At 40.8% G+C, this 51,661-nt stretch overlaps 5 protein-coding genes across 8 annotated transcripts; 3 read left to right on the forward strand and 2 right to left on the reverse strand.

Annotated features, from left to right (window-relative positions):
• Positions 1-5,000: 5,000 nt before the first annotated feature.
• Positions 5,001-17,894, forward strand: epha2a (eph receptor A2 a). The gene is made up of 17 exons (XM_068314860.1): positions 5,001-5,170; positions 5,945-6,012; positions 7,589-8,225; positions 11,690-11,845; positions 11,960-12,292; positions 13,138-13,265; positions 13,389-13,566; positions 13,683-13,785; positions 13,990-14,042; positions 14,130-14,255; positions 14,347-14,532; positions 14,620-14,681; positions 14,992-15,201; positions 15,363-15,512; positions 15,762-15,955; positions 16,486-16,641; positions 17,123-17,894. Exons 1-17 carry the CDS (start codon positions 5,095-5,097, stop codon positions 17,229-17,231), a joined length of 2,925 nt encoding a protein of 974 aa, XP_068170961.1. The 5' UTR covers positions 5,001-5,094; the 3' UTR covers positions 17,232-17,894.
• Positions 17,895-24,734: 6,840 nt separating this feature from the next.
• On the forward strand, positions 24,735-27,404 carry cplane2 (ciliogenesis and planar polarity effector 2). Its single transcript, XM_068316041.1, has 5 exons — positions 24,735-25,042; positions 26,066-26,218; positions 26,312-26,436; positions 26,557-26,690; positions 26,885-27,404. Exons 1-5 carry the CDS (start codon positions 24,931-24,933, stop codon positions 27,105-27,107), a joined length of 747 nt encoding a protein of 248 aa, XP_068172142.1. The 5' UTR covers positions 24,735-24,930; the 3' UTR covers positions 27,108-27,404.
• A 132-nt stretch (positions 27,405-27,536) lies between these two features.
• Positions 27,537-28,207, reverse strand: LOC137594932 (rho guanine nucleotide exchange factor 19-like). Its single transcript, XM_068314634.1, has 3 exons — positions 28,081-28,207; positions 27,759-27,923; positions 27,537-27,669 (listed from the first exon to the last, which is right to left on the reverse strand). The coding sequence occupies exons 1-3, from the start codon at positions 28,182-28,184 to the stop codon at positions 27,624-27,626; spliced, it is 315 nt and encodes a 104-aa protein (XP_068170735.1). The 5' UTR covers positions 28,185-28,207; the 3' UTR covers positions 27,537-27,623.
• A 2,707-nt stretch (positions 28,208-30,914) lies between these two features.
• On the reverse strand, positions 30,915-40,989 carry ddi2 (DNA-damage inducible protein 2). 3 transcript variants are annotated; one of them, XM_068316137.1, is made up of 10 exons: positions 40,594-40,989; positions 39,609-39,738; positions 38,811-39,089; positions 38,579-38,705; positions 38,221-38,348; positions 37,405-37,533; positions 36,234-36,337; positions 35,960-36,152; positions 34,299-34,347; positions 33,903-33,992 (listed from the first exon to the last, which is right to left on the reverse strand). In XM_068316137.1, exons 1-9 carry the CDS (start codon positions 40,729-40,731, stop codon positions 34,337-34,339), a joined length of 1,239 nt encoding a protein of 412 aa, XP_068172238.1. In that variant the 5' UTR covers positions 40,732-40,989; the 3' UTR covers positions 33,903-33,992; positions 34,299-34,336. The 3 variants fall into 3 exon arrangements, with proteins under 3 accessions (XP_068172236.1, XP_068172237.1, XP_068172238.1); XM_068316135.1 differs by lacking the exon at positions 34,299-34,347 and having other exon boundaries at positions 30,915-33,992; XM_068316136.1 differs by lacking the exons at positions 34,299-34,347; positions 39,609-39,738; positions 40,594-40,989 and adding an exon at positions 39,131-39,237 and having other exon boundaries at positions 30,915-33,992; positions 38,811-39,056.
• A 5,797-nt stretch (positions 40,990-46,786) lies between these two features.
• si:ch73-361p23.3 (uncharacterized) lies at positions 46,787-50,063 on the forward strand. Of its 2 annotated transcripts, XM_068316236.1 has the most exons (7): positions 46,787-46,923; positions 47,072-47,188; positions 48,071-48,205; positions 48,281-48,347; positions 48,490-48,623; positions 48,712-48,816; positions 49,344-50,063. In XM_068316236.1, exons 1-7 carry the CDS (start codon positions 46,842-46,844, stop codon positions 49,427-49,429), a joined length of 726 nt encoding a protein of 241 aa, XP_068172337.1. In that variant the 5' UTR covers positions 46,787-46,841; the 3' UTR covers positions 49,430-50,063. The 2 variants fall into 2 exon arrangements, 1 of the variants encoding a protein (XP_068172337.1); XR_011035471.1 differs by lacking the exon at positions 48,281-48,347.
• Positions 50,064-51,661: the final 1,598 nt, after the last annotated feature.

The raw sequence follows: 51,661 nt of genomic DNA on the forward strand, positions 1-51,661 counted from the left end.
TGAGCAGCATAGTTTGTTTTTTAAACAACAGGTTTCTTTATTGCAATTTAGAGGAACTTTATATTATGTCATGGTCATCCTCAATTTGTGCATCAAGACTCGAGTCAGTGTGGAACTAATTATCTGAAAGTGTTCAGAACTGGACATTTGAATATCTTTCAGCAAGACTGAAAGAGTCCATCTGTTGAGGAAGATTATTGAAAACTTAAGAAAATTTACCGAATGGACCTGGACACACACACACACACACACACACACACACACACACACACACACACACACACACACACACACACACTCACACACACACACACACACACACACACACACACACACACACACACACACACACACACACACACACACACACACACACACACACACACACACGTCAGTTTACTGTAATCCCTGTGATCACACAGTAGAGCCCACCCAAGGTGGCCAACCAGTGTGAATTGTAAACAGTAAACAAGATGGACCTTCCTGTTTGTTTTGTTTGTTTGTTAGTTAGTGTGTATGTGTGTGTGTGTGTGTGTGTGTGTGTGTGTGTGTGCGTGCGTGCGCGTGCGCGTGCGCGTGTGCGTGTGCGTGTGTGTGTGTGTGTGTGTGTGTGTGTGTGTGTGTGAGTGGAAGGTTTGGCTACAGGAGAGAAAGAACCCATGCATACTAACCCAGCTGTCACTGCTGTAAAGTCAGACTTGAGAGACCACAGGATGCAAACTGGAGGGTCACCGTGTGTGTGTGTGTGTGTGTGTGTGTGTGTGTGTGTGTGTGTGTGTGTGTGTGTGTGTGTGTGTGTGTGTGTGTGTGTGTGTGTGTGTGTGTGTGTGTGTGTGTGTGTGTGTGTGTGTATGTGTGTGTGTGTGTGTTGTCATCAAACACCCCCAGGCGTTCTCCACAGCCTCCTGCTTCCTTCCTCCCCTTTGTTAAACCTGCGAGCCAGACTTCGTCAAGCTGAGCACACAAACTAATGCATATGAATGTGTGCTGTCATCTTTATTAGACTCCGTTGCCAACATCCATTACATTTAACACGGGTCTTTAGTGACAAGGATTTCCCTCTCAGTCCATGTTAACTCACTGTTACTTGGCAGACGTGGATTATGCTGACCTCAGACTGGGATAAATTTGAATACACAAATTGTGAGAAACAAAGAGCAATCATGAGCAGCGGAGAAAGGCAGACTTTCCACTGACAACCTATTCTTTCTAAGTTGTTTGGCTCTAGTTTATGGTTGGCTTTTTTATATGTCACCTTACAAAGGTCCTATCAGCTGTAACAAGTGGACATTTAATATTTCATAGATGAAACAGTTCTCTAACAATCTTCTTTTGAATTCTATAATTTACTTGCACTTAGCGATGATTAGACTGAAACCGCAAACAGACTCTAAACGATGTAATGTCTGAGTAATGTTCTCTGTTTTCGACCACATATTCTCAATTTTTTTGTTCTTTATAAGTCCAGGACCTGTTGCAGCCTGCTCTTGCTTTTGTTTCTCGTTGCTTTGCTGAACACAACATAGGCCACAAAGAACACACGCCCACTCCAAATTCCAGTTAAGAGAGGTAGTGTTTTCAGGGTGGCATGTGGTGCTTTAAAAACATGATGACTGAACCCAGGTTGGAATAACAATGCTCTTCAGCCCAGACAATAGAGCACAGAATAAGCTTCCACAATATCCATCCTATTAGCCAAGGACACGAAAGGATTGTGGTTTGGGATTGTTTTATGGTTTTACTACTAGATCACTCTTTTGTTTGTAGATGTCTTGTGTTTTTTTTGTTTATATCAATGGAGGTCTTTCCATTTTATTGAGATTAGTTTCTTTCTATTGTGTACATGTGTGTCTGTGTCTGTCTGTCTGTCTGTCAGTGTGTGTGTGTGTGTGTGTGTGTGTGTGCGCGTGTGTGTGCGCGCGTGTGTGTGGGGAGGGGTCCTATCAGGACATGACATGAAATTAGTCCATCAATAGTTTTGAATAGTGCTTCATAATTTTGTTTTCCTCTCTTTTAAAAAAACAAAAAACAACAACAACATGCTTTTATTATCCCCTTAGGAAAATTATTTATCCACTCCAGCCTATTGTTACATTGCTCAAGGGCACCCTGGCAGTGCTCAAGAGGTGAACTGTCACCTCTTAATTGCTAGTTCAAACTCCAAACTTTTTTTTTCTACATGGATCTTGGACCGCCACCCTACTGTCCCCAGCCCCAGACCCAGTGGACTGAACTACTGCCGCCCCATTAGCTATGCTGTAAAGCACAGAGTTTGGCCTGTGTGCTTTTTATAAAATAAACTAAAGGATTAGATTCTCCTTTGTGGGTGGAACATTCCTGCCTCATGGACTCATAAAAACCTTGTAAAACCACAGGATTATCTCAAAAATGCAATATCTCCCTTGGTGTCGTTCCAGTCCTCTGAGTCAGGACTGACGTGTCTTGATAAATTCAATGATTTGAATCGCATGATGAAGCCAGGTTGTCAAAACATCTTTGTTTAAGTCTTGGAAAGTTGGCAATGCTGACATCAAAGATTATCACTATAAAATAATAAACTTAATAATATAACTCTGTTGTTTGATGCCAAGTGGACTTGCAGTTACTGAGATTTCTATGGCAAAATATGTGAAATGACTAATAACTCATTTTCTCAATAAATAACAACAAAATGTTTCTTCTGTGAAATGTTTACATTTACTGTACTTATAATATTGTTTCCTAGGATTTGTTTGATTCTTGTGTGCTATTTTACTTACATAAGTAATTTGGGTACTTCTTCCCCATTTGATGGTGAGTTTAACTGCATAGTTTCTTAGCAAGAGTTTAGGGAGCCGTCACTGAGATGTCGACATGGTGGAAAACAGTCTGTGTATTCATGTCGGCAATACACAGAAACTACCCAGTGCTTTAAACTGGGATTCACTTCTCTGATTGCTGATGCCATTTGAAGTGTGAGGAAAGCAGAGGTGTGACACCAGCAGTGTCTGAATGACATGACATTGCTGCTTCAGCCGCTAGTCACTGACCCTCATAATGCAGACCCAGCCCCCAGTGTGAAGTACTTTTGTGTTGTCATCATCCTCAGAGGCCCAGGACTGGGGGGAGAGAGAAAGAGATTGGGGGTTGTTTGGGCACCTGGGGGCTTAGTGTTGGTAGGGTGCTGTCTGCTCTCAGGCAACATTCTCCAAAAAAAAGCTTGTATTGTAATGAAAGCATTTGCATACTTGTGTGTTAGAGAGGGTGTTAACCTTTGACACCTTCAAGAACAGGTTGACAACAGAGTCCTCTTTCTCTACAGTTTAAGCATTAACACACTTGAAAATAACACCTTAGTGCGCCTCAAAAGTGTATCAAAACCAAATAGAGTACAGAAAGGAGTGCTCGAGTGAAGGAAGATTGCTTCAAATGGCAGTTCACACTCAAAGCAAAGTGTGCCAGATGATTTAAAAGTGAAGGACCCGTGGGTCTTTGGCGATGGCCATACATCTTTGTGAGATTGAAAGAAAAATGTTTTCCTCTGAAATGATGTTGATAAAAAAAATCCTCTTTGAGTTATAAACAACAAACATTGATAGAAAGTTAACAAATAATGATCAAATTGTCCAAACCAAGAAGAAGAAGATGATTGTCATAAAAATGCAACTTCTGTCAAGTTCAAAGAAACAGTTCAATGTGAAATTCAACAGTTTTTATTTTAAAAACAAGAAATATAACTTTGGAGCCTTTTTTTTGATTGTCAGTAATCCTTATGTTCAATTACAATTTGTATTTGTACACAATTGAAGTAGTTGTCATTGGTAGGTCAGAGAGCCATAATTCAACCCACACTTAACTTGTTAATCCATCATTTCGCCAACTACTTTTATTCTCTATTTGTGTGATTAATGTCCGTGTATAACTTTGGACAAGACAATATCCGCCTCTTCCGTTGATATTTTTGGGGGGTCTTTGTCATTATGGGTGATTGTGTTCATCTCTTGGATTGAAGGGCTTCTTTCTAAGTACATGGTGCTTCACAGAGAAGACTTGACTCTGACATTCCTCCAGATAAGGGTTGCTAGGTGACACTATTGTCTGATCTTCTTTGTGGTCACATATTCATACTCAGATTGGAAGTTTCTTTATGAGGACTGTCTCATTAGTAGTCATATATTCATACCAAACCACCCCCCTACTTGACCCCTCCTTTACCAGTCGTGGGAAACACAAGTCCTGGACGAGATGTGCCGGTTTCAGGCAATTACTTGGAGGATGGTCAAAAAAAGTGCCCGACTTAAACACTCTTTCGCTTTGTCTAAAGTCCAGAAGCATTCATCTTGTATTCCTCACACTATTTGTATGACACATTTGTAACTAGTTACAACAAACATCCAAAAAAGGATTCTGAATTCATATTTTAAGAAACATGTGCGAATGTCCACAAACACAAATTTAATGAAATGTTTGCATCCATGTTACATCGTATCTCGGTGCTCGATCTTTAATTGGATTCTCACACCACGTGTAAGACATGACATAAGAGTTATAGAAGAAACATTTCTTTTGAGGAAAATTAATTGAATACATTGCTTTGTTCAGAATAGTTACAACTCAGCATCTTAGATAAATTCATATTCTTGTCATAACATCTATGACAAGACATTTCTACTACTAATACTAATACTACTACTATTACTACTACTACTACTACTACTACTACTACTACTACTACTACTACTACTACTACTACTACTAATAATAATAATAATAATAATAATAATAATAATAATAATAATAATAATAATTTAAAGTTACGGGCAAGCAAACATTTAAAAATGAATGTACAGTAATACCGTAACTTGTTTCTGACGACCCACATCCTCCTCAATGGAACAGGTGTGGTCCCACCCCTAACTACCATATTTGGATAACTCCTACATTCCAGGGCGCGCGGGGCGGGGTCATCAGGAGCCTTGTCAATGGTGTGTTGGCTCGTGGTCATTCAGCCGGTTGAAACACGGGAAGTTGAGTCAGACGGACGCGCCGGAGTGGACGAACGTACTTTTTTAAGAACAGAACTCCACGACTTTTAAATAAAAGTCGCGTGTAATCATGGTACACCGTCGAGTCAACTTCTTTTTGTTTTTATTTATTCACCAATTTCTTACCAGCCTTCAATCTAAAGAACGTAAGTACCTTTAATTAACCCCGTGACTGAAGAGACGTAGGACGAGCGCAGTTCGTGAGTCAGGAGTTTGGAATTTTATGGCTTTCTCGAGGTTTCACTTTATATTTAAATATAGACAAGTCCTGAATGTGTTCACCTTGTAGTTGTGTTTTGTGTTAATGTCAGTAGATACACCATAGCCTGCTCTGGTTAAGGATGATTGCATTTGAACAGCTGACCCTCGTAGTACTATTATATGAAAAGTAGAAAATCACATTTCAACATACAAAAGCTTAAGAAAACTTTTCCTTACTTATTTGTGTAAGGGTCCACGAAGGGTTAAGGGCCACTTGTGAGATGCCTTAACATGTCAGCTTTTTTGTTTCACGAGTGCAAATTCATGTATTTCTCCCGTCATGGCAATTTACCGGCCCACGCCTTTCTCAGACATTGTTCGTCCACTAGGAAAGAAAGGAAAGAACCCTGGACCTGGAGGACACGGTCATTGAAATCCTGAATCAGACCGACATGGTTCATTAAAATGTCAAGGCATGGCATGTGCCCCTCATAATGTTCTCGGCCTCAAACAGCGATCCGGGCTGTGAATTTACTTGTATAAGCAGATTATAGTAACATCAATGAATAATCATGAAAAATGTCTTCAGTGAAAGAGGTGTCTTTAGTTCTGTAAAACACTGAGGTTTCTGTCATGGCTTAATGCTTAGTTCTTGATGCATCAGGTGTTATTTATTAATTACATCTATCTTACTATGCCATGTTCGTCTGTTTCTTCAGAAATATTGCTGGATATGAGTGCCTCAGGATCAGAGTTGGGATGGTTAACTTTGCCAAATGAGAACGGAGTAAGTACTTATGCCTCAAAGGTGCTTAAACACAAAGGTGTTTTACAGTTTCCTGTGGGAAATCTATCTATCTATCTATCTATTTATCTATCTATCTATCTATCTATCTATCTATCTATCTATCTATCTATCTATCTATCTAAAGACTTACGCTTAAAAATCTAAAGCTTTGTTTCTCTATGTTAACATTATTAAAATAATTTTATGTGAAAATGTTAAAGTTGCAGAGTTCTCTCTGCGCATTCAGTCCTCAAGGAAAGCTTGCAGGGAGAGAAGGAATCAATTTTGGTTCAATGAGCCCGGCCGGTCTCATGCAAATACTGCTCTTTCATAAAAACTGTGTAAATAGCATTAAAATGTCAAGGTTCAGCTTGCATTTAATTGTATACTAGTGAGGTACATTTTCACACAAACGATGAGAGTTTCGAGTCTGATACCAAAATGACTCTGATTTTTCGTTTGGGATTCCTCCCTGATTTCAGAGAGACAATCTGTGGAGTTGTTGGAAGACATAAGTAAAAGAGACTGACAGTCTGGTCTCAGAGTGGAGAGCCATTCCTCTATCTATAGTTCAGTGGCTTTCTATCTAAAAAAAGTAACAGGACATCGCCACTTCCGCTTTTTGGTCTACATTTCTTGCATGAGCATCTGAGGATCTGAGGATTCTCATTTTACCTTGGAGGATTTTCCCTCAGCTACCAAGCTTTTCTGTGTAGTCATTTGTAAAGTTTTCACATACTTGTAAAGCATTTGTAGAAGGGATGAGTATATGGAATGTGTAGCTTTGCCCTCTGGAAAGGTATTTCAACATTCATTTTCAAAGTGTAGTGTGTGGAGGAAAAGAAAGCAAATATTTATTGATAATAGTTACCTGAAATGCCTGTTTTAATATAGGAATTTGCAGAGGTTTACAAAGTGTAATGATGAAACAGAGTGTCTCAAAGTGCTGCTGTGACCTGATATAACATGAGAAATATCTTTTAAAATCTTCTAAAATCTTTTACCTTTTGTCTCCAACAGCTGTTAAAATAGGCTAATACACATACAAGCATTAATTTACCACCTCAAATATACAGTGTAACATTTTAATGTTAGACAACGGCTTTTAATCTTCTGCTCGTCAATGCTTCCCTCTCTTAAAAAAGTCTTAATTGCTGCCAGTTTTGCTACCATGCCTTCACGCTGTGCCTTTAAAGCTCATTTAACTGCCATAAATCTCAGTTGGCATTCTACAGTAGTATTTCCTGGATTTAGCTGCATGTCACACACACATGCTCCCCACCAGTCTGGTAGTGGAAAGCCACACACGACGTGAGCACCGCATGTGTTTAAGCCAATAATCTTAATATGTGGAAAAGTGCCTCTGCTTACCCTTGCACTTTACGAGCTTCTCACTCACCATGAAAGAAGGGGTGTATCATCAATAAAACCTCTCGACATGAACAAAGACTCCGAACCCTGTACTTATTCCTTGAAAAAATTGCATCTTCTCCTTTCATTATTATTGCGTTTCAACGCTGACTGGTGACCCTAATGCTAATCTATCTCCCCTCTTTTTCCTTTTTCTTCACCGCAGTGGGAGATAGTCCAGACTGTGGTGAACGGCTCACTTTTGTATACCTACAGTGTTTGTGGAATTGAATCTATGGAACAGGATAACTGGTTACGCACAACATTCATCCAGTGGAACCCAGGGGCAACTCGTGTCTCTGTGGAACTCAGCTTTGTTGTGCGAGACTGCAACACCTTTGAAGGTGCTTCTGTTGCCTGTAAAGAAACCTTCAACCTTTTCATCTCAGAAGCTGATGCTGATGTGGGAACCAACTTCCGTAAAGGCCAGTTTCGTAAAGTGGCCACCATCGCTCCAGATGAGGTCACACGGGGTCGTGTGCTAAAGGTCAACACCGAGACCAGGAGCATTGGGCCTCTGTCTAGAAAGGGCTTCTACCTGGCTTTTCAGGACATGGGCGCGTGTGTGGCACTGCTGTCTGTCAGAGTGTACTACAAGACGTGCCCGTCCACAGTGAAGAGCTTGGCGGCCTTCCCAGAGACTGTGGCAGATGCTCTCAAGGAAGTGGAAGGAGCCTGCGTGGAGAACGCCATCAGTCCGACCACCCCACGAATCTACTGCACAGCTGAGGGTGAATGGGTGGTTCCTTTGGGTCAGTGCCAGTGTCTGGCTGGCTATGAGAGTACTGGGGATTCCTGCCAAGGTAAGCACTTCCCTAAACACTCAATCATCTGAGACATGTTTGTGCTGCCTTGTGGGTTGTAGTAAATAAAACACCCTAACCACTGCTTTGGAAAGGTGTGAGGAATGAGTTCAGAGGAATGTTAATTGTGTCCGGTTTTGCTTGGAAGTCTCTCAATGATGCTCCAGATCTGTTGTGAAGTTGGTACGGCAGCACTGGGTTTTAACATGGGATGTATCAAACATTTTGGTTCAGATCTGGAAGCATACACAGATGTGCTATGGATCTTAATTGCTGCGAACGTTTCGACAGCCTCCCTCCCGTGCCTCATCTCTCTGCCTGTTGGGCAATAGCACATTCTGTTGCTGCTTTTTTCCCAGGACTATGAAATTAAGGATGGGTTCATTCACTAGGTCCCAGAACCTATGTCCTAATTCCACACAATGTTTTCATATTAAGTTTAGTGTGTGTTTACAGTGAAAAATTAACAAATGTCTAACATACTGGTATATACACTATAATAAATAGTTTTGAGATATAATGTTAAAAAAATGGGAACATACAAAGAACGACAGCCGAATTAATGTTAAATACTGAATGTAAAAACTGTAAAATGAACAAAGAATAAATAGATGTCCTCAGTAGAAGACATAACTGTGGTTATGTTCTCCTACTGTTTGTGTGGAAGTTGTACTTTTGGTATTCTGGGTGTGGCGTGTTGAAACGCCTGGAGGATGTGTGGGAGGAGGGAGGGTAAAGTGAGAAGAGGAAGGAGAGAGGAAGGGCTCTGTGTAGCGCCGGTTTTCTGAAAGGAATTCTTTCATCCTCACGTCACCTTTTCAACACGAATATACTGAAGAAAGGGCCGTGTGAATATGTCAGCATGACTACCTGAGTGGAATGTCTTCTGCTTGCAAGTATTTGTTTTCCAGTCAGTTGCTTAGGTAACAGGAACCACAGATTACAGGGATGGGTCCGACACGCCTACCAGAGGTTAGATTGAGTCAGACAGTGGTTTATGACTCTTGATGGGTCGAGTCACCTTGACTGGCACTTTGGGCGCCTCTATGAGTCGTTTTTGTGAGAAAACGATATTGTTCTTCCCAGCTGAAGAAACTGAAATTGAATAATTTGATGTTCACTGGAAAGTTTATGCTGTAGTTTACGACATACAGTATTAGGATTTTAACAGCATTTACAGTTCTTGGATAACCTGAGGTCTGACCATCCCAACTGCTTTGTACAAGATCTATTCGTTATAGTCCTGACTTGAAACTCAAGTTTCATTCATTCATTCATTTGTTAATTTATTAATTTGTTAATTCATTCAACTTCCTGACAGCTTATTCCGCTTTTGCGGGTCACTGGGGCTGCTGGGACCTATCCCAGTAGATTAATGGGCGTGAGGCAGGGGACACTCTGAGCGTAACACCAGTGCGCTGCGGAATTATTACTATTATTATTATTGTTGTTATTGTTACTATTGTTATTATTATTTTTGTTACTTATTACTACTACTGCTACTACTATTACCATTATTACAATTATTATTACAATAAAAGTTAAACAGCAGTTATTAGTCATTTGTTCCAAACATCTCGCTACTTCCAATTTTATGTTTGTTGTATAAAAGGATATCCCTGGATGCTCCTGGCTCCAAAGATCCCAACTGTTGTGGGAACAGGAAGTAAAGTGAGATGAGGTGGAATGCTGACTGACACAAATAAGCAGGTTGTCCTTGGTCTGAGTCAAAGGGTGCGGAGCAAGTCGACAGTTGGCGCATGAGGGTGGTTAGTTTCGTGGCCGCTTAGTTAGGTGTGGAGTGTAATTTAGTCAAGAGGATTAGTGGAGCAACAGGACAGCTGTTAGCCAATGACATGCCCCGCTTTGCCTCCCTTTGCTCTTTCATCCGGTTGTTAACACACGCAACGAGCTCCCTAATCCATGTTCCCACTCATTAGAACAATGGGCCAACACAAAGAGCAAAAAACAGATTCAATTAACAGATGCACTGGTGCGTTACATTCAGCCCTTTTCAAATTGTGTTTTAGTCACAAAGAAAAGCGCTGGACAATCAGAAGAAAAAGTTCCAATTACCAGCAACCATTAAGGATGGTTGAATACAAGTTTTGGATCAAATAAAAATAGTTATTCAGCCATTTATGTAGATTAAAAGGTGTATCTTCAAAGACATGGTAAAAACTTCAAACCAATCATGAGAATCCAGCATTATTTAACAAAAGATTGCATTAATGTGTGCATTCTTGCTTTGCACACTTGCCACCATGTGCAAGCTGAGTAATACAACATATTTATGGCACAGCTCTGTCCAATCTCGGGAGACAATAGATGAATAGGGCTGAAGTTTCTTTAGTACGTGACAGAGGTCCTGCTGCCACAGCTCAAAATGAAATGGGCTGGCCCCCTTTTCTTGTGCGAAAAGACTTCAGCTACACCCCCACAGCCGCCAAGTGGCTCCCTAGAGAGAAGTTCTGTTGGTGCTCCAGACCTTTGCACCATCCCCCCAGCCACCCATCTATTCATCTTCATCCCTCCTACTCAAACTCAACCTGCTCCTTCTCCAGTGAGGCGATACTTGAAGTGCAAAGGTCCTTCTGCCTGGGCGTTGAAGTAACACTGCCACGTCTTCAGCACAGGGTTCACTCAACCTTTTCTCACCTTCAGGGGCCAGATGAAAGCCTTCATCCATGGGAAATAGCAGAGTGAGAGCAGAGATAGATTTTGTTCAAAACCATTCTATTAGAGTTTGTTACTGTGCTGAAGCTCTTAAGCGCCCAACAAACTGTGTGAGTGTTTCACAGATACTGAAAATCATTCTCTTCTCTGGCAGCTTTTTCCCTTTCCCAATTCTCTTGTCCTCTTAACTATTCAACCTCGAATGTTGTAATTGGCCACAAGTCTCAGGAGTTAGAAAAAGGAAGGAAGAACGGGAGGAAATGTGGTCTTCCAGACTGAAGTACAGCTCTTGCATCCTGGTTCTGTCCACTCTGCACATTCATTAACCCCCCATGCCCTGGAAGGCTGTTTATCTGTGCGCTCAAACGTCCATGGTGACACCGTGCTACCATTATCCAAGGTGCCACTTCCTTTGGCAAAAACATGATTATCATCAGCCAAACATTATGAATGGAGAGTTCACAGCGGAAAGGCAGATCAGATCACCTGATGGATTTAATGCCCTGCTGTTATCCGGTTGATGCTGAAAGTGCGACCTGAGATCAGGCCTCCAGCCGAAAAAGGCAAGTGGAGGCAGATCCTGCAGGGAAATCCCTGTTCATTCCTCTGCATTCAAAGACTCCATGATTATAGGTTACTCACAACAAATGCTTCCTGTCAAGTGGAAAGGGCTGGTAATACAGAGACAGCTTTATTTTGATCAGCAGTTCCTTCCTGTGTTTGTCTGTTTCACAGTCAATCCTGTATGACACGATTAAACTGAAGCACATCTTGTTTCTCTCACACAGCGTGCAAACCAGGATACTTCAAGCCGAAGGCGTCAACCAAATTTTGTCAAGTTTGTCCTGATAACACTAAGCCCTCCAAGTCCGGTGCCACTGAATGCCAATGTGAGGAGGGTTTCTTCCGTTCCCCCTCAGACCCTCCTACATCCGCTTGTTCTGGTAACAACACTTCCTGTGTTATTACTGTTACTATTACAACATCCATGTTCAGCTCATTAGAGGCAGGTCAGACGATCAGGATAACCATTCTGTATCATCTGCTTTCTTCCCCAGCTCCACCCAGTGCACCTCGTGACCTGACCTCCACCACCCTTTCAGCAGAGGGCAAGCTGCAGCTGTTCTGGAGCCCACCACTGATGACGGGGGGCCGCAGCGACCTCACCTACAGCGTGGTGTGCAATCGCTGTGATGGGGCCTTGTGCATCCCCTGTGGGGAGAAGATCATTTTTGAGCCAGGTCCTGCAGACCTGAAAGACACCACGGTCGTTGTTACCGAACTGGACTCCCATCTCAACTACACCTTCACTGTGGAGACTCACAGTGGGGTATCCCACTTTAGTACTGAGAAGCCCACTGCAACCATCACCACTGCTCTGGACTATACTGGTGAGCTTCATCACACTGAATATGATTCAACCTTGTCTTTTTCTTCTACTCAGGTAGACTTTCCTACTTTATTGGTTGGACTCAAACAAACCACAAAACCATTTGTAAGACTAACATTGAAAATGCAAAATGTTTTTTATTTTGTTCCTACTTTCTTAAAAGTTGGGAACATGGGAATCCTTTCCCTGTGTCCTAGTGTTCTCTTTGTTGAAACATAAAATTCTTTACTGTGAGACAAATGGTTCTCACTCAGATGACCTAAGTTTGAATTCTGTTACATGTTTAATAATTTAGTAAAATTTCTGCTAGTTTTAAGGTGACGGCCAGGGGTAAAACATAATTCATTAAGTGACATATTTTCTCTGGCCCTGGTCTTGTTCTTGTTATTCAGACGTCCCCCCTGCCTAACCCTTCTCCTTCCTACAGAGCAATGAATCTGTGGTTTAGTCATGCTTCTCAGCCCAAGTCTTTGATTTTTAATAGCACTAGTTTGCAATTTTCTGTAATTGACTTCAGACATGTCATCTCTTTGTAAATAAATTTAATTTATCTAAAACATGAAAAAATTTGAAACATGAAGGCAGTCATTTAGATCACACTATCAGTGTATTAAGTATGTTTCTAACTGTCAAAAAGAGAGTGGAGCTCCAGGCCCACGGCACAATGTGTAAATTAAAGAACTGGTAAAATGTTTAGATTGTATGACACTGTCAAAAGTCTTTTGAGTTTAATGTGTTTTTACTCACCCACTGAGTCCCAAAGGCTTTCATTCTCAAAAGTCCTCTCTAAAGCCCATGATTACTCACTAACTGTTACTTTGCTTTCCGTCTCTCACCGACCGTTAGATCCCCCCAAGGTGACGTTGATCCATCTGGATGATCGCAGCGCCACCAGTCTGACTCTGTCCTGGACTTTGTCTCACCGGCCTCCAGCCCACATCAATCACCGCTATGAGCTTATGTACCGCAGAAAAGTAAGATGGAGTGCTTTGTGCCCCTTTGTGTTTCTTTCCCCCATTCAGAGTTCAGGCTGTGTTTTGACATTTCCTAAGGTGTTCTGCTTAAAAAATATCCTAATTTCTCTTTTCCATGTGCAGGATGATGATGTTGACCGGGATGTGACCACCTACACAGTCCTGATTTTGGAGAAAACTTCAGTCCAGATTAATGACCTTACCCCAGACACTACTTATATGTTCAGAGTCCAGGCAATAAGTCTTGAAGGAAACCCTGGTAGCTATAGTCTGGAGCACGAGTTCCATACGTCCCCATTAGGTACAAGCGGCCTCCACATCTGCTAAAGATGAAACACATACTTAAATATCTTTTTGTATAAACTTTTCTTTGACAGACCCGATATCATAAATGCTTTTCTCTTTGTGATTTCCCAGCTGAATCTCAGGTACAGAACAACACCACCCTTGTGATGGCTGTAGTATTTGGAATCGTGGTTATTCTGCTCACTGTGGTGGCCGTCCTGCTCTTTCGTAAACGGTTAGTAATCACATAAATGTTTTCTACCTGCAGACCATATGTGCCACAAACGTAAGCCCGTTCTCGTGGACGGTTTATCAGTAATAGCCAGTGTCAGACATGAATACAGCCTTAGTCTTTGTTAGCATAGACTGACCTGCACTTACTAAAAGCTAGTCTTTATTCTATTTAGCTCAGTAGTGATTATTCATGCTTTTCTCCAAGGAGGCTGAGCTCTCGGGGGAGGGGTGGACCTGAGGATCCATACTTTTCGTCAGGTGAGAAAACAACAAATAGTAACACAGTACTATTTGGAGATGAATCCATATTTGTAGCATAATACTTTTTTTGTTTTTTCTCTTTAGATCAGCTCAAGCCTCTGAAGACTTACGTCGACCCACACATGTATGAGGACCCTAACATCGCCATCCAGAAGTTTGTCACTGAAATTGACCCGAGTGCCATCAGCAAACAAAAAGTGATTGGTGTTGGTAAGTGTTATTAAATCCACCTACCTTTCATTTAATGAAATCCCCGAGTGAACTTTGTGACATTTCCTCCTATTGTCCTTTTCTTCTATAGGAGAGTTTGGGGAAGTTTTTCGTGGTTTGATGAAGACTTCTGGGAGAGGAGAGGTGGCGGTGGCGATTAAGACCCTGAAACCAGGGTACTCTGAAAAGCAGAGGCAGGACTTCTTGAGTGAGGCCAGCATCATGGGCCAGTTTTCACATCCAAATATCATCCGCCTGGAGGGAGTTGTGACTAAATGTGAGTCATGACCTCAGAGAAACAGCTCTCCCAACTTGTTTGCATCACATACTTGTATCTAAAATAACTTTTGGTTTGAATTTTCAGTCAAACACATCATGATTGTGACAGAATACATGGAGAATGGAGCTCTTGACTTATATTTGAAGGTAGGTGCCTCTATTTTGAACCTGACACCCAATGGAACTTAATATATCTGGTTCTCAGAATTTGTTTTCCTTGTAGACTACATGTATTTTTGTAATCCATACATTGAATTGTATGAATTGAATCAAGATGTTATAGGATCATGTCTTGGTTGAGCACAGTGACTTCCTTAAAAACTTGTTTTCAAGTAGCAGAGTTCCCACAAAGTCCCTCTGCCCAACCAGGAAATAGTCTAGCATATGACCCCAAAGAAAAACCCCAACATGTTCCATACCAGAGAAGTTCTTTTAAATCAATGTCTTTTTCCTTTAGGACCGCGATGGAGAGATCCCATCATATCAACTTGTGGGGATGCTGCGTGGGATAGCTGCTGGCATGAAATACCTTTCTGACATGAGCTATGTTCACCGTGACCTGGCAGCAAGAAATGTTCTGGTTAATAGCAATCTGGAATGTAAAGTGTCTGATTTTGGGCTGTCGCGTGTGCTGGAGGATGACGCTGAGGGCACCTACACTACAAAAGTAAGTCTGAACGTCACAAAAAAGCAACAGAGAATGACCTCTGTGTTTCTTTTTCTGTGATTTCTATGACTCTATAATCTGAAGTGTGTTTCTCAGCACCTTTATGTTTCGACTCCCTTCAGCCATTAAGTATGATTTGTTAATTTTTTTTGTTCTGTCAGGGAGGTAAAATCCCCATCCGGTGGACGGCCCCTGAAGCCATTGCTTATAGGAAATTCACTTCGGCTAGCGACGTGTGGAGCTTTGGAATTGTCATGTGGGAAGTCATGGCATTCGGAGAACGACCCTACTGGGACATGAGCAACCATGAGGTAAGTTTCACCTGTCATATCATCTCTCCAACTCTTAATGGTTGAGATGAAGGATTGTTCTGGCCTGTGTGTTTCAGACGTTAATGTGTATTACTGCTTGAGAGTCTGTGCTACGTAGGTGGTGATGGATTGCTGCCTGAACTCCAGCATAGTTTCCCATCGCTGTCTTTGCTGTTAAGGTCAACATAGGAGCGCCACAGCATGAATGTTCTCGAGATCCAAGAACTGCCTTTGCTCTGTTCTCGTCAGGTCATGAAGGCCATCAACGAGGCCTTCAGGCTTCCTGCACCGATGGACTGCCCATCCGCCATCTACCAACTCATGCTCCAGTGCTGGCAGCATGACCGCTCCAAACGACCTCGCTTCTCAGACATTGTCAACATTATAGACAAGCTGATTAGAAGCCCAGAATCTTTGAAAACCATCGCTGACTTTGACCCACGGTATTTTTTTTTTTTTTTAAACATTTAAAGTAAATGAGATTAAATTAGAAGAAAAACACGAGTAGTTTAGAAATAATTTCAGGAAAAATAAACATAGGGCAGCAGATGTCTCAGATGTAGGGCGATTAAAATCATAGGCTTCATCTGTCCACACATGTAAATCAACAAAGATAAAATCAAGCAAACATGCCAGCATGTCATTTGTTGTTATATGATCTGTACAAAAAGTAAGTGTTGAAAAGGTAATTTATGTTACGGCCATTACATGACTTGGGCAGCGAGTCCCTTGAGTATCTTATGAGCCAAGAAACAGTCCCACATGTGGCGTGTATAAAATTATATTTACATTGAGACTTTAAGTATGTAATAAATTCTGTGGGGAAAGATGTGCCTGTACTACAGGAGAGTGTTTCTCCTCTATTTTAAAATCATATCCATTTCCTATTTTTCTTTGACCAAAGCATGTGTAGAAGAATCTGTTGGAAAATGATCTTATCGCACATAAGTAATGCAAGTGTTGTTCCTCACAGCGTGTCCATCCGCCTGCCCAGCACCAGCGGCTGTGACGGCACCATGTTCAGATCGGTGCCGGAGTGGCTGGAGTCCATCAAAATGAGCCAGTACAACGAAAGCTTCGCTCGTGCCGGGATCACAAACATGGAGCAGGTGTTCGCCTTAAGGCATGAGTAAGTGCATACATGTCACAGATGCAGCGCTGCCACGCCGAGCCCACTTATCCAGCATGTGCTCACATTTGTAGTAAGACAGTGAAAGTATTGAGGTCTCAGCTTGAACATTTGTTATCCAGTGTATGGGTGCAGAAATACTCCACTCTGCCTCTGCTCAAGTCATTCCTCTCATTCTTTACTGCCATAACATAAAGGTTTATAACGTTTATATGTAAATTTAGTCAGTGAACATTTTATTATTCTTATATTTTGACCATTTTACATTACAGGTACTTTAATTGATTTTTAAGTTTTTATTTATTATCTGATGAGGATAATGTTCTTTTTCAATTTAGAAGTTGCTCAACAAACTTTCCTGGATGTCCGTAAACATAGTTAGAGATCACTGCTCTGTAAAGACTGCTGTGATCTATACATGTGAGACAGACTATTTTGTTTTTAGCACGTTCAAAAGGTATCATTTATCTTCTGCTTTCAGAGACATCAGAAATATTGGTGTACGGTTGCCCGGTCACATGAAGAGGATAGCGTACAGTATTCTGGGTTTGAAAGATGAGACCAGCTCCCTCAGCGTGTTTGCAGTGTGATCTAAGCATTCCTCCAAATCAAAGTGCACTGAACGACCATGGCATTTCAATCATGGACAAGGAGGACTGAAGTGTGGGATGAAACTGAGCTATGCCGTCATGTTTTTTCTTTTTGTGGAGCATGTGGCGTGACTGAAGCCACTCAGAAAGGACTGAGATGAAAAACACTTATGTACTTTATGATAACATGAGATAATTTATCTTTAAGTATAAATATTTTCTACTATGAACATAAATCAAATTATGTGATGTAGTAAATTAAAAGAATATATATGCAAAATGTGAGACAATGTATGAATGGGTTGACTTTTAGTTCTGAATGACTGAAATGTTTTCTGCTTTGTGTGATCAGAGAGTTGTTCTTCTAAGCACTCACTTTGTCCTACCAGTGTGTCTGTTTGTTTTTTACAGTTATGATCGGTGAGACTTACTTTGGATTTTGGAATGTTTTTTCCACTCAGGGCAAGAATCATATATAATGTTTTGTAGTCTCTGGATCACATTTTCCAATACGTGTTTACATATGTCTTAAACAACTGTCCAATCTTTATTTAATATTTATTTTATTGTATATTTATGTAATTTGTTACATGAGAAATAACATTCCTGGTGCATGTTTGCCAGGCTCTATTTCTGTATTAAAATAAAATATGTTGCCTTGTGACTGAACCACTTCCTTCCATTTTGTAGTTATTTTAATTTGTCTAAACTGACACTGTTGGATGAATAGCAGCTGCCAATTAGGTGACAGGAACATTATCCACTCACCTAAAGGTTGGTGGTTCCAGGCCCAGTGTCCATGTCGATGCATCCTTAAGTAAGGCGCTTGCACCCCATGTTCCATTAGGTTACCCACTGTTGTCCACTGTTCCTCAGAGGTGAGTCCAATACAGATGATGTGGTATTAAAAAAGCAAATGAAATCAAACTCTTCATCTGGCAACCACCAGCAGGTTGCCATTTTTGCTTTGTGATGAAATGCCTTCACAGCTATAAGATGGAATGCTAAGGAATTTGTTAGGGCCTCCTCATCCTTTCCACCAGTTGAACTTTTTTGATCCTTGCTCTTCCTTTTCGTGCCAGCATCAGATCAACAATTCCATTTGCCCCATATTTTCTGTTATGCATTAAAACCTGCAGAATTTTTTTTAAATTCCCCTCAAGTTTCAGCTGCAGTTTTCATATTTTCTTACAATGGGAAACAAGGACAAAAGTGATAGATGCACTAAAACTCAAAACTGTAGAAATTACAACATTGCAATACATAAAAAAAATACATAGTCACAAAATAGAAAAATTTAATGTCACCTCTATAGCGTTCTTCTACATCTTTGTTCACTGTACAGTAGATATGACATTATAGACTCTCAAGTACAGTTCAGAAATAAAGATGACCTTTACATACTTCCATTAGCACACAAGTCACTTCTACCACAAATACTTGTATTTTAACATTGACGTGCTCAACACATGATGACCTAATACTGTGTGTTGACAGAGACTTTTCCATTCACTTTATTTCAGTTTTACTTGTAAGGCACCGGATCATAAAATGTTATTAAGGTACTTTCCAGGTAGGCCTGCTCTTATAGACATAAACTTGTCATACATGAGAAAGCACTTTGGCGACAGGGAAGGAATAATGTCTTTTAGCAGGCAGAAACAGTGAGCACACCCATAATGGGCAGCCCTCTGCTTGGCATTTACAGTAGCTTCACCGGTGAAAATCAAAAACAAAATTTTTAACACAACTTTTATTTTTTACATTTCTTATCATTTCACACTACTTCTTAACAGAACATGTTTTGGTGATCCAAAGTTGATCAAACTGGTGATTTTGTCATGGTGGAGAAGAATGTTGCCCCTCGACACAAGCATGCTAAACACCCTTCTGGAAAGATATGTCTTGAAATGGTATTTACTGTTTTATTATTTAAATGGACATTTAGTCATAAATATGATCTAAATTTGTAATCGAAATTATACAACATAAGTCTATTGTCCAGAAAAAACAGATGATAAAACATTGTGGCAGATAATTATAGACTGTTCTCTCACACAGAAGCATCACCACACCCTTTCTCATACAAACACTGAGACTCATATGCTCCCAGCCAAGGGAGTGGCCACAAATTTTGTCCTCAATACAATAGATCAGCAACAGTTCCATCAAGAATGTCTACAGTCTGTGTCATGGTCTAGTGTGGTTGAATCACTCAGACACAAGCATGCAGTGAGCTGTAAAGAAGTAATTTGTCATTGACTGGTTAATCAATTAATTTAAAATGAGCTCTCTCGGGTGCTTTCAGTCCGTAGGGTAATTTCCATAAAGATGATCATCCTTTGTACCCAGTGTGGATGAAGTTTGAAGTAATTTTTCTAAGGGATCAGGAACACTACCTCAGAAAAACCACTTCCTAGATCATATAAATATCAATTGATAGGTATGTAGTACTGCTATTAACTTTTAAATTGTAAATTATTTTTGATCTTTATTGTAAATTGTTGAAAAATGTGTTTTGTGCTATTCATATAGTACAAGAAATCTTCAGGTCACCAAATACTTGTTCGAGCATAGTGAACGTGAGTGAATATTCTCCATAGAATACTTTCATCATACTGTTCAAGACCTGAAAAATGGTACATCCTGAGACTGAAAAGAGTCTTGATGTTTGATTTCTGAAGTCCTCAAACTTAAGATATGTCAGAGATAAATATTTGGTGTATTAGCTGCTTAATATTCTTTGTAGTCTGCACAGGTCCAGATGGCAATAATATTAAAACACTCACTTGAGAAAATAAAATCACTGTAGATATAGCACTGAGTCAAACCTGATGGTCATCTTTAGTTGTTTACGGAATATTTCAAATTTGCAATAAAGTTGTATAATTGTATAAATGCAATCTAGATCAGGGCGGCACGGCGCAGTGGGTAGCGCTGTCGCCTCACGGCGGACGCGGGTTCGAGTCCCGCTCTGTGCGGAGCTCTGTGCCCCGTGTCTGCGTGGGTTCTCCGGCTTCCTCCAACCTCCAAAAGCATACACTTATTTGTGTGTGGCTCCGCTCCCCGCCTCACGCCCTATGCCACTGGGATAGGCTCCAGCTCCCCGTGACCCGCTGCGGCCGATGTAGCGGTGGTAATATGAAAATGACTGACTGACAATCTAGATCAAATGTAAACATGAGGACCGGGGCTCCATGAAACATCATCGTGGAGCGTAGCGACATCCAGTGGTTAGAAAAGGAAGTGACTAATGAAAAGCGACCCACAGAAGAGTAACCTTGTGCATCTAAATTGTACAGGATCACACATAGCAGAATAATGTCTATTTAAATTGTGACTGATGATTTTGGGAGAATTTGTCATATCAACAAAAAAGGACAGATGGATGGACAGACAGACAGACACTTAATTAATCCCGGAGAATATTGCACATATTCACTGCTCAGGCATTACATAGTGAATTAAGACTGGATAAACACCAGGAGAAAAAGAAACACTGACAGCACAAGACATACACTACTACACTAACAGACACATGCAGCACTAACAGGACATATACTAAACTAAAACTAAAATATAAACAGTATAAAACAAAATAACATAAAATAAAAATAAAAAGTGAAAGTGAAAATAGCTGGAGGCCCACATGGTAGGTAAGGTACACCCTTCTTACGTTGTAGGGCATGTCACTATCCAATATCACAACATGGCAACTTCTTGGCCCCACTACACTGCAGCACAGGCTAACATCCCATCTCCTTCCCTCCATTCAACCCCGTGCTGACCTCGCCACCTACCCCCTGCTCCTCCTGAGAGAGTCATTGTACCCCCTGATGGCATGGGGCACGAAGGAGGACCTCAGCCTGTCTGTGGAGGCGCTGTGTGAGTGACAGCAGTCTGCCACTGAAGGTGCTTCTCTGCTGGGAGAAGGTGGTGGTGTGTAGGGGGTGGCTGGTGTTATTCATGATGGCCCTGACTTTGGACATGGTCCTGCTCTCCAGAAGCGTCTCCACAGTCCAGGCTCAGCCCGACACTGAGCCCGCCCTGCGGATGAGTCTATCAAGACGGTTCATGTCTCTTTTCCTGGCCCCACCACCCCAACACACAATGGCATATGACAGCACACTGGAGACTACGGACTGATAGAACACGAGAAGGAGCTCAGGACAGATGTTGAAGGAGGCCAGCCTCCTCAGGAGTACATCCTGCTCTGCCCCTTCTTGTACACACAGTCCGAGTTGAGTGACCAGTCCAGTCTGCTGTCTCGCTGCAGTCCCAGGTACTTATACTTTCCTACCACCTCCACTTCACTGCCCTCAATGATCACTGGCTGTGGAGAGGGAGGTGCCCCCCGGAAGTCCAGCACCATCTCCTTGGTCTTGGAGATGTTGAGCTGGAGCTGGTTCTGTTGGCACCACTCCACGAAGTCAGCCACCAATGCCCTGTACGCCCCCTCATCACCCTCCTGGATACATGCCACAATCGCAGTGTCATCGGAGTACTTCTATATGTGGCATGTATCTGAGTTGTGCTTGAAGTCCGATGTGTAGAGGGTGAAGAGAATGGGTGATAGCACCTATCACCTAATAAGCCTAACCTGCTGCACGTCCTTCCCATCTCTGTCTCTTTGTCTTGCCAGCCTCTATAGATCAGTCTCTCCCTCCTTACTGTCCAACCTAGCATACAAGTCATCATAAGCCCCTTGTTTGGCCTTTGTTACCTCTACCTTCACCTTACGCTACATCTCCCTGTACTCCTGTCTACTCTCCTCAGTCCTCTCAGTGTCCCACTTCTTCTTAGCTGACCTCTTTCTCTGTATACACTCCTGTACCTCCTCATTCCACCACCAAGTCTCCTTTCTACTTTCCTTCCACATGACACACCAAGTACTCTCCTACCTGTCTCCCTGATCAAATTAGCTGTAGTTGTCCAGTCATCTGGAGTCTGTCTTTAACCAGGGCTTTGAACCGGTTCATGGAACGAAAACAAAAACTGGAAACTTTTGGTATTTTTGCAGGAACGAAAACGAAAATGAAAACTTTATATTTTTTCATGTTCCGGAACAGAATCGGAACAGAAAATATGTAAACCGGTTAATACTGGTCAACAGCCGATTGACCAACAGCCAATTGACATGTGGTCAAAAATATTTGACCACATGTTTCACTTCCTGTCATTCACTGGACGCGGGATGAGAGCAGAGAGAAGTAGCAGGTATCAGCAGCAGTTAAGAAAAGGGAAGGCTCCCAGTCACTATTTAATCATAATAGGTAAACACTGCAGTATATCAATCTTAAAAATTTATGATTTAGACATTAACTCATTGGCTGCAGTCATTTTCAGAGCAGTGTGTCCCCTTACTGCCAGCGCTTTGTAACAATAAACGAGCTATGGGAGAAGCACAATGAAGATCTGTTATTCGGCAATAAATGACATGGTGGAAGTTATTCTTGTCTTATTTCATGTAGTGTCTAAGTAGGAGGCATAAGCCTTAACTACAGGGATATAGCTGTCATAAAGCAGAGGTGTAGTGCTGTGGTACTGTTTACTGTAGGGTAGGGATATATCTATAATTATATTCTATAGTATATAAACTAATTGCTTTAGTTTCCAATTTAAAAGTCCTTAAGTTACTGTATTTTGCGCACCATTCGGCTCATTGTATAAAGAGGTGCACTCTAAATGATGGAGTTTATTTCTGTACTTTAACCAGACACACGGCACACGTTATTGGTCGGTGCATGCTAGCTAATGGAAGCAAAAAGGTGACTGTGGTTGAACTGTGTTGTACTAAGTATTTAAATTTCAAAAAATACACCATTATTTTTTAAATATGTTTTTATTTCTTTATTGTTTTGATAAATCTGTGCTAAATCCTTTGAAATCCTCATCTTCGGTCTGCATTGAAAATCGCTGACCGTCACGTTTCCGGATGTCTGTCCGGTTATGATGCCGACTTTAGCGAAACATCGAACAAAAGTCGAAGCAGAGACGTTAGTCCAGGATCCGCAATCCACACACATATTGAGGAGGTGTAACTCGCTCGGCACTGCCTCCAGTCCTGGTAAACGTGTGTTCACGTCTCTCATCCATCACTCCCACGACGCACGCAGCTCAACTTTAAAGGCTGTTTACACCTATGTCCAGAGATTGGAATTCTTTTGTTAATCCTCCCAGGATGATGGCAAGCTCTGAATTCAGCCGCTTGACGTGTTTTTTTACAGAAGTGGTGGTGTGGGCATGCATGGAGTCACAGATCAAGAGAGATGGCGAAGCGGGTCTCTTTACGTGAACCGGAACAACCGCGGAACTGATAGCCTGGAGTTTACATATTACGTCGTAAGCGTGTCTCATCACTGACGCCATTGTCGGGGGTCATTAGCCAGACAAATGTGGTTATGTAGCATACCTGCAGTACAGTACCGGCATACACTGGACACCGGTACCTACCAGAGGTGAGCTCCTTCTCCTCCAGCTCACATCCTACCTGTGGAGCATACCCACTAACAACATTGAATATCAGACTCATCACTCTATCTGACACACTTTTTTACCTCCAGGACATTCCTAACAAACTCTTCCCTCAACTCCTACTCAATTTCTCTTCCTATCTACACAATGATAGAACAACTTGAACCCTGCTCCTAAACTTCTAGCCTTTCTACCTTTCCACCCGGTCTCCTGGACACACAGTAAGTCTACCTTCTTCCTCTGCATCATGTCAACCGACTCTCTACCTTTTCCTGTCATTGTTCCAACATTCAACGTCCCTACTCTCAGTCCTATACTCTTGGCTTGCCTCTTCTCTCTTCCTACGAGCACACTTTCCTCCTCTCCTTTTTCGACCAACAGTAGTCCAATTTCCACCGGCACCCTGTGGGTGAACATCACCGATGGCGGTCGTTGTTAACCTGGGCCTTGACCGATCCGGTGTGGAAGTCAAAGGTTTGATTCGCATGTTTGCTTTGGCAAAAGTTTTATGTCGGATGCCCTTCCTGACACAACCGTCTGTATTTATCCGGGCTTGGAACCGGCCCAATAAGACTGGCTTGTGCCCTCTTGCGGCAACATTATTATTATTATTAATTATTATTATTATTATTGTTAATTTTTCCAGCCTACTTTACGATGGGACATCCATTAGACAACCAAACACAACCGTACAGCTGGGCCGCAACTGATCTAAGAACAGCTTCGGTAATCCATCCATTCGTCTTCCACCGCTTATCCGGAATCGGGTCGCGGGGGCAGTAGCTTCAACAAGAAGCCCCAAACTTCCGTTTCCCCGGCCACCAGCTCTGACTGGGGGATCCCAAGGCGTTCCCAGCCCAGTGTTGGGACATAATCCCTCCACCTGGTCCTGGGTCTGCCTCGAGGTCTCTTCGGTTATGTGGACGCTAAAAAAATCCATGGCGGTAGTGTGACTGTATGCTGGCTGCGCGACGCCCATTAATACCAACGAAGAAGAAAGGTTGTGACGTCAGATGCCGGTTGCTTGGCGATATTTTAGTTTCTCTCAGGTGCTGCCGGATTAGATCGTTATAAATGCAGGAACGTGTTATCGTAGCGCGTTTTTGTCGTTGTTTGTTGAACTGTTGTTAGGAGCCTGCACCGGAAATCACAGGAGTCTAATTTTTTTGTTAGACTGAGCTCAGCGGTGTGATGCTAGCGGCACGGCTAAGCTAACGACAACAACATGGCTCAAGCCTGTCCTCCCGGATCCGTCCTAGTGGCTGACTGGCATCGACATAAAGACAGCAGAGAATATTTCAGCAGAATTCTACACAAGATGAGACGCAAAAACTTTGGTATGATTCAAACCACAGCGGTTTTTTCGAATTGAAAATACAATGGTTTGACTAGTTTCAGGTGACCTGCTGTCGTTTAGGAAAAAAAAATAAAAATCGGCTGTTTTATTTGAAACTTTTATCTGGTGATTTGTGCATTTCATCAAAGTAACATTTGTTACGTCTCTATTTGGTTTCATCTCATCTTCATAATGATTATCTCAATGCAATCAGGAAGAAAATCAGAAACACGATGCCACAACCCACCACGTGACGCTGACCTTACTGACTGGATCAGCTTCACAGGAGCAGCAGGACTCAGTGTGTCCTCTAGTTTCAACATGTACACAGAACTAATACAGGTGCTACTGGTCTGCTTTTACACTGGCTGGTCAGTAGTGGATGTGGAACAGGTGGATATGATTCTGTGTCTTTGCACATAGTCTTGCAAGGCACGGGAAATCTGTTGTTCCTCCTCTGCCCACAAGTATTTCTGATATGGACACAATGTAAAGCAATTGTAAGCATTCACTTCCCCACCTCCAGCATGTCAAGAACACAATCCTGGCCATGTCGTCCTGTCTGTGCGATTCCTGTAGTCATGTTCATGCCAGTCCTCGTGCCTTTTATGTAGTGGTGGTTTAGTTTAAATGAGTGTTTAGGATTTGGATTAAGGTGTGGCTGTTCTTCTAAAACATGTTTCAGACTTAAGACCATCCTGTAAGTGTAATCAAACTTGTTCAGAATTATCAAAGTCGGTCATGTGTATAAATGTATATTCAATCTTCTAGACATATAGATACAAAAATTTTGTGTTTTGCGAAAATGCACATAAGCTCCTTATATTTTTAAAATCCTGTAATGACACTGATTTTGGATGTAGTTTTTGATGTAATATTGAAACTGCAAGTTTACTGATATAGATGTGATTAATATCCATTCAGATACCTTTTCTGTTTATAACTGTGCAAATCATAAAGATGCATTTAGGTGTGGAATATCAAGCAGCAGGTAAATATTTTGATGGTAAAACTTGTTCTACAGGCCTGTTGGAGTCTCCGGTGATGCCTCCACACTTAGCTGTGGACACGGTTCACTACAAGATCTTCATCTCTGGCAAGAGTGGAGTTGGAAAAACTGCTCTTGCTGCACGTCTTGCAGGCTTGAACATTCCTAACACGCACTATGAAACCACAGGTAGGTGAAGATGAAGTAGGTTATACATTTAAACTATCCACTTCAAAAACTAACCAATTCTCACAAACATGAAGGTTATGTTTGTCCCTGAAGGTATTGAGACATCAGTGGTGTACTGGCCTGTGAAGCTGAGAGAAAGTGGCCGAGTGCTTTTCTTTCGTCTACAGTTGTGGGATTGTGGAGAAAACACTTTGCGCAGATTTGACCATTTTCTTCCAGTACGTATAAATATATTATCATACAACTCCAATGTCATGAATGAGATGTAATAAAAAGAATGTACTATGAAAACATCCCATTAAAATTGTTTTGCCAACTTGCTGTTTCATCTCTTGCAGTCCTGTAAGGAACGGGTGGATGCCGTCCTTTTTCTGTTCTCCTTCACAGACAGAACATCTTTTGACGATCTGTCGAATCAGATTTCTCAGTGGATGTCTGTGGGTCAGGTTGTGAAAATGGTGATTGGCACCAAGTATCCTTTTGTACTCTTAAAACCTGAGTTCTGATTCTATTAGTGTTAAAACTGATTATACTGAAGTCCAAACCTTACTATAACTCAACATACACATACTCCATTTTTAAGTTAGTAACTTTTTACTTCTGAATAACAAATAATTTGTAGCTATTAATATCAAAATGGATATTTGCCCTTAACATTTCCCTCATATTTGACCTTTTCATGAACTGTGATGTGACAGAAAGTGATGTGAGGAACTTCCAGGAGTCGTGGGGCTTACCGCTGCAGCGTGTGGGTGGAGAGGTTAGTGATGGTCTCGATGACGTAGCCCCCCTCCTTAACTGCCTAGCAGAGAACCTGTGGCATCAGGATTGTATAGCAGCTAGATCAGCCAACAGCCCTTTACAGCAGGAGACGGGGACTCCACCGTAGTACGGAGTATGACATTTAAAGAGCGAGTTGGAATCAAACTTGGGTGTCTGAGGTACTGGACTCTGAAGCTGATCTGGAAGAGCCTGAAGACACCTCCTTCCCTCCTCCCTCCAGGATGAGATGGAGAAGTTGCTGGGTTTTTGTTGTGTGCCTGCTTTTGAACACATTATTAGACCATGAAGGTCTCAGGTTTATTATATTTCATCATTGTATTTGATCGCCATCTTTATTCACATTTTTTTACATTGTGAAATCTGATGTCCGGAATACTTGATGATAGTATTATGTGTGTATTGTCTAAAGCTATATTTTAATACAAAATAAAATGCTTTGCTGATCCATAAAAATATCCCTTAACCCCTGTGTGATGTTTAAGAATACATTAACATGAAGTGCATTTAAGTAGATAGAAATATTAAAAGTGAGTTAACTATCAAACAGTGAAGCTATACAACGTGACAAGTTAAAATGAGCAGACTTTGGTGTTAAAATAATTACAGGGAACAGTTTCACTGTTCACCGTTCAGATGACAGCGCCTTCATCCATGCTTGTTTATCTGACCTGTAGTATAACAATAAAAGCACAGGAGTCACAGTTGAATGCACTTTCAATGAGATTTAGTCACCAGTGCTTCCTGTATCTACTTGTACCTTGTGTTTGGAAGCAGTATGATGGCTGTCGGCTGTCCGCTTTGACTTTGGGAGAGACGTAACAGGATGGAGTTTGAGGGGAGACCCAGGACATTAGTCTTCAGAGGCTCAAGGTGCACATGTTCAGGGAACGGGGCATGATCCACAACTGTGAATCTCTGATCTCTGAAACATACACATTCAACAGGATCATAATGTTGACTGTCAAATCATCAGTTTGTGTTGTGTCCTCCAGAAAAACTGACTTCAGACAATTTAGCATTGCTGTGTCGAAATGGCAAGTAGTGTTAGCAGTAGACATGGATTTCAGTTATGGTCTTACTTTTTTGTCGAGATGAGCAAAAGATCATTGAAGAGGTGGAGGTAGACGCTGATGAAGGACGCTCTTGAGGAGTTGTAAACAACCTCCACAATCAGCTGTTGCATAGGGCCTTGTCGCACTAGGAAACGCCCACTTATGACCAGAGGAACTGACTGGAAGTACAAGGAGGCAGTAACTTAAAACTTTTGCTGCCATATGCAGGTCACATGAGAGCATTAAGTCTTATTATAAAGGCTGTTAAAACGTTTAACACTAAGAAAAAAGGAAGTTGTTACCTTAACTTGGTCAAAATCCAGCAGCATTTTAAGACAAACCAATTCTTCGATTTGCTTCATTTTTCTGACCCCCTTGTCGCACTCAGCCACTATCTGGGGGACGGCAGGTCGCAACACCATTTTTAAAATGTTTCAAATAAACACATTTCTTATTTGCAGGATTTCACAAGTAACCAGTTACATCTAGGCATGGCTTTACAAATCAAGACGTGAAAGTGAAGCAGAGTTACCTCATGAATAGATTTAATTGCTTTCTCAAGATTTAAAATGGGATTTGAATCTGGTTCAGTCAGCCTCATGATATTCTGAAACAAAAGACAGAATTCGTAACCAATTTGTGACAGTGAGTTGAAAATATGCAGATGCCATTGATTCAAATCTTTACCTCTAGGAGGAGTTTCATACGAGTAATTCTCTGGAAGGGAAGCACGAGGAACGACTTCAGGCTTTGTCTTTCACAAACACGGTCACTCTCGAGTTTTTTGATTGAATAGAAAAAGTCTCGGTTCTGCTCCCTTAAGAGGTGTACTGGGTTAAGTCAAATGGTATGTCTGGGTTGTGCAGAACTAGGTTTCTGAAAATCAGAGTAGATACTTACAGCAGCTGACTGAAAAGTGCCTCTTGGTACATCATGTTGGTTACATACGGCACATAGAGGCTGTGAAACTCCGGGCAGTGCTGAAGTACCACATCTCCAACTTGAGTGATTAACACATTCTCTCCCAGTCGAACTTCCAAATCCATGAGAAAGCTGGAAGAGGAATCAACTGAGCATAGCGAACACATCCATTTAAACCATGATGAGGCCCTGCACGTCTCACCTTTCACTAGCTTCCATCACACGACGGATGTTGGAGAATAAAATGTGATGCTCCATTTGAGACAGGGTCTGTTTCAGTGCCTTTGAGGCATAGAAATGATTGACAGCAATGCCAAGGCTCCTCAGGTAAGACACTTCAGAGACGATCAACTCGAACATCGACTTCGAAGAGGGAATCATTGTTGAACTTTCGTACTCTTAAAAAAATTAAACACTGATGCTATCTCTTAACATCAGGAAATCTTATCAGATTGACCCTGATAAGGGTTGACTATTATACATAAAAATTTCTTCATAGAATTTTGGTGTAAAACAATGAATAAAATGATAAACTCCATACCTCCTGAAGGTGAATCTCCCTGGTAGTCAAACTGCTGAGGAGGCCAGACACCTTCACCTCATCTTGGTCTTGCCAAAGCATATTTGGAGTCAATTTTGCAATGAGGCGAGGGAGACATGAGGATGGAGTTGCTGCAGCGGGACTGAACTGAGAGGATGTGACCACAAAACAGTCTCGAGAGTTGAGACTGGACTGCAGACCCTGCTGATACTGAGGTACTATAGTCTCAGACACAAAACTCTCACTCAATTTGCACAGATCTTCTTTCACCCCTTGCAGGCAGTAGTCTTGATACAATGGGACTGCAGAGCAAAGATAGACAAGTTCCCTTACCTAAAAATACAGTGTACTTCATTTGATAAGACAACAGCCCAGGGAGAAAAGTCAACTTACAAAAATCAAAATTGTATTTTGCCTGGAACAGACTCTCTCTTTCGTCCTCAACCGGATTAGGTGCCCTGTGGTTGTTAAGAAGTCCACATTTAGGCAGAAATATATGGTGGGTATAAAGCATTAGACTCTTACCCCTCTGTACTTTTGTCCTGATCATCGAAAGGAGACGAAGTGTGATTGATCTCAGCAAATCTAGGCGCTGAGAACAGTCTGTGCAAAGACGTCAAAAACGTTTTCAAATCCAATGACCTGAGAGCAGCGGACACTTCTGTGGGAGGACTATTAAAACACTTCATCAGTGTATTCCTAAGCAGAGACTGTTTGTAGATGCACCATGTTGTCATTACCTGCAATCTTCTAGCTGGTTCAGGAGATCGCTGCTCTCGTCAGAACCTTCAGTATCCGGCATACCACCGGGTTTCAGAGAACACTCAGGAGAAAGCTGTTCTCCAGTGTTCATGTGTTGTATTTGTGATATTAATTGACTCATTTGATGCTCATCTGTAAAGTAAGTGTGAAGATTAGAACTAATGCGATTGCTCGAATCGTGGCTGCTGTCAGAATGAGCCATAACACCTCAGGTTGGACCTGTTTCACACAAGGCTGCAACTCAACTGAATAGCAATCATATGAACTGAAACCAGGTGTGCTTCTTTATCAAGTCTGTGACTAACTAGTTGCATCCCAAAATAATCTGCACACGCACAATCCTATAGAGATCAGATTTTAGTTAGAATGGAGTGCACAAAACCACAAAAAAGTAATTTTGAAAAACTTTGGTGGGAAAGTTGTAAAATCACATTAAATTCTGGAGTGCATGAAGAACCTCAAACAAGTTATTTTACTGCTACATCAAATGATTATTTTCTTCACAAACTCAGGCTGACATTATTTGATGTATGAATGGTAGCATTTGCTTCCTGTATTCCGTATAAAACAATTAGCATGAGACATTGCGACAAACTAAGTGGTTTCTCAGATGTAAAAAAAACCCCAAAACTCAGTGTACAAATACTAGTTTCATTTTATTTTCATTTTAAAATTTTATACAAGATAAAAGTAGATAATTCATTCTGCCTGAACATTGTTGGTATGTGATTCAAATAAAACACTTAAAATAACTGTTAGATGAAGTGTGGACAGAACATTTGACAGGTACGAATCGCCGTACTTTAACAAATTACAAAAAAAGGCATTTTTTTTAAAAATATATTTTTAAAGACAAGAACAAACACTGATGATTTAACACAAAATAAAAAAGAATTTCCTGAACATGAGCTACCAACAGTTTTGTAATCTAAACATGGCAAAGCTCTCAAATTGTGTAGAATAATACAGTACAAGATACCTTCTGTAATTCACATAGTTAACCAAGAAAATGCCATCTATAATTAAACAACGGACTAGACATTTCATGATAATAGTCATCCATAGCGGGTCTTCCACTGATCTGGCGAAAGTGTTCAAGGACTTTATTGAAATGATTAATCCTCTGAACTGCAGTAGTATCTGCAACACAGCTTCACCATCATTGGGCTGTTTTGTAAGTTGTTGGGCAAAAGAACATAAAAATCAAAATGATGCTTCATCAGCATATTGCTTAAAATATAGTTGTGCTGAATGATCTGAAGATCATCAGATATATTCTAAGATGGCGAGTAGGGCAAATGCTAATAGAGATTGTTTTTATTGATGCTCCACAAGTCAACAGCAAACATTTTCTGGCATATCAAAAAGAAAATCATGTTTAATGGTTTGAGAATTGATCATACATTGGGCATTGAACTTATGCCAATGTTGAATCATATACAAGAAAATCACTCATACCAAACTTCTAAAATCCAGTGAGATGGGTTGGCACCCAAAACATCTGCATGCAAACATACCTCAAAAATCTGTAATATCCAACAAAGTAATACCAGTTATGCTGTTCGTTCTTGGATATTCCGGACAACATACCGAGAGAAAGCATTTCCCTGTGTTTATACGAGCTCCCTGCAGGAAGGGGCTGAGACATCTAGATCAGTAACAAGGTATAAATAAAGACAGATGCTGAGTGGGGAGGCAGGGGACTCATATAACTAGATACGAGTCGAGGTGGGCACAGTGATACTGCGGGCTAGTAGTGCCATCAGAGCTAGCTCCACTACCCCGTTGGCTCTTTCCAGGGCCTCTGCAGCCTCCATGGCAGAGAACCCTGCTGCTTGGATTCTCTGGATGTGCTCAGCTGGAAATTGTTCTATAAAGGGCTGACGAGGAGGGAGAGGAGGAGCTGGAGATGTAAGTGGAGGAGTCTGAGCTGGAGAAGAGGTGGTGGTTGAGGTGATGGAATCTTCCTCTGGTAAGCCCACTGTCATAAACGGAGACCTCTGTCGAGCGTTCTCAGTCAGGAGCTCGAGAGTATCTGGGATATTTGTGACAGTTTCTCGTCCATCTGCAACTCCTCTCCCCTGCTGCCCCTCAGGGGGTTCTCTGAACTCCTGGTCCCCTGCAGCATCAGGGGGAACATTTGGCTCAAGCACTTGTCCATCTGCCCACCTCTCTCCAGGGCCAACTTGATGCTGTGGTGATCTTTGTCCATCTAAAGTCTCAACTGCAGCTCCACCCAGAAACTCATCCTGTTCAGCGAGGTTCGGCATAAGACACTGAGATGATCCCTCATCAAACACAGCAGCAGCATTGTTGACTTTGGCATTATTTGGTTCCACATTGGTTGTGATGGCAGTGGAGGGGATGTCTTGCATTACTTCATGGGTTACTTTGTGGGCTACTAAGGGTGCCATCTCTGGCACTGATTTGGGCATTGCTTCAGGAATTGCTTTGGGCGTTACTTCGGGAATCCCTTCGGACATTACATCGGGAGTGGCTTCAGGAGTAGCTTCGGGCATCTCTTCGGGAATCCCTTCGGGCATTACTTCAGGAATCCCTTCGGACATTACTTCGGGAAACTCTTCAGGCATCTCGTCGGACATTACTTCGGGAATCCCTTCGGACATTACTTCGGGACTCTCTTCAGGCATCTCGTCGGACATTACTTCGGGAATCCCTTCGGACATTACTTCGGGAATCGCTTCAGGAATCACTCCGGGAATTTCTTTGAGAATCTTTTCAGGTGTTACTTCGGGAATCGCTTTGGGCATTACTTCGGAAATCGCTTTAGGCATTTCTTCAAGAATTTTTTCGGGCATTACTTCGAGAATCGCTTTGGGCATTACTTCAGGAATCCCTTCAGGCATTAAATTGGGAATTGCTTCGGGCATTGCTTCAGGCATGGGTTCGGACATGGATTCAGGAATTGCTTTGGGCGTTGGGGTGCATGGCCCTGGGGCCACTTTGTCTGTTTTCTGGCTGGTTTGATGTGAGGGAGACGAGGAGGTGCTGCGGTTTTGAGACTGGGCAGGGTTGCTAGACACTAGCAGTTCATGAAGTTCCATTAGAGCAGCTGCAAGAGAAGGAATGCTGTCGGAGCTGGGGGGGGGCTCTCTTTCAAGACGGTTTCTCTCGCAGGACACCATGATCTGGGAGGCAGAGAGCGAATCCATATCTACTGGGTCACCTTGAAAGGTTACAGTGGCACCGACACCATCAAACTCAGTCACTCCCTGCTCCATTGGTTGAACAGGTGGAGATTCCTCACAACCGGGTTCCATGGAGACCTTCACAACCTTACTGAATTCAGCATTCTCATCTGCGACTCCTGGCTGTATCTCAACATCTGGATGCTTGGATAATGCTGTTGGTGCAGCAGGAGGAGTATGGAGAACATCTGTTGATGGATTGGGATGAGGGAGAAGTTCAGAGTTGGTAAGGACAGGCAGAGGATGAAGGTGGACCTGCTGTGCAGAACCAGTATCCTCTGCTGGAGAAGAAAGCAGAGGGAGCTCCTGGAGGCCAGGCTGGTCTTGGCACAGCTCTGGTGATGTGGCCTGCTCCATTACTGGGGCAGACTGAGAGTAATCCAGGGCAGGGACCTGGCCAGAGAAAGGGCTTTGGAAAGGAGAGGTGGAAGAGGACATTTGGTCTAAGGTTCTGGGCAATGTAAATGGTGGGGGCTGCCGTGAGGTAGTTTGTCCATCTGCAGTGTCTATTGTAGGTAAAGATAAAAGATAAAATGAAACGGCTAGAATTTATGTACAGTACACCAAGTCTGGAAACATTACTTTGGTTTATATGCATTTTAACAATGAAGTAAACAACTCAAAACACAAAGTTCCTTGCTGAAACTCTTTGTGGGATATCTGCTGTACATGCAGTGTGGTACCACTTGTAAAACCTTTTGTTTTTCAGATTTTTACACTTTACATTAATTGATACAGCAGCAAAATAAAAGAACAAAACAAACAAATAGCAATGGACTTCGCACTGGCAATGGACTGTGAATTTGCAGTACCTGGTTGGTAGGGCCCTCTCCAGCTGTCTCCAAATGCATCAGTGTTGTCCTGCTCAGAGGTTAGGGCACACACCACACACATCATGCAAAGGGACGGAGAAAGTTAGCGGTCACACACTCAGAGCATGCACCACCTTATCAGTCTTTTCACGGACAAGTGAAAAGATCAATCCAAAAACAACTTGAGCCTATGTCCTTTCAGAAAGGTCACGTCGTAATCACACACCTTGTCACCAAACCTCAGAAAGCTCAAATGAGGTCATGGGATGTTATTAAATTTGGATAAAATCCCTATTATCAAGACCAAAATATGATTTATTCTGCTTCTCTTACATTGTTGGTTTCCACAAAATGGTTGCTGTGACACAACAATTAATTGAGTCTAAATCCAATGCTGACTTCCATTTACACTGCAGCCATTACTGAACACAACTGGCTAATATTAACAATAAAGATGAAGTGGACAATTAGCAATATCGCAAATGTTAGTAGTTAGTACATTGTTATCATGAAAACAACATGATTCTGATTTATATATGTCTCATGTAATATTTCAACAACCAAGGATCAGATTAAATGGGGTATGATGTTATCTGAGTGTTTCTGGGAATAGGTACAGAATGAAGGCTGCTGGAAACTGACTGCTGACAGCTTCCTGTCAATTACTATCACACGTCAGCTTTCCAGAAAAGTAGCAGTTCACATCAATAAAGACTTAAGGCATACGACCCATGAACTATGGAGAACCTCCTTATTCATCATGTAACAGGCAATGCAAGATTTCAAACACAGATTAAAATCACTAATTAGAGTTAGGGCAATAACTATTACTTGGAATGTTTCAAATCATAAAAAGTGGCATTTTGAACTTTTACTATAACCTACAAGGAAAACTAGTTAAATCCTAATCACGAGTATTTTCCTTTCAGTTTGAAGAGCTTGAAAACTTTTCTCATGAATATTTACATTTGTCTTTATAGATGTCACTCAATGTCCTGAATTTATCTTATTATAAGCAAATTACATTTTCTGAGGTGATGACACAAAGTGATTATGTGACTGGCAGTGTCAGGCCCCGTCCACACGATGCCAGAACTTTTTGCAAACGCAACTTTTTTGTTGCGTTTACGCTTTCCGTCCACACGACAACGCAGATATCCGGAATGAAAACGCAACTTTTTGAAAACGCTGGCCGAGGTGGAATATTTTTAAAAACGCTGGGTCTGCGTTGTCGTGTGGACGGTGTATCCGCAACTTTTTAAGAACGCTGACGTTTTGCCTGCGACGAAAACCTCTGTGACGTCATATTTATGGGCCCGTGCGTTGTGACAAAAAAAAACACGGAGGATTCCTATTGGATAAAATTTGACTCAAAACTGCCAAGTTTGGCATGCTTATAGCAGTCTTCGAAAACGCACTGGTGCGTTTACGTGTGGATGGAGATTTTTTTGAAAACGCTGTCGTGTGGACGCGAATCATTTTCGATGCGTTTTCAAAAAGTTGCGTTTTCAAAAAAATCCGTCATCATGTGGACGGGGCCTCAGATGACTGCATGAATGGAGTAGACAGTAAGAAGCTTAAAGTGACACATGCAAATGTGGTTGTAACAAAGGTGGGGAAAAAAAAAGGCTGAAGAGCAAAGATGGGAAGCTGCTTCTTACCGCTTTCCTGTATGGACCTTTGAAGCGCCTCTGCCAGCTCCCTATCAGCCATCTCATCTGGACGTGCATCTTCACGACCCTCTGCTCCGTATGCCAGTCTTGCACAATCTGGTAGCTCTGCCTCAGACAGGAAGCGGGTTTCGGTTCCTGTTGTGCCTATTACAAGCACGTTCTTCTTCAGGTCGATTGAACACTACAAGAACAACAGGACGTCATGTTTATAGATACTAATGGATTGCACTCCTCACTGTGATCAGTTAAAAGAGGCTCAGACCTGGTGTCTCTTCAGCATATCCAGACCAAGCAGCATGTCCATCGGCTGGTCCTCCAAGATGGAGAAAGAGCAAGGAAGAAAATCTCCCTCTATCTGAACCTGAGCTACATGAGCACAAATCAAAACAAACAAAACACAATATTTCAATCCCAGTGAAATGTCCTGCACAGATTTAAATGCTGAAGCATCAGAAAGAGATGAGGGTTTGTACTGCACACCATCCAACACGTCAACCTATGAGGGGAAACTGCAAAACCAGGAATAAAAATAAACTATTGTCATGGACAGGCATATGGACAGGAAATGACTCAAAAATGATGTCACAATTGGTTCTAGCACCAACCTCAACCATGTTTGATCGTCAATTATTTATCTGTTTTAATACTACCCAGATGACAAATGGGATTCTTTTAAGACATAGACTAAGCTCAGTCTTTCCTCATGACCCTTCAAAATATCATTCACATTCTACATTTGAATTGTACCTATAATGACTGAATATTAACATTGACTGGACGTATGGAGGAACTTAAGTCAACATGACATAGACTTCTATTTTCAGGACAGTTAACTGGGATAGGCTCCAGCTCCCCGCAACTTGCGACAGTGGTAGATGATGAATGGATGAATGAATGAATGAACCCATTTCCTACCAGTGCTTTATAGCAGATGATCTCCTCGGCCGGACATTTCTGGGTTTTTATCCATTCTTGACTCATCGCAAGATGCTTTGCTTAGAGTGACACCATGTTTGCTCGTGGGTTTGCGCTAATATACGCAAACTTCGTTGCATTGTAAGCTGCTGCAACTTCTCCGTTTACCTCTAATTTGCCATTTTCTGTTCCTTAACTGGGTCAATTTTCATCACTACGCCAAATTCCATGACTAGAAGCCTGATTTTCACTGACAATCTCCACCAGACCATCCCCCCCCCCCCCCCCCGTTGGAAAACATTATTGATGTCTATAGTGATTTAATGACTGCATATGTTGGAAAAGTATTACTGGTATTCAAATAGACCAACAACAACACAATAAATAAGGTTTTAAATGCTGTTTGCTTTTTTCAATGTTTTTTAAACTACATGCGGTGTTTGCCTGAAAAGTCAGCTGAAACTGAAACATCATGTTATGACTGTTCATTAGTTTACACATTAACCTAAGACACTCACCCAAATGAACTCTGCCAATTATTTTTTGGGTGCCCACTCCCTTCGCGATCCCGGCCCATCGACGGTCCACCAACCGCATGATGTTACAGCGCTCAGCACACGCTTGACTCATGATGGTCATCTGGGCTCCTAAAACGCAAAGAACACAAGACTTGACAAAATGCTCTAAGTGCCCCTACGTTACTCCTAAGAGGGGCTTTTTAATGGCCACTGTAGATGAAGAGGATTCTGATGGTTTTAGTCTGAAACCTCAATGCTAGGTGCCACTAAATCCTAGCAAACATTACAATGCACTTTTCATGTTATAACTGTTGTACAGAAACATTCACTTTGTATGTACTGCTGCAGTATTTATTATTACCATAATAATAACGATAATAACAGCTGCAATAAACCATGATTTGGAAGTTACCAAGAAATTACCAAGTCTTTGATATAAAGTTCTACCATGTAGAAAGCAAATGTTTCCCAATAATGTGTTAGCGGGGGAAAAATAGTGATATCTGTCCTCGACCCTCAATTGTACTTACCAGTAATTATATTGCAGGATATTGTAGAACCATTTATCTAAACTAAGTAATCCTCAGTAGAACAAATACGAATTTGCAACCAAAAACTCATATCAGGTCATTATTTGAGTGAAGGTACAGACACATACAGACATACCTGAAGAATCGACATATTGCTGCTTATTCTCCTTATCAGCTCAGCAACAAATACCAATATATGGTAATTTAACATTATAGTCACAGTACTCTTTATGCCTAGAGAAAGTTGTGATTACAATGAGCAAAAGTGTGATTCAGCAATAATTACCTGAGTCAACGAAAGCTTTCACAGGATGACCATTAACTTTGCAGTTAATGTAGAGCATAACTACTTGTCCAAAGCTTTCTGGGGCCTCCTCCATTGCAATAGTCATGTTTTCTTCCACATTGTGCTGCCTGGAACACAAAAAAATTAATGGTTAAGAGACGAAAAAGAAAATATACTGCACTGCTTGTTTTAGTTGTTAGCAGAAAAAAAAATCCCACTTGTAAAAATATGGTATATAAATATCAGTGTTACAAATAATTACAACAAAGTTTCTGATGATGGAAGTTAAAAGAGTAGTATTCCCCAGTTGAGTGGTATTGTGTGTTAGTCATTGAACTATGTCCCCTCCATAGCATGCCTGATGTCTTCTTCAATCTTGGCTTGGGCATCCAAATCAAAAGGATCAGCAGTTAGAAGTCTGATTCTTTCTTGCTCTCTCTTGGCTCGATCCTGCTGTTGCTCCACCAGCACTTTGGTGAAACGCTCTGAGAAGAAATAGAGTTACAAGAATGTAACTGATTTACATCGGACAAATAATAAAAGACCATCACAAACAATGAAAAAAAAAAATCTTCTCTTTATCTAATTACCTAAATCTCCACTGAGCAGGGCCTCAGCCAGTGGAGGGTTTCGCTCCTTGAGGAGTGAGAGTTCATGTGGATTAGACAACAACATCTGCTGGAGTAAGGCAGGGTCATCCAGGCCCTGAGGAGATCCACCACGAAAGGCCGGTGGTGTGGAAGCTGGTGCAGCACTTTGCTGCATTGGTGGCTGTGAAACCTGTTGTGGTGGCCTTATGGCACCCCGCTGACTGGTTGAAGAAGATGTGCCAGGGACTGTGATGGAACGAAAGTCAATGTGGGGTAGACCTAGTATGAACAAATATTGGGAGGTTATATTTTGCACATACAAATACATTCATTCATTCATTGTCAACCGCTTCGTCCGTTGCGGCGGGTTGTGGGGAGCTGGAGCCTATCCCAGCTGAGGGCGTGAGGTGGTGGAAGCTCCGGGCGCGACGCCAGTGCATCGCGGAGTTACACAGAGACACAGACAGCTTTGTTAAAAAGTTACTTTTTTAACTTTTAATTTTTTAACTTTTGTCTGAACTGGATGATATATCCCATGCACAGCAATCAGTGTGAAGGCCTACATTGGAAGAAAAGACTCATACTAGAAAAACATGTTGTTTTATATTGTTGTAGGCATGTGAGTACGAAACATCACTGAATTCAGAGGGAGCTCCTTTAAAAAATTGGGAAAATTAAATAGCAAATATTGCCAATCAGTATTCTTTGTAGTTTATTTTTTAACCTTTCATCTTCACTGGTAAGTCGAACTGTTCAAGTTAAATCGATGACATTCATATATTTTGGTGTATGGTTTACCTGGGAAGGCTGGCTGTGTTGGTGGTGGCATTCTGTTAGCTTGCCTGAGAACCACCACATCTCCATCCTTCACTCCATAGGTCCCCAAGGCACGAGTTGGGTCTTTAAGAGGCTGTTCTACATGTGAGATCTGTTCATGAGAAATACAGGAATACATTCTATATTCTTGTACAGGCCACTTACCAATATTTTTACCCTTTGCATTTTATATAAATATTACATTAGGAGACTATATAAATTTAATTGATCTACACATTAAGTATAACTTGTTTGAACAAACAACTTTCTTGCAAGTAAACTAAACAACTAATGCTGTAGTTTCACTGGCATGATAATTTACTTCTGTGCACCTGAATAACTTTCTTTTCCACGCTAAATCAATGCACTCAAATTACCTTCAAGCTGTTTGTCATCATTTTCACACACTCACTTTCTGTTTAAAAGTTAAATAAACTTAGCCCACTTAAAATGTCTGTTCTATGACAGATCAGATGGCTGCATACATATTCATAGACATACTATTGAACCTTATTATTCTAGTCACAGAGTTAAAGTGTGAAGTTGGATTAAAAGCTTGTTTTCGTGGCCATCATTTAATGTTTACAACTTCCAGTTATAGCTTCAAATGACAGAGTTTACTGCTTGACTAACATCAGCGGTGGCACGTTCACAAGTTACTACATATGACGATGTAATGGAGCAAGTTTTCAGGTTAATTTATCTAAAGTTAGCATTATAAAGTCCAAACTGATATTTTCCACTAGACAGGTTGTCTTTCTATCGGTTAAGGCCTCCTACTGATGAAGCCAGCCGCTGGTAATCGTTCTGACAGCGTCGGCGACAAATGTTGACAACCTGCCTGCAGCCGGTAAACAATGTTTCACAACAGCCGGCCTCACAAGACAGCAAAAGTCCGATTCATGCTAGCACGCCAGCTAGCTACCAGAGCAACGTTAGCTCTGTGGCCGTAGCTTACCACTCTTACCTGAATTTCCCCAGCTGGGATTCCTGATTCTAGTTCACAAAGTGCTAAAAAGTCTCTGAGCTCCAACTCCGGGGACACATCGAGGGCGAAGGTGCTTTCTGGACGATCCCTCGGCGCGCAGAAAACTGTGACCAGCATCGCTTTTTGTGTGTAATATCACTGGGCAAACCCGCTGCAACACAGAGCGATTAGTGTAGTTCCTTGTCTCACCCACTCGGTACGTTATTTTGTGTATCCCACTAAATGTACGTCTTTCAGTGGACAAGTTATCTAGTAGTAAACTAGTGGTACACTGTAAGACAACGACGACTCTGTATGTCGTGGTTAAAAGCCAGATGTAATTCCTTTCAATTTCTCTTTTATGAACAACTACACATCAACTTACGCTAACTACTACCGTATTTCGTCCAGTTCGTTTTCGACGTGCCGTACCACCAAATTCACTGTCGTAATTTCTTCTTCCTTTTTTGATAATTAGCTTTTACAAGCATTACCGCCACCTAATGGACTGGAGTGCGGAACCGCAATGAAACGTAAAATAATGTACCTGTCCCTTCTGGATATTTTATTAAAACATCCAAATTTCTTTTGAGATTGTTTTCTTTTTTTGCATTTGATAAATGAGCGTTAAATAAATAAAATTACAGCCGATGCTTCTGTAAGAGGTGCTTGATCTGCATCGTTTACAGCTCTGAGTCCCATGTGAAATATACGTATAGGACTGTACTGTAAGGGTGCAGAGATGTGGCTGATGTATTTGAGTACATTCACGTCATAAATCTCACTATTAAATTCTATTTTGCCAGACACATTATGGTAAAATGTTTGCACTAGCAGTGAATTATTTCATGATTTTCTGTTCTAGAGAAATTTCCCTTTTAAATGACAAAAAAAAAAAAGATTAAAGCCTACGCCCCTCTTCTGTTTTTGACCAATCTCACCCTGTTTGTATATATACACCTGAATCTCCAACTGATTATGCCATTCTGTTTTTTCTGAGAAAAACGTCCCTGTCTAGTTCAATTCTGTTGTCTTCCCTTTTTTTTACTTCCTGCTTTGGAGTTTTAATATAAAGTGAAGGTTAATCCACCTGAAAATAAGATGTCAGTAAAAACAACATATCAAATTAAAACTGATGTTTTAACACTTTTTGAATTTATTCCAATGAAAATAAAAGTATACTGTATTGGGAAATTCAGAAAGCATAAAGATTTGTGGAATATAAAAGATATTGTTTATTTCCTTGTAAAGTTTGCTGTTACAGATGAGCAGTGAGGCTATAACAGGTGGCACCTCAGAACCGTTTCAAAAACCAGGCACGATAATGCCTCACAATTTGATTTCAAGACAATAGAAAAAACATTTATAAGGGTGAGAGAATTTTTTTCTTTTAATTTTTTCTTGTGTTTCATTTTTGCTGTAAAAAGGTTATAAAAATTATTTTAAAAAGTTGTGTGAAGTTTTTTCTGTACAATAAACCATTTCCAATGCTTATCTATTGTACATTAGGGTATTTTCTTTTCTCCCCCGTGAAATACCTTTTATGTGCATATTCTTGCATTCCCTTGCCCTGTGGGATAAACCCTGTTTTTTTATTCTTTGTCCCTAAATAAAGGTCAAATAAAATATTTTAGAAACATGTCAATGCTTTAATTTTTTTTAAAGGCTGCTGCAGAAAAAACAGGTAGGCAGATGCAATGTCATAATTTATCTTTTAGTTGTAATATTGCAGGATTTTTTACTTACTCTGTACTTGCAGCCCTAAAATACCCCTAACAGCTTGAATATGTTTTAACTCTTGAGTTTTTATGTCTGTGGGTGTCATCTGCTGTATGCATAGGAAGGAGTTTCTGACTCATCAGTACGTTTATGAATCTCTGAGGCAGGATGTTTGCTTTGTTTTAATTATCTTTATCTGGAAATATGAAACATCATCTTTATATCTTCATCAAACGGTTTGCAATTCCATATTTAATGCATATTTCTAAATAGCATGGTGGGTATCGCTGTTGCCTCACAGCAAAGGTTCGAGTCCTTTTTGTGCGGAGTTTGTATGTTCTCAATGTGTCTGCCACCTAAAAAACAAATTAGGTGAATTGATTATTCCAAATATTAAAAACAGTTTTCATTTTCGTATTGAATGCATCTTCCATTGAGCAAATGGGGTAGCACTGTTGCCTCACAGCAAGAAGGTCTGGATTTTTGGGGGTTTATTGGCATCCTCCCACCACCAAAAAGAATAAAAGCATACACGAATTGGTGGCCATAAATTGTGAATTTGTTTCCCTGCCATGAGCTGGCGCTTCATCTGAGGTGTACCACGCCTCTCACCTGTAACCAGCTGACATAGACTCCAGCAACACCTGTGACCCTTCAGAAAAGCAGCTGAAGACAAGATGATTGTGGTAGTTCCGTCTTCAGGAAGATGAATAAATCCATCTGCCCTTTATTTTATGTATGTCACACATGGTTAGGTTCTTCGACTCATAGGCAAGCATGGCATGTCTTTTACTATATTATCAAACTGAATCTTGAGCAGCAAATTGTTTGAGACAATATCGAGGCAAAAACTTCTCTGGAATACACTGGTGGAAGTCTTAGTCAGCGATTTGGAATCAAACACTGAACATCATGGCTTGGTAGGGAGGTCTGAGTTGATCCTCTGTCGTGCATGTTCTTCAAAATAATTCAGGCAGAATGTCCTGTCTAGGGAGAATAGCAAAGAGTTGCTGTGATCTATGAACACCAAAGAATGGCCGTGGGATATGCGGTTGCTGATGTGACAGATCCAAAGCAGAAGCCATGTCATTTGTCAGTCCTGCTGGAGCAGAAAACAAGATGCATCATTATCCAAAACCTAAACTATCAAGACAATAAGTTTCATTAAGAGTAGCTAAAAACTTCTTAAGAAGTTTCATTAAGAGTAGCTACCATTCATGAGAGAATCATTGTCATCCCGCCCACCCTCATGTAGTTCTTTTATGGTGAACTTCACACAGGTATGAATGGTTGTTGTTTCTGAGGATGGAGGTCAGTGCTGCATTGAAGGTGTCTGATAGATGGTGTCTTATAATCCTCCTCTGTTTAGAGACGGTTTCTCCAGTTTGACTAAAATGGCTTCTCTAACTCCTCTCTTAAATTGTTTGTTGCCTCTGATTAAAGCCTGGACATGACTGTCCTCAACAACTGTCTTATGAATGGTCTCAGTTCCAGTTTTCCTTCCTGTGCTCTGTATCCTGATTTCACTCCCACTCAATCCACTCTTTCTTGTCACCTGTTTTGCTGCAGCCACCTCCTTCCCATCTCCAATCAGGCTCCATTCACTGCCCGATGGTCAGTCACTTGTCCCACTATTCAGGGTTTTTTGGACCTTCTTGTGATTTCACTTCCTGGATTTTTCCTGTTGGTCTGTTCCTTGCCTGATCTTCCAACAACCTATTGTAGGATTTTGTTTAAATTAAACTATGAGTGTGGGGTTCTCCCCTGATGTAATGCATGTGGATCCAAATCACACCCATGACAGTAACAACTCCTTACAAAAGTTATTGTCTTGGTGGTTTTGCTTCTTAGCTTTCTGCTCCAACAGGAGTATATAAGTATCTGGACTCTACCAGTTAATCAGAACTGAAGAACCACCTGCAGAACCAAGACATTTATATTCAGTTACGACGGTTATGTATTGGTTCCTCTGCGTTCTCCTGAGGATTGTCTTGTGTCAATGCAACAGGTAAGATGGTATTCACGCACAGTATATATAGACATTCTCTCATCATATTAAGTTCTTCTGTGTGTGTAAATGTGTACTGATATCATAATGTACATACAGTATAACTGTTTGCCAAGGTTTATGTAACATGTTATACTGTATCTCTATATAATTCATTCCTTTTCCACTAGCTAGTTAAATGTATTGATTTGTTGATGTTTGTTGCTAATGTGTTTATTTTATCATGCTTATGTTTATACTTGATGTTTATTTTATTGTAAGGCATAAAAATTTTAAATTCTTAATTTTAAAAATTAAAAATTGGCATAAAAATATACCATTTCCAAGTGATTGCTTATCAAATCAAAAACTCATTTTGTGATGAGTGCTAATAATTATTACTTCTTCTTTCAGCATTTTCCATTCAGGGGTTGCCACAGCAGGCTATCTTCTCCCAATGCCCTTCTTCCCTTGTACAGTATCACCCTGCCTCTGACCCATTACCTGCTTGTCCTCCTTCACTGAATCCATGACCGTCCTCACTAGTCTTCCTGTTATATTATCTTAGCTTATGCTTATCTCTTACCTTGCTTAGGGTGGCAGTGGCTCAGTGGTAGAGCGGGTCTTCCAATGTTCTGAGAGAGGCGGTTCGATTCTCACTCCTGCCCAAAAAAAACACCGAAAGTGAGCTGACGGTGGGAGGTGTCAGCTCACCTTTGGAGCACTGCCGGGGCGCCCTTGAGCAAGGCGCCGTCCCCCCTCACAAGCTGCTCATTTGGGCGCACCACGAAGGAGCTGCCTGCCACTCTACCTCCCATTGCATGCCTACAGGCCCCCTTGTGTGTGTGGTTGTGTGTATTACAGGGGCCTTTACACACTAATATTCATGCGTGTGATTTACTAACAAAAAAAACCCTAGAGTGTGCGTTCTTAATTTCCCTTTGGGGATTATAAGTGTATAAAATAATTTAAAAAAATCTTCAGCATCATTTTTCTTACGTAGTTGTCTTCTCTCACATATCCAGTCGCTCTCAAAGTTGTCCCTCCCACTTTCCCACAAAAACTTTCCAAAATGAGCTATTCCCTCTAATCATTCTTAATTCTGTTCATTCCAGTCACTCCCAGTCAAAATCTCAACAACCTCAGCTTCGCCACCTCCAGGTAATCCTCCCATATTCCACTCAGTGACACCGTTTGAGTTAACAGTTAGTAGTTCAGAGCTGTGTTACTCATCCATCATTCTTATGAGTTTCATCAACAGATACTTTGGACACTATTTCTGCTTGGGTTACAACTAGTCAAAAAACAGAATTCCACTGTGTGCTTTCTAATAGGAACCCTGTTGTGATCAATAGTCATTATCCAAATACAAACACAACATGCATTGTTGAAGATGTCCAGTGCTTTTGACACTGTGTGTGCAGTAATTGTTGCAATAATTTTGCTGAACAGTGACAGTGATTCTGCTGATAAATGACTATTTACATGGTTTGTTACACACTGATCATGGTCATGTTTACATGAAAACAGATATCAGAAAAACTACTGGTTTGATTCAAATATTCTGATGTGATAACCCCCCTGTTTCTGAAGAGAGCGGTATTCTACATTAGCATTTGTTAATAATGCTTCAAGATTGCAACCATTCACTTGAACGTGCATTTACCGGTTGTAAGAATTTTGATGACCCAATTCTTTAGAATTTTAGTGAGTAACTTTTAGCTTAAGACGTGGGATGTATTTTTTTCAGCATCAGTTTTCAAGAAGTAGGCATGTAGCATTTATGTGGTTGTATCTTGCAAATTAATCAAGAGTAGGTGTTTTTTTCCAAACCTAAAGGTACGGTGTCACGCTCTTACCAGCAAAGCGATATGAAGCTGCATCGTTTCCGTTGAGTTCTTACCAATTTACTCCTGAAAGGCAGAGGGTAATAAATAAGATACAATGTTTTTTTAGTTAAATTCAAATCAGATATGCAAATTCTGACACACCAAATGATGAAGTAGTGGAGTACGCAATAGTTTCTTATAAAAATAAACTTGCACACTGTAAAGTTGTGAGATAACAGGTTTGCAGAAAACCACAATCTGCCGATAATGTGGTTTTCTCTGAAAGAAGCCAACATACCATTTTCCTACTAAAATTAGTTTTTGCCAAAATATTTGTACTCTAATTAAAAATGTATTAAAGGAATGAAAACTTTGCTATTCATTTAGTAATCACAATAGCCCATTATAATACATTATACAGTACAATTTCAGGTTAGCTGGTTGTGTAATTCCCTCCATGATTAAGTGCAATTTCCTCCAGGATTAATTAGGTATATATTTATCCATCTACCAGATCAAAACCTGGATGGTCTCTCCATTACAAAAAAGTCTGCGATGCAATAAATTTATGGTAAGAGAATACGTAGGTAAGTCCCCCCCCCCAAAAAAAACCCTTTAGCTGATTTCCAGCCTTTGTGTGTCAGTGATGTTTAGCATACCATAGGGTTGTGGTAAATACTCAGTGCACTTACCAGTTCTGAAGTAGTCTGAATATGATTCCACACAATCTGCTTCTATTCACTTTGACTTTTTATCAAGTCATTATTACTCTGGATGCTTTCGTGTGCCCAAAAGGTAAAGTATATTCCCACTTTAACAACAGTGTATCGAATTGGCTACATATGATTTTGAATGCATTGTTTCCTCTTTCTCTATTAACACTTTAACTGTGCTTCAGCGACTAAAGTATATTGTATCTGTTGGTGATGTAAAATCAATCCAGGAAAAAGAGTGGTCTTCAATCATGGAACTTATGATTGTGTGGACTGCCAAAGTGGAACTTACCAACCTGAAGAAAATAACTCTATGCAATGCAAAGCATGTACGGTATGCGAGGAAGGTAAGAATACGACTAAATGTCAAAACAGATATTGAGGTCTACATTTTGATGAAGTCAAATTAATCATCTAATAATGGACTGCTTCTGTCATTTACCTCAACCTGACTCTGGTCATAGGAGTGACTTTATTGTCTGCAGAAATGCAATCTCTTGCACTCCCCTTGAAAAAAAGGAGTTTCTTGTATTTTAATAAGCAATTGTGTGAAATAGTCCAGACTAACATATTCTTAAATTTAAGGTATTTGAGAATGATTCCACACCCTAAAAACACAATCTGGAAGGAGCAGAGCAGACATGGGTACACTTTAAACCTCCAGAAAGATGTCAGATGTGATCTAATCCAGAACACTTATTCCAATGTAAAGAAACCATTGATCACCTCTACACCTTACATTAAAATAATTCTTTTTGAGCGAAATGGCACCATGTGTCTGCATATGTTCAGATAGCGCAGTCTGTGGATAGAAAATCATAATTTTACTCATTACTTACTTAAACATAGGTTTCATTCAGGGCTATCATTTTGTCTCTGGTACTGGCAGTCAGATGGGATAACAGATCTGAACTTCAGTGATAATTTGATGGAATTTCTGATACAATACAAATACAAAATCATCCAATGCGATAAGATTTAAAAAAAAAGCACATCCTTAAGGGGATTCTCTCAATCAGTGGCGTCACATTCAATCATTGACAGACTTTCCTGTTTAAGATGATGTCTGCATTTTTGTGATCCAGTCCCAACTGCCAATAATTATAAATCTCTTAATTCAAGAATGAAGTATGTTAAGAATGTTTCAGTGCTGAAAAATAATATTTTCTAAATCAATGCACTAGTTTCAACACTTACCCTGTCTTAAACAAAGATTTTTGTTGTTGTAGATACTGGGAGTGAGGTTAAACAAGAGTGCACAAAAGAAATGGATAGAAAATGTCAGTGCCGTGGACTATTTGTTCCCAGGGACACTGACTCTTCCACCTGCATGTGTGATCGGCGATTTGGACTAAATAAAGGAGGTACAGTGACAGTAAAACAGTTATAGAACATGAAATAAGTGATTTTTTAAATGATTTGTTCTTTCTCTCTGCCAGAATGTTTGAAATGTGAAGATGGATATTTAAGCACATCCATTAATTCACCTTGTCAAAAAAGGAAAGAGTACGTCCACTTACAATATCACTCAAAACATGCATCATTTGAAATATACTATCACAATGAAAAGCATTGAATATTTCTATGTTGTTTCAAACCATATCCTTCATTCACAAAATCACATCAAAAAATGCTTCTATAATCACAGTTCAACAATCGACCAGCCACATGGTGGGCTCGACACTGAGATTCACACTACTGCCACCACATCCGCTCCCAGACACTCCACCATACAGAACAACGAAGTGCTGCATGACCCGTCAAGCACAGACAACCATATTGGTGAAGTATCTGGTGTTGTCCTTCATGACACCAACTAAAATTAAAAAAGGATTCATAAATAACCTGTAGCCTGCTGGTCTTTTCTCAGGTATGATTCTCCTCTTTTTTGGTGTTGTTGGACTGCTTGCACTGATCGCTGTGACCTGTAAGCTGCACACTACTCCCCACATGGAGACACAAGGAGCAGTTCAAAGTATGTTGTAGTAGTCATTCTACACTTAAAAGAGTAATGCAAAATGAATAATGCGCTTGCAGTTTGAAAAGTTTTCAACATGATTACCATACATCCAGCAAGAAACACTCAACTTTCTACACATACAAAACAGATGACATGCAACACAGAAGCTCTTTAGGTGCTCGAGGACACATTATGTTGCTTGTGGATAGAGACCCACTAGCGGTTTCCCCGTTTCATGTTATTATGATAAGATAACCTTACCAGTTACTTTGCTGGAGCTCAATAATAAGAGAAATTTGAATATTCTCATCCAAATCTCAATAAGAAAGAAAAGTTTGTTTCCCATAAAATACCATACATAAAAGTATTCCTTCAAACTGCTTACGCATGCTAAAACAGAAGGAGTTTCAATGGCTCACATGAACTTGCTCATTGTTATTCTGTCATTCCTTGTTTTGTAGGTTCTATGCCAGACTAAATATTTTCTAAAGTTCCCCTCAAATGATGGAAAGTAACTTATTATGTGAGTTTTATGTTATTAGAAAATGACTCAGCGTGTGGACGGCCAGTTGAGGAAAGCGGTGATGGCAGTCTGTCCCCCCTCAAAGTCTATCAAGAGGAACCCTGAGGTGGTTTTTCCCCACATCCTCTCATGTTTTAATTTCAGCCACAGGAAATATTCTTGTAAATTTATGGACTTTCGTGTTATTAAGACATGACTGAAGACTTTCCCCACATTTGTATATTGAATGTCATGAAAGCATGCCCTCATATTTCAATCAAACAGATGCATTCAAATTACAGACGGCTATGTTTGTACTAATGGCTACATATTATAACAATGTTAGATGAGATATTAGAATCCATGTTCAGTAAGTGCTCATACATTGTACAGATACACTGGAATAAGTGACAGAACTGCATTTAGAGACATACCTCAGTAAAAGTACAGAAGTAGTGGCAATAATAATGAAAACATTAAGTGAAACTGGAGAAACTCATTGAGAATCACACATTGTTTTGAGAGTGTTTTCTTGTTGAGTTGGTAAGAATGGAATGAGTTTCAACCAGCAGTGGTTCTCACCCCTGGGGTTTTCGCCCTCTTTGTTTCTTTTTTGAAATAGCTTAGTATCAGTAATAGCAACATGTGTCATGAAACTACTCCCAACACTTTAAGTGTAAGGTCCTCAATAACTGTGAAAATACTTTCAGCTGTCCTAGTCAGTTGTGTTTATTTGTTCTATGTTCAAAATGTGTTGTGATATCCTGAGATTTTGTGAAAAAAGATTTTCCAAATAAACTTTGACTTTTGTGCAACATAACTGAGTAAGAGTGCTTGCACATGCACATACTCTGGACTCACTTCCTGCACCTATTGTCAGGAAATGGTAGTGATCCAGGAAGTTGGTGTGCGGTTTCAAAGAAATGCACATTTAAGCCCAAGCAGACATACTATGTTTAACTTGACATGCTGAAAAGCAACTGAAGACAATTCAGAGCTTCCTCTGGAAACATTTGTTTTTGGTTTTTTTGCTACATATACATCAACCTTTAGACACAATGTACAAAATCAGTGGAGTTCCCCTTTATCACCACAAAGCACAACCTCTAAACCAGGTGGGTAGTTGGTATTTGCCCGGCTTGAGTTCATTTGCTTCTATGGTGTCTTAATCTAAAGAAAACAGATTTGAGCAACAGTCTCAGGATTTAATGGCCTCAAATGCAGGCTCTTATCATGCAGAAGGATCAGTGATCAGTGAAAGATTGTGCCTCCTCATTTATCGTAGTTACAACACCCACACAGTGGGTGGCACACGTAAAGGCTAATCAAACATTTTGTAATTTTGTCTGCATCAATGTCTGTGGTTTTACAAAGCAGAATCACAATGACTACAGCCAAAAGTCAGGTGTAAGTATGTCTATGGCTATGTCACATCCCATGAGAGGTCGCAGCGTGTGACCATGTGGTCGTGTGAGGGTGACAGATACAGCAGCACGAGGTTTTCAAGAGCGTGAATTCCATCTTGTTGCTGTGACACTTTGCAATAAGACATTAAGTCAAGCTTGAATATGACTCATTGGACTTTAAGTATGAGTTGTGTGGCGAAGTAATAACATGCAGTGGGCTTGTTACAGCATGCTTTCCTTCATCCCACAACATATAACAGCAGAGAAGCATCCATGTGTTGTCACAGATTCACTTGTTTTTCTGTATTTTATTATCAATTCTTGAACTGCACTGTGTGTTTATATAAAAATAGAGAAAAAAAATTGTATAAAGTCCAAAGGTATCAAGTTTGAAAAAATAAAAACCCAGATAAGCAAATCCTCGAATTGGACATGAAATACTATTTTTTCGTGATAATTCATGAAACAGTGTTCAAATTCAATTTCTTTTCTGATCATTTGAAGCTGAACACTTTATTCACCAAATGTTACAAAAGAAACCTTTCAACCTGCAACGCTCACACTCACCACGTGTCGCATTTGTAGCTACAGTGCCTTGCCTTGTATTGGCCCCCCAAAAACTTGTTGACATTTTGCCACATTTCAGGCTTCAAACTTAAAGAAAGCAAACTGAAAATATTTATCAAGAATCAACAACATGTGAGACACCATCTTGAAGTGGAACCAAATTTATACATTTTATATTGTGTTTACAAGTAAAAAACTGAAAAGTAGGATGTGCAAATGTGAGACCAAATGACACAGCGGTGCACTCTGTTTGTCAGTGTTGTCATTTAGGTCAACACTGGATCATTCAGACGTCATCAGGGAACTTCTGGAGTTGTTTAGCTGAGCTGAGAGAACAAGGGACCAATATTTTTACACATCCTACTTTTCTGTTTTTTATTTGTAA

Source organism: Antennarius striatus, chromosome 5, assembly GCF_040054535.1.
Source record: "Antennarius striatus isolate MH-2024 chromosome 5, ASM4005453v1, whole genome shotgun sequence".
NCBI classification, from domain to species: domain Eukaryota; kingdom Metazoa; phylum Chordata; class Actinopteri; order Lophiiformes; family Antennariidae; genus Antennarius; species Antennarius striatus.

Bases quoted from the DNA above. Each gene is read 5' to 3' on its own strand.
- LOC137594932 (XM_068314634.1), bottom strand. From the start codon at position 28,184: ATGCAACAGCTGATTGTGGAGGTTGTTTACAACTCCTCAAGAGCGTCC. The intron at 27,924-28,080 runs GTAAGACCATAA...TGTATGTTTCAG, and splicing joins TTGCTCATCTCGACAAAAAA to AGATCAGAGATTCACAGTTG. The intron at 27,670-27,758 runs GTACAAGTAGAT...GTTATACTACAG, and splicing joins ATACTGCTTCCAAACACAAG to GTCAGATAAACAAGCATGGA.
- si:ch73-361p23.3 (XM_068316236.1), top strand. From the start codon at position 46,842: ATGATTCCACACAATCTGCTTCTATTCACTTTGACTTTTTATCAAGTC. The intron at 47,189-48,070 runs GTAAGAATACGA...TTGTTGTTGTAG, and splicing joins ATGTACGGTATGCGAGGAAG to ATACTGGGAGTGAGGTTAAA. The intron at 48,348-48,489 runs GTACGTCCACTT...CTATAATCACAG, and splicing joins CCTTGTCAAAAAAGGAAAGA to TTCAACAATCGACCAGCCAC.
- epha2a (XM_068314860.1), top strand. From the start codon at position 5,095: ATGGTACACCGTCGAGTCAACTTCTTTTTGTTTTTATTTATTCACCAA. The intron at 6,013-7,588 runs GTAAGTACTTAT...TCTTCACCGCAG, and splicing joins CTTTGCCAAATGAGAACGGA to TGGGAGATAGTCCAGACTGT. The intron at 15,513-15,761 runs GTAAGTTTCACC...TGTTCTCGTCAG, and splicing joins GGGACATGAGCAACCATGAG to GTCATGAAGGCCATCAACGA.
- ddi2 (XM_068316135.1), bottom strand. From the start codon at position 40,731: ATGCTGGTCACAGTTTTCTGCGCGCCGAGGGATCGTCCAGAAAGCACC. The intron at 38,706-38,810 runs GTAATTAGATAA...ATTTCTTCTCAG, and splicing joins CCTGCTCAGTGGAGATTTAG to AGCGTTTCACCAAAGTGCTG. The intron at 33,993-35,959 runs GTAAGAAGCAGC...TACCTACAATAG, and splicing joins AAGGTCCATACAGGAAAGCG to ACACTGCAGATGGACAAACT.
- cplane2 (XM_068316041.1), top strand. From the start codon at position 24,931: ATGGCTCAAGCCTGTCCTCCCGGATCCGTCCTAGTGGCTGACTGGCAT. The intron at 26,437-26,556 runs GTACGTATAAAT...CATCTCTTGCAG, and splicing joins GATTTGACCATTTTCTTCCA to TCCTGTAAGGAACGGGTGGA. The intron at 26,691-26,884 runs GTATCCTTTTGT...CATTTCCCTCAT, and splicing joins AAAATGGTGATTGGCACCAA to ATTTGACCTTTTCATGAACT.